Source organism: Xenopus laevis, chromosome 9_10L (genome assembly GCF_017654675.1).
Source record: "Xenopus laevis strain J_2021 chromosome 9_10L, Xenopus_laevis_v10.1, whole genome shotgun sequence".
NCBI lineage: Eukaryota > Metazoa > Chordata > Amphibia > Anura > Pipidae > Xenopus > Xenopus laevis.
Genome location: NC_054387.1, coordinates 135,987,623 through 136,051,397, shown reverse-complemented (window position 1 = coordinate 136,051,397; position 63,775 = coordinate 135,987,623). Strand labels below are relative to the sequence as shown.

At 40.5% G+C, this 63,775-nt stretch overlaps 2 protein-coding genes and 1 pseudogene across 5 annotated transcripts in view; 2 read left to right on the top strand and 1 right to left on the bottom strand.

Moving 5' to 3' along the window:
• Positions 1-3,178: 3,178 nt before the first annotated feature.
• On the bottom strand, positions 3,179-33,946 carry LOC108703907. Of its 2 annotated transcripts, XM_041575920.1 has the most exons (10): positions 33,866-33,946; positions 23,553-23,867; positions 22,487-22,780; positions 20,464-20,589; positions 16,238-16,606; positions 15,621-15,923; positions 13,784-14,137; positions 8,948-9,253; positions 7,485-7,571; positions 3,179-5,332 (listed from the first exon to the last, which is right to left on the bottom strand). In XM_041575920.1, exons 1-9 carry the CDS (start codon positions 33,915-33,917, stop codon positions 7,516-7,518), a joined length of 2,175 nt encoding a protein of 724 aa, XP_041431854.1. In that variant the 5' UTR covers positions 33,918-33,946; the 3' UTR covers positions 3,179-5,332; positions 7,485-7,515. The 2 variants fall into 2 exon arrangements, with proteins under 2 accessions (XP_041431854.1, XP_041431855.1); XM_041575921.1 differs by lacking the exon at positions 3,179-5,332 and having other exon boundaries at positions 7,484-7,571.
• A 158-nt stretch (positions 33,947-34,104) lies between these two features.
• Positions 34,105-34,229, top strand: LOC121398485 (annotated as a pseudogene).
• Positions 34,230-54,276: 20,047 nt separating this feature from the next.
• Positions 54,277-63,775, top strand: part of LOC108703909 — an 18,543-nt gene continuing 9,044 nt past the window's right edge. For 2 of the 3 annotated variants that reach the window (XM_041575918.1, XM_041575919.1), the window contains exons 1-5: positions 54,277-54,407; positions 55,254-55,583; positions 55,775-56,065; positions 56,599-56,709; positions 61,392-61,805. In XM_041575918.1, coding sequence (XP_041431852.1) covers positions 54,362-54,407; positions 55,254-55,583; positions 55,775-56,065; positions 56,599-56,709; positions 61,392-61,805 — 1,192 coding nt within the window. In that variant the 5' untranslated portion in view covers positions 54,277-54,361. The remainder of the gene's footprint in view (positions 54,408-55,253; positions 55,584-55,774; positions 56,066-56,598; positions 56,710-61,391; positions 61,806-63,775) is intronic. The other variant, XM_018240209.2, reaches the window with a different exon arrangement.

Below are 63,775 nucleotides of genomic sequence, written 5' to 3'. Positions count from 1 at the left end.
ACAAGCAAAATGTGGTTTTGCTTAATTCTTTTAATGATAGATATTTTAATAGACACAGGTATATAAGGCACAGGATATCCTGTGACCTCACCTCTGATGAAGTGCCAGAAAGAGGCATGAAACGCGTCAGGTGACCACACATGTCATAGAGTAGGAATATTTCCCAGATGAGACTAAATTGTGCAGAACTATAGGTTCCATGCAGGATGCTGCCACTTTGCACAGTGATTTGTCTAAACTGGAAAACTGGGCAGCAAACTGGAAAATGAGGTTCAATGTTGATAAATGCAGGTTATGCACTTTGGCAAAAATAATATAAATGCAAGTTCTACACTAAATGGCAGTGTGTTGGGAGTTTCCTTAAATGAGAAGGATCTTGGGGTCTTTGTAGATAACAAGTTGTCTAATTCTGGGCAGTGTCATTCTGTGGCTACTAAAGCAAATAAAGTTCTTGTATAAAAAAGGGCATTAACTCAAGGGATGAAACATAATTGTGTCTCTTTATAGGTCCCTGGTGAGGCCTCATCTGGAGTATGGGGGCAGTTTTGGACTCCAGTCCTTAAGAGGGATATAAATGAGCTGGAGAGAGTGCAGAGACTAAGTGCAACTAAACTGGTTAGAGGGAGGGAAGAGTTAAATTATGAGGGGAGACTGACAAGGTTGGGGTTGTTTTCTCTGGGGGAAAAAAGGCGCTTGTGAGGGGACATGATTAGACTTTACAAGTACATTAGAGGACATTATAGACAAATAGCAGGGGACCTTTTTACCCATACAGAGAATCACGTACCAGAGGCCTCCCCTTCAGACTAGAGGAAAAGAAGTTTCATTTAAAGGAACAGAGTAGGGGGTTCATCACAGTGAGGACAGTGAGGTTGGGGAATGCACTGCCGGGTGATGATTCAGTTAATGACTATAAGAGGGACTTGGATGATTTCTTGGACAGACATAATACAAAGGCTATTGTGATACTAAACTCTATAGTTAGTATAGATATGGGGATATATCATTTATGTGACAGTAGGGAGGAGTGTGTGTATGGGGCTGGGTTTTCATTTGGAGGGGTTGAACTTGATGGACTTTGTCTTTTTTTTCCCAAACCTTCTGGAAAGACTGCCATTAGCATATAGTTAGTCATATAAAACTACTTCTGTGATAAGATGTGCCACAGTTAAATATTAGTTTACCCGGTTTACCAGTTAGCAAACGTTACTTCCTTAATTTAGACTCCCAGGAAAGTAAATACTCCATTCTTTGCATATAGGGTATTTAAGTAGAAATCTCATGGCGGGTGTTACAGACAGGCTATTTACTTGGTCTCCAATCCGTGACCCCCCCACTTAGAGGTTATCCTAATGGGAAGCAATTTCATTGTTCCCCCCTTTTGGAAACCTTTTTGAAAAAGAAAAAAAAAGTCTCCCACTTAGTGAAACTATATTTTAATTTGAATTGTTTTAGGAGACTATAATTTAATTTGAGGGGTTTTTTTCTTGTTCCCCTCTCTTTCCTTCCCCTTTCTCCCCCCCCCCTTACACTTCTTACTGATTGTTTTACTTTTGCCTTCCTATTTCTCCTTATCACCAGCCTATTACCACAGTGACATCTAATTCCCCCAAGGACCTGCCAAGATGGACCCGCGGATGCCCCCAGAGTCCTGCTCATTTGACCTGAAGGTAGGCTCGTATAATGTTAATGACCTCAACGTGTCCCAAAAACGCACTATGGCCTTCTCTGATTATTTTAAATTAAAGCTGGATGTCTTGCTGCTGCAGGAGACACATTTCAATAAAACTTCAGCACCCAAATACATGTCAAAATACTACCCCCAGGTTTACTTAGCAAACTCATCCACAAAAACAAAAGGGGTGGCCATCCTTATCTTTCACAGGTGAAATTCCAAATTAACCAGAAATATACAGATCCCGAGGGCCACTTTATTATCTTAATGGGACACCTCCAGAATCAACTGATAACACTTGCCTCAGTATACACCCCCAATAACTCAAAACAAAAATTCTTCAGAAACTGTTTTTAACAAACTCTCAGAAATCAGAGTCATAGTGGGGGGAGATTTTAACACGACTATAAATAACAATGTGGATCGGTCACAGGACATTTTAGACAAACAGACAACCAGCACAGGCGACAAAGACACAAAACCTCAACTTACCAAGGAGGACCAAGACATGCTAGCTGCACCCATAGAAATGGAGGAAATAGAAAATATGATTAAAATTTCCAAGCCCGACGGCTACACAGCAAGATATTATAAGAATTTAATAAACTCTTAGGCCCACATTTGAAAGACTTTTTTCAATCGCTCCTAAATGCATCACCCTTAATAAAACATATGCAATTGGCAACCATAATAATGATATTAAAACCAGGAAAGGATCCCCATAACTGACAGCTACAGAATGATTTCATTAATAAATAATGTTATCAAGCTGTTTGCAAAAACTGCTAATAGACTCGCTAAATTACTCCCCAAGATAATTCATAGAGACCAGGTGGGGTTTATACCAGGACGGCAGGCAGTGGATGGTATTTTCATGGTGATTGATTTGATAAGCTTAGCACATAAGCTACCTACCTCCTCCCTCCTTCTGTCTTTAGACACACAAAAAGCATTCAATAGAGTGGACTGGAGATATTTGTTTGCAGTCCTGGAAAAATTAAATATACCACAACCATTCCTCAAAGGACTCAATTATTTGACACTCCCTCGGCAAGAGTACTTATCATGGGTCTGTTATCTAAACCTATTGAGATAAAGGGAGGGACAAGTCAAGGATGCTCCCTGTCACCACTCATTTTTGCATCATCCCTGGAACCCCTGGCCAATGCCATTAGACAAAACCCGGACATCAGAGGTTTCCAGGTGGGAAATAAGGAACATAAAATAAATGTATTTGCTGATGACATTCTACTTACACTTACATACCCCCAAACTACTTTACCTAATTTACTACATACTCTAGAACAATTTCAGCGGATTTCAGGATATAAAATCAGTTCTACGAAGACACGCTCTCCCCTTGAAAATGTCCAAGTTCGAACTGAAATGACTCCAGCTTAACTTTGAATATAAATGGGAAAGTGAACATCTAGAATACTTGGGTATCAACCTCACGTCTTCTTACAACTCTTTATACAAAGCTAAGTACCCCACAATGATAGACAAAGTTAAAAAAGATCTATCTATCTGGCATACCTACTCCCTTTCCTGGTTCGCAAAATAGTGTCTGTGAAGATGAAACTATTACCCCGACTTCTATACCTCTTCAGAACTCTACCAATTAACTTCACTGGAAAAATAGCACTCTCACTTCAAAGGGATATTTCAGATTTTATCTGGGGAAGGAAGAGACCCAGAATTAAAGTGACAATTATGACCAAGCCGAAAGCATTAGGGGGATTGGGAGTCCCAAATATATACAGATACTATCTAGCAAGTAGATTAGAGGTCATGATTCACATGCATGCTCCTACAGAGGAATCCTGGGAAATAATTGAGAATCATTTCTCAGCACCCATACAACTAGCATATCCAACGCTCATATCCAACACATTTGATATCATTATTATATAGCCAAATGTCATCAGATACCACTGATATGCACCAATCCTACATGACAATATGGGAAACAGACTTAGATCTTCCAATATCAGATAAGACATGGTCATATATCTGGGAAACTGCCAAAAGAAATCTGTATGCGCAACCTCTAGTGAAAGAGCATATAAAACACTCCAACATAAGTAAATTTAGTGGTGATCTGGAACACACCACCTGCTTTAGCGGATGTGGTGAACAAGGATCTTTTTTATACACATGGTGGTCATGCACAGTGGCCCAGGAATTCTGGAAGATGGTAGCCTCTCTGCTCTCCGAGGTTCTAAAGAACACTATTCCAGCAACTCCGCACACATTTCTTTTGGGCATGAAAATTGAGACCATTAATTCCAAACTATCCCATAAATTAGTCACACACATCCTAACATCAGCAAGATCTCTTCTAGCAGCAAATTGGAAACGGCCACATTTGCCTGGTCGACAATCACTGATAACCAAAGTAAACTGGATCCGAGCAATGGAATTTATCAGAAGTCTTCTAGACAGGAGCTATGAGGGGGAGCTGGAGTGGTATCCGTGGGCCCGACACCTAGAGGTAGGGTTGCCACCTTTTAAAAAAAAAAACGTACCAGCCAGTGGTGGGGGTGGGAACTAAAGAGGCGGATTGTGACAAAAAAGGGGCGGAGACAATGGAGTTTGATGCAAAAAGGGGTGGAGCCATATCACAATATGCAGAGAGGATGAAGAAAAAGGTAAGTTTCCACCAAAGGCCAAGGGCTTTTCTTAAGGGTATTACAATTTACCGGCAACTACATTGCCGGTAAATTTGTAATACCGGCCCGGCCTTGGCAAGTGTTTAACCGGCAAGGCCGGTAAAATACCGGCCGGGTGGCAACCATACCTAGAGGAGACCCAACCCGAGTCTAACTCCACTGAGTCTGGAACTACTTAAGCAATGCAATGGATGTGATGTCATCTGGTAATGATATACTGTAGTTATAATATCTAACTCTCCCCTTAAACTTTCTTCCCCCTCCTCTTCTCTCCCCCCTTCCCATTAACTGTTCCTCCTTCTCTATCTACAAGATTAATACATGTTGTACTTTATTGCATTTATTTGTTACAATGAAAACCAATAAAAATTTTAAAGAAAAAAAATAATAATCTTGTTGCACCCTATGAAATAATTCCAAATCCTATTTTTTTGTGTTAGCCAGGCATCGAAAACATCCCACTATATAAACTATTTCAATCTTGTTTCTTTTAACCTTTAAATTCACAATTACATCAAGGAGGCACCATTTTGTGGACATTGATATTAGTACTCAGTATTAGTGTTCTTCTACCTAGCTGTAGCTCTGCTAATGGATTATTATAGTCAATGGCAAGTATCACAAACTCCACATGTGTCTCCAAGTGGAAAAGAAAGTGTGAGCCATAAGTCTTAGGAGATGATTACAGTTTCTCTATCATCTGAGTCTGAGTCCATCAAGAGAAACACAAAGCCTCATCTGCAGAGTTTATGTTTAGCTAGTTTATGTCCTTCCCCAGGGGCATTTCCTACATTCTGTTGCCCCATCACTGGTACCAACCAAACCCACGAGTCCAACACTTTGTGTCCCAAACCAACCGCTGTGTCACTGGGGATTGTTCTTAGGGAATAAATATCAGTCTTTCTTTCCATTGCTCTTTCCTTCCCCAGGGGCATTTCCTACATTCTGCTGCTCATTCACTGGGGTGTTGGGGTTGGTGTTTTTCCTAAAAAAGGAAAGGAAAAGGTTACATGGAAATAAACCCAGGCAGCAGGCAAAATACCCCCCTCTGCTACTGCCCTAAGGCCCATTTGTGGGACCCAGAAAATGCCTCCCTGAAGAATCAGTGGCAGTATCTCCCTAATCCTACTTATTAAACATTTTTTATCTGAAGTTCTATCTTACTGCAATGGTGTGATTAATGATTTGTTACTAGTGGGGAAGCCCATAGGTGTATCCCTGGATCCTACTAGGTAGAGTCACTGCCATGGAGAGACATTCCCAATACCCTTTCATTTAGCAAATAATTCTGGAATTCAGGACCTGTCTATGGTAAGATATTTATGGTTTATATATCCTATGGCACAGGGAGCGGCCAAGATGGGGTAACAGATCATTCTTATTTTGTTGAGTGAATAGGTGTTTAAGAGTTGGTAAATGGTGATTTCTGTTTGTTATTGAGGTTTGATTTAGAATTTGTCTAATGTAAGTAAAGATGAACTGCAGCTCACCGTTTATATGCTTGATTGGTTAACCTGCGGGGTATCCTGTGTTGATGCCCCAATCGAGTCAATCAGTAAAAATCCAGATGCAGGACAAATCCACAGCAGTATTCTTAGACTTAGAATTTATTTACACAATTATCTTATTGAGTAATAATGGATATTTTGTTTAAGGGGTTTTAGTATTTTTCTATGAAATCTTCTTATGTTGATACTCGTTCATGTTGAGTAAATAATATAACTGATAACGTTGCCTGCTGTGATGATGGAAGATCCTTTCCCTTTATGAGTTAAACTGATCATCTGGAATTGTTTATGGAGTATTTTTGTACCGAAGTGTCTCTGTATAAATGGGGTTTCTTTAATTTTTTGTGGCAGCATTTTCCACAGATGATGTAAAATCTAGAATATTTTCTTGGGATTCTGTTGTTAAATCTTTCCAAGACAGGAAATCATTCTATTATACAGCAAGCTAGTGAGGTAGATTAAAAAGCTTAAAATATGGGGCTCCCTCCCCTCCTTCTCTGGTTTACTTAAGGAAGTTTTTCATTTTTTCTTTCCAAATGAATTTCATTAGAAGATAAAGAGTATCAACAGAAAATATACTTTAGCAGTAAAGAAATGGTTGGTTTAGGATAAGTTAATTTATTATTATTTTTTTTATATATATATATATATATCTATATCTATATATATATATCTCTATATATATATATATATATATATATATATATCTCTATATATATATATATATATTATAGTTATAAAATAATGACATTTTTAAAAAGGTCACCCTAGATTTTAAATGTAATGGGACATTAATACACTTCTTAAAGGGGTTGTTCACCTTTGAGTAAACTTTTAGTATGACGTATTCTGAGACAATTTGCAATTGCTTTTCATTTTTTATTATTTGTGTTTTTTGACTTATTTAGCTTTTTATTCAAGAGTTCTCCAGTTTGCAATTCCAGTAATCTGGTTACTAGAGTCCAAATTCCCCTAGCAACCATGCATTGATTTGAATAAGAGACTGGAATATGAATATGAGATGAGGAATAAAAAGAAGCAATAACAATACATGTTTAGTCTTACAGAACATTTGGTTTTAGGTGGGGTCAGTGACCCACATTTGAAAGCTGGAAAGCGTCAGAAGAATAAGACAAAAAACTACAAAAATATTAAACGTTAATGTAAAGGTGAACCACCCCTTTAACTTAAAAGATGATTCTTATTACAAGTTAAATATTCAAGCTGTACAACCTGTGAAGATCACCTGGTAAGTTTATTTCTTGATATTTTATTATGTGTCTGTCATTTAAATACAGTATAGTGTCAATATATGTGCTACATTGAGCAATCACATTGATTATAATGCAATTAGATTTCCAGGTGCAATATTTGCACCCCTATTTATGAATCCAGATATGAAAGTATTTCTGATAAATACCATGGCTGGGTTGGTTGGAATCTGTAACTTTTATTTCAGTACAGCAGTTGGATTTTCTGTGCACAGTTGCTGTTATGTGAGACTCACAGGCAGTTGTATCTCGTATTTATTAACCAGTCCTTAAATAAAACCATCAGACTTGTATCTCTGGTATATATAGAGACTGGGAATAAGCTTATTATTGACAATGATAAAATGAAGGAACTCACCTGTGTGTGTAGAATTGCTGGGAGATGTATCTTAACATTTAGGCAATGGATTTAGTTTCTTTCCCTCTGACAGCAGATAATAGACTCCTGTGGGAGGAATTTATAGAAATGTTATAATTTTGTATATCCCATACCCCCACACTGACACAGGTAGAAGATAAAAACATTATTTGCCTCTTTATTATTCTCTCTCCAACCACTGGGTAAATAACTAGATAAGGGGGAATATAATCTGTCCCTGTGTATAGAAGTGATTGCTCTTTTCTCTGGTCACCAGTGACTCTTCTCATATACTGTAATTTCATTGCTTAACCCAACAGTCAGTCAGATATATAAGTGTTTTATAGTCATCCCAGGTTGTGTAGCCTTATTACATAGTAGAAGCAGGTTTAGTGGTGTAGTATATGTCACAAGCTAAGTTCATGGTTTCCAGTAAGTCACAGCTCAGGTCAGGAGTGCAATACAATAAAGCACAAATGTAGTTTTCTTTCCAATCTCTATCTCATGTACAAATATTATAACATCCCACACCTGAGTGTTTACTATCAACATATGTGTGTGTGACTGATACATGGACTGACTCATACATCATACAGATAACATAGGGAGCAGGTCACGATTGTCCATTCATCTCCAGTACATAAATCACAACAATTAGATTGCAAACATTTCCCTGTGTTAGTATGAGCCTGTGTATGTGTATTTATAGATATATATTATAGATAAATATATACAGATATATGATTCCTTGGAGTAAATACAATAAAAGGCGAATTTTTGCCAGCGAATGGCAGGTGTAAATTCATTACCACTACGTCTTTATTAGAGATGTTGGTGCAAATACTTGAAGTGGCCACTTCTTATTACACATGTCCAAGGAAACAAAATAAAGACAAAAGAGACCCTCTAAATATGCCCTAGACATGAGCCCACCCTAAAACTAATGTCACATGTCCCTCAAATTGATAAACAAAATGAACACAAAAATGTTGTATAGTTAGGACTTTTGAAGGCAATCCCACTTTAAAATATCAGAAAACATCAGTTTTTGGCATACAGGATATGATGTCACTGACATAAGCTCTACAGGGCAGGGACTTCCTTCTTCTCGTCACTATGTATTCTGATGATCAATAACTGTACTTTGTATTTATTATTGTAATAAGCTCCTATGAGTTCTATGAATGTATTGTTGTGCTGTACAGAGCTGTATAGTGAATAAGTACTGCTATATAAATACATATATACATACAGTGTGTTCCCATGTTCCACATTCCAAATGGTAAATGTAACATTAATTGTGCCAGTTTGTTCATCTGCTGAGGTATAAATAGGGGTAAAAGGAAACCACACAGAGGCAATGTTGATACAAAAGATTCAGACATTTGCCTAAGTGCCAGAAATCCTAAGTAGCCCCAATATATATATGTATATATAGAATAAAACAGTTATTTGGCTGTTACCTTTCTCCCGTAGGAAATCCCTCTGTATTGGAGAGTTTAGTGTCTCATGTTGCACCCGAGCAGTGAAGTACAAATCAGATGGATTCATCTTATCCACAAGATCAATTCCCTCACATACACTGGTGAGTCTGTAGGAGCCGTCACTGTTTGGAAATAGTTTATTCTGTACATCAGACCTCTGATTATAATCCTTCTGCTTCCCCACAGCTTTGTACCAGGTAATCTCAATGTTCTGTGGGTAGAACTGATCTATTTCCATGATGATGTGTCTGTCCTTCTGTATAATGTTTGTCACAACTGGGTCCCCTGGGAATGAGACAGTGATTACTAACAGGCTGCTGACTGGTAGGGATGTAGCGAACGTCGGAAAAAAAGTTCGCGAACATATTCGCGAACTTGCGCAAAAATGCGAGCGGTTCGCGAACGGTTCGCGAACCCCATATACTTCAATGGGAAGGCGAACTTTAACATCTAAAAAAGACATTTCTGGCCAGAAAAATGATTTTAAAGTTGTTTAAAGGGTGCAACGACCTGGACAGTGGCATGCCAGAGGGGGATCAAGGGCAAAAATGTATCTGAAAAATCTGCCTGTGTGTGCTTGGAAGAGATAGTGTAGGGGGAGAGCTGTTAGTGATTTCAGGGACAGATGATAGTAAGTTTGCTGGCTAGTAATCTGCTTGATACTGCTCTGTATTGGAGGGACAGAAGTCTGCAGGGATTTGAGGGACATTTTAGCTTAGGTAGCTTTGCTGGCTAGTAATCTACTGTTCTCTTTAAACAACTGCCATACGTTGACCTTGTAGGCATTGTTTGCCCAGTTTTTTTGGATGCAGCCACTGAAGCACAGTTGCCAGAAAAAATATGCCATATAAATGCTGAAAATAGTAATTTTTCGCCATACGTTGACCTTGTAGACATTGTTTGCCCAGTTTTTTTGGTTGCAGCCACTGAAGCACAGTTGCCAGAAAAAATATGCCATATAAATGCTGAAAATAGTCATTTTTTGCCATACGTTGACCTTGTAGGCATTGTTTGCCCAGTTTTTTTGGTCGCAGCCACTGAAGCACAGTTGCCAGAAAAAATATGCCATATAAATGCTGAAAATAGTAATTTTTTGCCATATACGTTGAGTCAACGTATGGCAAAAAATGACTATTTTCAGCATTTATATGGCATATTTTTTCTGGCCTCTGTGCTTCAGTGGCTGCGGCCAAAAAAACTGGGCAAACAATGCCTACAGGGCAAATAATGCCTAAAAGGTCCATTTATACACTAATACAGCGATGGATACGGATTACGTAAAATATATTATGGCTGCTTGAAAAAAGTCACTCCGGTGTTTTTTCTGGAGACGGTAATATTATGGATATTTAGACAGAATGTGAACAAGGTCACACAGCTAGATGGCGGGTTGAAGAAAACAGTGTGCAAATAATGCCTACAAGGCCAACGTATACACTACTACAGCGGTGGATACGGATTACGTAAAATATATTATGGCTGCTTGAAAAAAGTGACTCCGGTGTTTTTTCTGGAGACGGTAATATTATGGATATTTAGACAGAATGGGAACAAAGTCACACAGCTCGATGGCGGGTTGAAGAAAACAGTGTGCAAATAATGCCTACAGGGCAAATAATGCCTAAAAGGTCAACTTATACACTACTACAGCGGTAGTAAAATAAAAAAAAGTAAAATAAAAAAAAAATGAATATTAAAAAAAAAAAATTAAAGTTGGTGCTGCTGAACTACTAGGAGCAGCAGATTAGCACACCAGTCCCACTCCCCAACACTGCTAGACTAATAGCACTGGGCTCTTATAGTAGTAGTAGTAGTAGTAGTAGTAGTAAAACAACAAAAAAATAAATAAAAGCAGTCCTTACAAGGACTACTGTTATTGCAGCAGTCAGCAGATGAGATCAGAAGCAGGACAGCTGCCCACTGCAGCTACATACAGAGCACTGCAGTAGAAGGTAGATTACTAGCCAGCAAAGCTACCTAAGCTTAAATGTCCCTCAAACCCCTGCAGACTTCTGTCCCTCCAATAACAGAGCAGTATCAAAACGATTACTAGCCAGCAAACTTTCAACTGTCCCTGAAATCACTAACAGGCAGCAGCTCTCTCCCTACACTATCTCTTCAGCACACACAGGCAGAGTGAAAAAACGCTGCAGGGCTTCGGTTTTTATAGGGAAGGGGAGTGGTCCAGGGGAGAGCTTCCTGATTGGCTGCCATGTACCTGCTGGTCTGGGGTGAGAGGGCAAAAAAAAGCGCCAACAATGGCGAACCCAAAATGGCGAATGTCGCGAGACGTTCGCGAACTTCCGGCGAGCGCGAACACCCGATGTTCGCGCGAACAAGTTCGCCGGCGAACAGTTCGCGCCATCTCTACTGACTGGTAAAATCAACTAAAGCAAATAAATCAACACAAAATTTCTGTGGTTTTTTTTCAGTCTTGGGTGCTAAATAGCAAAGTTTGGGTGCTAGTGAGCTTACAGCAAGTTTGTCACAACCTGATTTACTTTGCAGTTTTCCCTCAGTTTGAGGGGGTGGAGTTTGATTAGTTGCACCTGAACAGACTGTATAAATAGAAGCCCTGGGACTCCAGTGGAACTTGCTCTAGTGTTTAGCTTCTCTTAAGTGTTGGCTCTTTAAGTGGGGGATCTGTAAGTGGAATTATAAACACCAGAGTTAAGTGGGGGATCTGTAAGTGGAATTATAAACACCGGAGTTAAGTGGGGGATCTGTAAGTGGAGGTTCAAACTAGGTCAAAAGTTTGTTATATTTTGTAATTCTTATTTTTCTTATTTCGTTTTTGCTTGTTTATTGTTTGTTGATGTGTAACTGGGATAATGAGTGCTAACAGGACTGAAAGTCTGACCCAGTGCAGTCGGCCATATGTATGTAGATGTGGAACAGAAGTTCCTCGCTAATTACCGTAAGCAAATTGCCACGTTAAAGGCTGGAGTTAGAGAACTGAAGCAACAAAAGTCTCTTGATTTTGACTGGGCAAAAAGTTACAAAGAGAACCAGGTCAAGTTGTTGCTATGGGTGACTTCAATTATCCAGACATTGACTGGGGTAATGGGGTTGCTAAGACAGAAAAAGCTAGTAGGTTTGTAAATGTGCTGAATGACAACTTTTTATTCCAGCTCGTTCAAGAACCTACTAGGAATAACTCTCTTTTGTACCTGTAATAACTAATAATACTGAACTTATCTCTAACATTTGTGTGGGTGAGGGGCATTTAGGGAATAGTGATCAGGGCTGGGCCAGACTGGCTGTGTGCCCCAGGCAACCCGACTGGACGATTCACCCCCTCCAATGTGCACCTACATATGAGAGAACACGCATGTGCACACATATGAGAGCATGTATGCTCACTGACAGGCCGTGCCCGGCCATGCACAACACCCTCTCCTCACCTAGGCCTGCTTGCATGCGTGCACAGCTCAGGATTCTTTAGACCAGACTGGGGTAGGCAGCAGTTAAAGGTATGTGCTGAGTGCCCCCCAAGCTTTGCACCCTAGGCCTACCAGTAGTTCCAGCCCTGATAGTGATCATAAAATGAGAGATTCTGTTATATAAACAATTGTGATTGCCAAACCTCTTTACTTAATTTTTCAGGATTCATTGAGGTCTGGCATGATGCCGAGAGACTGGTGAATTCCTAATGTGGTGCCTCTATTCAAAAAAGGATCCCGTTCTCATCCTTAAAGCTTTTTGAAAGGTTAATAAATGATAAAATACTGGACTTCATAGCAAATCATAATCCTATGAGTGTGTGCCAGCATGGTTTTATGTGTAATAGATCTTGCCAGACTAATTTAATTTCTTTTTATGAGAAGGTGAGCAGGGACCTGGATTCTGGGATGGCAGTGGATGTGATTTACTTAGACTTTGCTAAAGCATTTGATACAGTGCCACACAAAAGGTTACTGGTTAAATGAAGGAATGTTGGCCTGGAACATAGTATTTGTACCTGGATAGAGAACTGGCTAAAAGATAGACTACAAAGAGTGGTGGTAAATGGAACATTTTCTAATTGGACCAGTGTTGTTAGTGGAGTAGCGCAGGGCTCTGTACTAGGTCCCTTGCTTTTCAACTTGTTTATTAATGACCTGGAGGTGGCCATTGAAAGTACTGTTTCTATTTGTGCAGATGAGACTAAATTGTGCAGAACTATAGGTTCCATGCAGGATGCTGCCACTTTGCACAGTGATTTGTCTAAACTGGAAAACTGGGCAGCAAACTGGAAAATGAGGTTCAATGTTGATAAATGCAGGTTATGCACTTTGGCAAAAATAATATAAATGCAAGTTCTACACTAAATGGCAGTGTGTTGGGAGTTTCCTTAAATGAGAAGGATCTTGGGGTCTTTGTAGATAACAAGTTGTCTAATTCTGGGCAGTGTCATTCTGTGGCTACTAAAGCAAATAAAGTTCTTGTATAAAAAAGGGCATTAACTCAAGGGATGAAACATAATTGTGTCTCTTTATAGGTCCCTGGTGAGGCCTCATCTGGAGTATGGGGGCAGTTTTGGACTCCAGTCCTTAAGAGGGATATAAATGAGCTGGAGAGAGTGCAGAGACTAAGTGCAACTAAACTGGTTAGAGGGAGGGAAGAGTTAAATTATGAGGGGAGACTGACAAGGTTGGGGTTGTTTTCTCTGGGGGAAAAAAAGGCGCTTGTGAGGGGACATGATTAGACTTTACAAGTACATTAGATGATTGTGTGCTCTGCTGTCAACTTTATTGTCTCCCACAAAAAGTTTTATGTTCTTCTATAATACACAATGTGACATAGGCAAACATGATAACTGATAATCACACTCACCTCTCACACTGAGGGCCCTGGTGCTTCTCTCTAGGGGTTCCCCCAGACTGGGGTGTCCCACCCGGCAGATAAACTCCGCCCCCTGCTCAGTTGTTAGTGACACAGAGACAATGAGACTGACTGTGCAGGAGAAGGTCCCATCAGCTTCTCTCTTCTGCTCCATCTCTGGGATCTTGTATTTCTCACTGGGACACACTGAGAATAATTCCTGCCCTCCTGCTTCTCTCCTCAACCATTTCACCTCCAGAGCATCAGGGAAATACCCCCAGATCTTACACTGGAATTTGCCCTCTTTGCTGTGTATCAGGGTATCAGGATTTATTATCTCTTCCATCTGTGGGCACCAGGGGAATTCTGTAAATACACAGAGAGAGGGATAATCTGTATCATCAAACCCACTGAATAAAATACCTTCTCCATTATTAAAGGGAAAATATCCCTCCTCCCACCCTAATATTTACTTTGCATGTGCTGCTCTTACCTCTGTACATGTGCCGTCCCTCTGCTTTTGGGGCTACACAATCCTCCACGTGCAGATTTCTATAAGTACACGTGGAGGTGACCATGATAAAACCCTATTAAGAAAGGAAGCTTATTGGATTAATGAACTAGATTGTGTGGCCCCAAAAGGTCTGAACGAACAACTGGTACTTAATTGTTTTTTGCATTGAAATTCCCATTGCGTTAATGCATGGGTAATAACCTGTGACACAGTGTTCTACAAATATCGAAAGAAAATAACAAACAAGGCTTTTCTTTTGTTTTTAATAACAATGTTGCTTTATTTTCACATTATAGTTAGAATGACACTGTTACAAATGTTACTGAGTTTTTTATTTGTAAACATTTCACTGAACTTCTGGCAGAAAATTGTATCTAAATGGACTGATATCTTTTTCACTGCACAACAGTGACACCAAGTGGTGAGATTGTATATACACTTTCCTTTTTCTTATACCTGTTGTACAAATAATGATGGGACCGTTTGGATTGTGTGACGTCATATGTGGCACCAAAAACACTGAGGGGTGATGGTATAAATATGTGATCACTGTTTGTATTTATCCTTGAAAAAGGCCCCAAGAGGGGTCGAAACATTGGACAACTATGCTAATAAAAGCTATTTGATTCACAAACTACTTGGAGTGCGGCTCTATGCAACTCATTAAGTAATAATATACTTTGCGCCTGCACCTACGCTTATATTCAAAATCCAGATTAAAGTGCGGCTGATTGGCTACCAGAGATATATATATATATATATAAAATACACAAAAGCCATGAATATCTTGTAAATTATATCCTTATAAACGGTGAGTTCTGATGTCATCAGTTATAAACGGTGAGTTCTGATGTCATTTCTGTCACATGACTCACTGAAATTTGTGTATTATAATAAATAAAGTACCCCCAGTTGTAAAATATGAGGATATTAGAAGTTACCTCGGAGTTCCATGACCTGTATAACTCGGCCTTCAGCCTCGTACTTTTATATGGTCATGAAACTCCTCGGTAACTTATAATATCCTTATATTTTACAAGAGGGGGTACTTTATTCACTATATAATTCACAAAAGCCATAAATATCTTGTAAATGATATCCTTATAAACTTATTTTTTGTCACATGACTCACTAAAACTTGTGTATAATAATAAATAAAGTTCCCCTTGTTGGAAAATATGAGGATATTAGAAGTGACTTTGGAGTTCCATGACCTGTATAAAAGTCATGGAACTCCTCAGTGACTTATAATATCCTCATATTTTACAAAAAAGGGAACTTTATTCACTATATATCCAATAAAAGTTAGTATTCCAAGCATGGAAATCTTGTTACCTGGATCAGTTGCAGAGAATTCCCTGGACTCCTCCCCATCACTGGATCGGTGGTTCCAGGTCACTCGCACTTTGAATCCTGGATCTTTGAAGAGATGTCCTGGGAGCTTACACTCACTCTCAATATTAAAGGTGGAATTAGGATTGAGAGTAAATGTTTCATTGGACTCCAGTTGTTGGTAGTGTCCAACTCCACAGCTCCATCTGATCTGGATGTCTCTGGGGTAAAACTCCCTCAGGGTCAGACAGCTCAGAACCTCTCCTGACTCACTCAGGGAAAACTTCATGGAATCCTTGGGCTTTACTGGGAAATAACATGGAAATATGTGTCAGTAACAGGAACATAGATTCAGTATATTATATAAATGCTGCATCTTTCTGGCTTTATGATAAACCTTGTGAATAATTACTTTTACTGTCATTTCCCCATGAGGCACCACTTTACCAGTTTTTTTGGTAACTTTAAGAGCCCAATTTCTGTATTAATGATAAATTCAACAATTTTATTGCAAAGAGTGCAATTCAACCCTTTTATAAAATGTGTGTTGTGTGTCTGTTAGTGACCAACTCAGGGAGAGAATTCTACAGCAAATGGAATATCAATATGTCAGTACTTACATAAGATAAAGGAACAGTCTAGTCTTTCCTCTTTGGCTCTTCCATCACAGACAAACTTGCAGAACACAGACATCTTCTTGATCTTTGATGCTTCAGGGGTGAAGCTGAGGGAGGAGGTGACATTGTGTCTCCCGTCTGTCTTTGTTCTGTCTGTTCTTACAGAGAATTCCTGACCCAGCAACATATTCCCTTCTCCTTCTGCCTGGGGCTCATCCTCTGTTATCTCCATCTTCTTCCCATCATTCTTCTCCACTGTCCATATCACCTGGGGGTCCTTAGGGCAGTCAGAGGCCACACAGTACAGAGTCACCTTCTCCCCATCCAACATCTGACTCCTGTGTATGTGACTCACCCGGAATCTCTGGAAATCTAAGGAGAAGTCATTATCTTAATGTTTCTGGTTACCTGGTTACTTGATAAGTGTTCCATCTAAATATAATATACATGGAACTTCCTCTGCTCATTAGTCACTGTCTGTTTGTATTGATCTGTTGTTTATTAGAACAATATATACTGCCAGATGCAGTTTACTAAGAACACGCGCTTGCATCCAGCAAACCTGACATTGGGAATATCTCAATTTGCAGTGTTTGCAGCAAAAATTTGAATACATGTTCTCCTATTTTGGGTAGAATCTTGAATGATCTTATATGCAGAGAGGTGGTACACATGCCAAATGTACACAAACCCTGTGCAAGGAGTGTGAGGTTCTAGTTGTAGTTATTATGTAAAATTACTACAGATAAAGCCACTTTTTTATGCATTTAGTGGGCTGTGCCGCTAGCTAAGCAGCTACAGCTACAATCTCTTTATAAGCTGAAGAGTTGAAGAAACAATCTGTATTCTGCTAGAAGATTAAGGCAGTGTGATTCAAATAAAAGTGTTATTGATGGAGAGGAACACTAATTATAAATTGTATTTGTGGATGACTTTGCATTGGATTATGACAGGGGATCTGCACTCAGAACTGTAAAACAAATCCATGATCTGCCCTTATGTTTTTCTAACAATGCTGCAGTTTTTTTAAATATTAGATTACAATGTATTTGAACAGAAAAATAATAATTATTTATAAGATGTATTGTGTACAACAGTCACCAGATCAGGCCATATAACCTTGTTGGCTTAGTGCTCATGATGTTGAAGGTCATGAGTTCAATTCCTGGGAGTGTTTTATGTCATTTTCTTCCCCCCAGTTTTATTTTTTATTTTTAACTTTTTTATTATTTTTAATTATTTTTAACTATTTTTAACTTTTTACTAAATAAACTTTGTTTAACTTATAAACTACAGCTTGTTGAATTTTATGCTCACCCTTAAACCTTAGTACCTGTATTGGCACTGGACTAGAGTTTATAGAAGGCTGTTTCTAGAGCCCTCACACCAGGTCAGAACAACTGTGGATAAAATATAAGTAAACTATTTTTTATGTCACCTCTCTATAATGCCATTGATTTTTCAAGATTATTTCCAATCTATATACTGTATATCATCATTTTGGTAATAAATGTTGTCATTAGTGTAAGGAGCAGAACAAGCATTAGGGTCAGAGTCCACACAAGCAGATTCTGGAAGATTAGTCGCCCTGGCAACAAAACGCCTCCTCTTTGGGGTGACAATCTCCCCGAACTGCCTTCCCCCTGCCCTCCACCAGGTAAAATGAAAATCACCTGCGGCAATTCACGTGGCATTTCATTTTCTGAAGGCACCCGAAGTTTCCTTGTTTACCCGGCAGAGGGCAGGGTGAAGGCAGTTCGGGGAGATTGTCACCCCAAAGAGGAGGCGATTTGTTGCTAGGGCGACTAATCTTCCAGAATGTGCTCGTGTGGACTGACCCTAAGTGTGCATTGGTACATCTACAATCTAACCATTAAATCTCCAGATGATTGATGAACCAAAGTATTGATTCTGTTGGCTGGGCTGCTAACCTCTAAAGTTGTCTGTATATATCTCTTGTACATAATTACTGGAAAGTAAGCTTGGAGGCAATTTTACTTGTCTGTTCCAATGTAAATTGTCTGATCGCGCTGAAGACACCCGTGGAGTTTTGTCCTTAAAGGTATCAGTTCTGTGATTAACTGGCTCCTGCATTGTTTACATCTAGGGTTGCCACTCGGCCGGTATTTGACTAGCCCCTAGCCACTAAAACACCTGCCAGGGCCGATTACTGTCAGGGGCAGAACATCGGCTCATCTGTTCTTTTACTTCTTTATTTCATCTGAATGGTTAGTGACAGGTCTGGAGATGGGAAAGTCAGATCGTATATTGATTTGTAGATTGGATCTTTGCGTCTGTGGCCAACTTTACTCCACATGGAATACAACAGCAGACAACCCCACCCCTACCCTCTGTTGTTTGTCCCTTAATCACCTGTAATGTGTATTGCTGTGCACTTTAGCTCATTTGCATTTCAAAGCATAAGGACTTGCTCATATGAACAGTCTCACAAGCAGGGCAGGACCTCTGCTTCCAATGGGGATCAGGATAGGATAGAATATAGTCTCTGAATGCCCCCCACCCAGGGCCGCCATCAGGGGGTACAGCGGGTACAGCTGGACCAGGCCCGGCAGTCTTGAAAGCGTGAAGGGGGGCCCAGTGGTTCTAAACTTCCTGGATTACCGGGCCCTTCTAAGTTGTGAATATTCAAAAGCCTCTGCTGCCGCCCCCGCAAAGTCCAGAAGCCGCCGGAAAGACCCGAAGTTGTCAGAAGGATCCAAACGGACCCAAAGTTGGCGTATCAGGCCGAACAAGATGAGAATGAAGAAGACCTTTAAAGGTAAGTTCCACTGAACACCAATGTTTTTCTTTTTTTAACCCACCTAACCACCAATGCTTTTTATGTTACTTTCACGTGGGACCCTGGCCACCAATGTTTTTTTAAACTTAAAGGGATACTGTCATGGGAAAAAAAAATTTTTTCAAAATGAATCAGTTAATAGTGCTGTTCCAGCAGAATTCTGCACTGAAATCCATTTCTCAAAAGAGCAAACAGATTTTTTTATATTCAATTTTGAAATCTGACATGGGGCTAGACATTTTGTCATTTTCCCAGCTGCCCCAAGTCATGTGACTTGTGCCTGCACTTTAGGAGAGAAATGCTTTCTGGCAGGCTGTTGTTTTTCATTCTCAATGTAACTGAATGTGTCTCAGTGGGACCTGGATTTTACTATTGAGTGTTGTTCTTAGATCTACCAGGCAGCTGTTATCTTGTGTTAGGGAGCTGTTATCTGGTTACCTTCCCATTGTTCTTTTGTTTGGCTGCTGGGGGGGAGGGGGTGATATCACTACAACTTGCAGTACAGCAGTAAAGAGTGATTGAAGTTTATCAGAGCACAAGTCACATGACTTGGGGTAGCTGGGAAATTGACAAAAGTCTAGCCCCATGTCAGATTTCAAAACTGAATATAAAAAAATCTGTTTGCTCTTTTGATAAATGGATTTCAGTGCAGAATTCTGCTGGAGCAGCTCTATTAACTGATTCATTTTGAAAAATTTTTTTTTCCCATGACAGTATCGCTTTAAGGGGGGCTGTGGCCACCAATGACTTATTTTAACTTGTCGGGGGTCCAGGCCACCAACATTTTTTTTATAACTTGTGGAAGGGGGGCTGGCCACTAATTAATTTTTTTTTACTTTTTCCATTTACTTTTTTATATCTTGTAGGGGGGGGTTTAGCTCAGATGAATGTGTGGCTTTTTTAATGTGGTGTGGGGTGGGCGGGATCTGGGGTGGGGCTTTGGGTTGTGCTGGGGTGGGGACAAGGGGGCCCTGTCATTTCTGACGGTGGCCCTGACCCCACCAATAAGTGCAGGGAAACACGCTGTCCCAATGGTTAAAAAGGATCAGAGTTGAAATAAAAATAGGTGCAATTCCATTAATGGACAGCAGGTCCAGCAGGTCTTTAGCCGTCTTCTGCCGACATTCTGTTGTGTTGAACTTTTGTTGCTAAATACAAGCTCTTTTCTGTTGTCATTATTCTGCTGCTGAAAAAGCTTATTTGAGTTGAAAAAATAAACGGACTGTTTTCCTTCACTCTAGAGTGGCCGACATTTATGGTGCAAATCCCTCTGTGATCCCCCCAAACTTCACATTGGTTAAACCTTTCCTTCAAACTACAAAGAACCCCTACAAAAGCTTCCTATTGGTTCTGCTGAGCCAACAGCTGACAAGTCTCATAATTAGCAAGAAATGATGTAACTAAAGAACATGATTATTCAGTGACTTACATTTCTTCTTGTAAATGAGAAACCAGAGCCCCGCACTGATCCCGGCCATGGTCAGCAGAATGGTGAGAAATATGGCCCCCGCAATGTTCCCTGCAGAATATTTCCCCTCGTTGTCTGGAACACAATCTAGAAGGAACAGCATTGCCTCTAATGAGTCAGTACAGCCCTGTTACAAACATGAATTATACAAAATCTATTCATTATAGAGTTCTAGCTGCTCCTTGATGTGACCAGGCCCGGACTGGCAATCTGTAAATTCTGGCAAATGCCAGAGGGGCTGCTATAAATTGCCATAGAAAATCAGTATTTAGTGGGCAGGTGGGGGCTGTTTGGGCCCCTGTGTGGGCTGATTGGGTCTCTGTGTACCTGAAATGCCAGGGCCTATTTTAATTCTCAGTCTGGACCTGGCTGTGGCCCTGGGCTGATCTGGCTACTGAAACACAAGTGAATGGCCAATGGGAAAGAAATGTGTCTCTCTGGTATGTCCTGGTCTGTCATATTGTTCCTTGCAACATGAGCAACTCCATGTTTTCTGCAAAAAACTGCTTTAGAGGAACTTATTGGAAGACTGAGCTAATAACCAGAAACCAGAGTCCTTAGGGATAGAATAAGAACTGTACTTACCTGCTGGGTTGGATTGAATCCAATATGGCGGCTAGTTAGTGGGTATGGGGGGTAATGGACAGACTTACATTAGGGGATACACTGTGAGTATGGGGGTTATACCCAGAACCAGAGCCCTGAGGGATAGAATAAGAACTGTACTTACCTGCAGGGTTGGTCTGAATTCAATATGGCAGCTGGTCATTGGGTATGTGGGGGGATAATGAATAGACTTACAGTTGGGGATACACTGTGAGTATGGGGGTTATACCCAGAAATATAGTCCCGCAAACTGTGTTTCTGATGAGGCTCCAGACTTTCAAACAATCCCTTAACACTCACCTTTTCATTCAAGTCCATAACCTAAACCTCTACAACTTTCCCACCCCCTTACTCTTTGCTCACACACTCACAATGAAATGTTGTATTAATTCCTATGCTATGTACAGTTGTGAGTAGTGATGGGCGAATTTGCGCCGTTTCGATTCGCCAAAAAATCCGCGAAACGGCGCTGGTGTCTCGTTTTTGACGCCGGCATCCGTTTTTGATGCCGGTGCCCGTTTTTTCGCCAGCGAATTTTTGCAGGCGTTTCGCAAATGTATTCGCCGTGAATTTGCGCCGGGCAAATAAATTCACCCATCACTAGTTGTGAGGAGACAAAAACATTATAGCCAATGTTATTCACATGAAAAGTAGTGTCTGAAAATATATTATGTAATAAATGCTTTTCCCATACTGGGGAGTTATCAGTTTGGAGACACAGAGGTGAAGCTAATGTTACCTATTCATGGAAACCATCATTTTATCCCAATAACATAATAAAATAGGAATAACCTGGAGATACCTAAACTTAGGTGAAGTGATTGGAGTATATTAGAGTTGTGGGTAATGTGGTTTGTTGGGACATTTTGCATTACATTTGTAGTTTCATGTAGTGAAGTGAGTAAACAGGACTGTACCACATGTAAACACCCATGGTAAAACCACCCCATAAAGCCCCCCCCACACACACACAAACTGGTTCAAGTAACTATAAGCAAAACTCTTACACTGGCAGGAGCCAAGAGTTTCCCCATGTTGGATAAGAGAAGAGGTCCCCAATCTCAACATTACAGGAATATCTCCCTGAGCTGTTGTAAGAGGAGGTTTGGCTGTTGAGGAACATGTGGATTAGTAGAATATCTTCCTACTCACACTGTTTAGGAGTAAAGTGCTGGTAACTGTACTCAGGGGGGGAAAGTTTATTGAGTACAAATATCTGAGTGATCAATTATAGCTACTGAGGCTCAGCACAGCAATTTGTAACCATTACTTGTTATCTCACCAGGGTGATGCTTAGGGGCCACACAATGAACCCACAGTGGTAGCTAAATTCTGATGAAACAAGAAGCACTATAATGGCTAATGGTAATGGACTCACCACTATACACCAACTGGAGATCCTTGAGAAGAGGCTTTGGCAGAGACTTGTGTTCAACTTGGCAGGAGTAAGTCCCATCATTCTGGCCACCTCCAGGGGTAACACTCAGTGAGTTGTTCAGTGTGTATGTACCATCTGCATTGCTCCATGGTCTTAAGTCTTTGTCTATATTAGAGGAATGAGGTATGGGCTCCCCATCTCTGAGCCAAGATACCCCTATATCCACAGGGTAGAACCCACTCACTGAGCAGTAGAGGTTCTCCTCAGATCTACTTATCTTTATCATGGGAACAGCTGTATAAAATGATAAAATAAAAGGGATTTATTTGTGCAAAAGTACAGACCCCCATAGAAATTTTCTTTTTTACAAATTATGAGCAAAATACATATAAGTTGGGTAGGTACAGGTATGTGCATTTGGTAACTGAGATCTGTAGCTTTATTTCTTATAAGAGAATTAGAAGTCAAGAGAAGAAAACTAATTCAGAAGAGCAAAATACTTCTTTATGTTGGTGCTGTACCAGTGCTACTGGGTTATGCCAAGTACAACAGAGACCAGTTTCTGACATCTCTATAGGGCCCTTTAGTTTTGTCATAAACACTGTAGCAATTAATATCTAATTATATTAGTTCTACTGATCCTAGTCACTCATTTACAGCTTGACCTCAGCCCATTCTATTATTTCCACATATTGTTTTAAAGTTTGTACTTTGTATATAATTTCGATTATATAGAATTTATTGACCCTTTCACCATTTTTGTATTATGAATCTACTCATTGGCACCCTATTCATTGTATATAAAATAATATTTATATAAAACTGTATAAAAAATCTCATCCAACATTTTGTCTGTCCCGTTCTCTCCCTTTCAAAATGTTGTGTAATATCTGCCATATTATATTCTTACAGTGACACTATTAATTTTCATGACTTCTAGCATAGGCTGCCATACTACTCATATTCTTGCTGATGTGTTAGGGAATATTAAGAGCACAACTTAGACCACTGTCCCCATACATTTCTGTATGAATCAAGTACATGTATGATTTTCTGTAATACTTACCTCTAACTTCTAATTTCACCCCTTGTTCTTGTTTTAAACCATAACTCACTCTACACGTGTAGGTTCCTTCATCAGAGACAATTACATTGGAGACTGACAGAGACACAATCCCTTCCTCTATTGTCTGAACATCCAGAGTCAGTCGGGGTTGGGAGATGGTCAGAGTCTTGTTGTACCTAAGAATCTCTTTGTCTCTGAAGATCCAGATAATGGACAACACTGAGTGGTCAACTGGTGGGAAGGTACAAGGGAGAGAAGCTGTAGAACCCAGAAGTGCTTTGTGAGATGAAGGAACTGATACCATTGGTGCAGAACCTGCAGGGAGACATATTGGGTCAGTTCCAGGTACAAACTCTGCCTTGGGTGTTATTTCTTAGGGGCAGATTTATCCAAATGTGAGTTTAGACCTTAATAAATAAAAACTATTAATTCCTATGGGAATTTTAGAACCATTTCTATCAAATGGTGAGTTATAACTTTCACGCATTGATAAATACAATTCAAAAAATCCCATAGGAATGAATAGAATGTGGATGAGTTTTTATTTATTAAGCTCTAAACTCTCATTTGGATAAATCTGCCCCTTAATCATCTTTTCAGTTATTTCTCAGTATTTGCCTTTCATGGATTTCTGCTGATTGTTACACTGGAACCAGTAGCACAAATGTCACTATACAGTTGTGTGTCTGTGTGTAACCTTGTCACAGTAATGGAGAAAAGAAAGGTTCTCCACCATTCAAAACTCTGCAATATATAAGAATTTAGGTGCCTGGAAATATGGACTAAAATTATCATTCACATGAAAACTTTCTGGCAATTCCTGAGTGAAGGGCACAGGGTCTAATAGAAAAAACAATGGGAGATATTATACCTAAAGTATTCAGTTATGTACACAGTGTAATTTAGTCATTTATAGATGGAAATCACTATGTTTTTAACTACAATATAGTGTTTTCCTTAGAATTCAAGCCTCACAGTGGGCACATACTAGGGGTTCAAATTATATATATATTTGCATACTAAGAACATGCAGGAGTTCCCAAACTGTCATGCAATTTCTTGATTCTAATGCTTTTCAGACAATGTTACTCCTTTAATTATTATAGGAAAACTATACCCCCCAAACAATGTAGGTCTCTATAAAAAATATATTGCATAAAACAATTCATGTTAATAAACCATTTTCATAATAATATACTTTTCTAATAGTATGTGCCATTGGGTAATCATAAATAGAAAACTGCCATTTTAAAAAAGAAGGGCCACCCCTCGGATCATAGGATTCACTGTGCACACAAACATACCAACAAACCATACATGTTAGGTCACATGAGCCAATTAACAGACAGAGTTCTGTTTTTTGCTTCCTCACTTCTTCCTGATAGAAAAACTTTTCTGGATGCTGAGCAAAAAGGCAGACAGACAGTCTCTGTGGTGTAGCTTTCTTACACAGCTATCAACAACAACTTTATTATAACAGAACACAGCAAACACAGGGAACTTGTAAGTGCATGACTATCCCTCACAACACTGCCATCTACTGACAATACAGTATAACAGATGCTACATTGATATGGTTGTTGTTAATACATACAAACCTGTATTCCAACACCCCCACTCAACAACTACTATCTATGTCAGTCCCATATCTGATCTAAGATCCACAAATTTATTTCTAGCGAGTGGCTTTGTCATGGCATCATGACAATCACTTTCTGATCAACTAAGTCATGAATGTAATGATGTCTGACGTCGATGTGCTTGGTTCTTGCATTCATCTTCTCACTTGTTGCAAGCTTAATGCATGCCTGACTGTCCTCAAATAACACAGTAGGTTCCGATGTCGGTTTTCAAAGATCCTTGATTAATTGCTGTAACCATACAACTTCTTGACAAGCAAATGCTGCTGATATGTATTCAGCTTCTGTAGAAGACAATGCCACTGACATCTGTCTCTTGCTTGACCAGGATATAGGACTGTTTCCCAATTTGAATAAATAACCACTTGTGGATTTGCGTGTACTGTGATCACCGGCCCAATCAGAGTCCACATATCCTGTGAGGTTCAAGTCATCACTTGCTGAAAGTTTCAAACTTAAGTCCTTTGTCTGTTTCAAGTATCTCATAACTCTTTTGATTGCATTCCAGTCTCTTTGACGTGGTTTATCAACTCGTCTGCAAAGAAGAGACATGGCGGCTGCAATGTCTGGACGAGTAGTGGTTGCAATGTAGAGAAGTGCCCCCACTGCTTGTCTGTACTCTTCATTGCATGTGAGAAGATCATCTTCTCCTTCTAACCTTGGGTAGGCTGTATCCATAGGTGTACTTGCTCCTTTGGCTTCTGTCATGTTGAATTGCTGGAGAATTGATTAAATTTTTGCACTCTGGTTTAATAGGAAACTTCCATCTTTCTCACGCTGGATGTCAATTCCGAGATAATATGTCACTTCTCCAAGATCTTTGGTTTCAAAGTGCTCATTGAGTACTCCTGTTAACTTTGCAATGTTATTGTTGCTTTTGTGAACAATAATGAAGTCATCTACATAAACTAGCAGATACACCCATTCAGCATCTATTTGTTTAGAGTATAGACATGGGTCAGCTTTGCTTCTTGTAAATCCCTCATTCAATAGAACTTGGTTTATCTTTAAGTTCCATGCTCGGGCTGATTGTTTAAGGCCGTACAGAGATTTTTGCAATTTGCATACAAGATGCTCTTGTCCCTTTTTAACATATCCTTCTGGCTGAGACATGTAAATTTCTTCTTCTATATCACCGTTAAGAAAAGCTGTCTTAATATCGTGATGTTTCACAATCATCGTATGCATGGCAGCCCCCGTCAAAAGTGTTCTAAAAATACTTTGTTTAGCAACAGGAGCAAAAGTAGCATCATAGTCCTCACCGAACTTTTGTGAGTAACCTTTAGCAACCAACCTTGCCTTGTAACGACAGATCTTTCCTTCAGAGTTGCATTTGGCTTTAAAAACCCATTTACATCCTATGGCATGTTTACCTTGAGGTAGCTCTGAAAGTGTCCATGTCTGGAGATCATGAAGTGATGTCATCTCTTCATCAGTGGCTTTATTCCACTTTTGCTTCTCATGCTGAGGCAGTTGTTGCATTTCTTTCCATGAACCAGGTTCGGTTTGGACAACTCTGCGAGCCATGTAGGATAAACGTTCAGCTGGAACACCTTTATTGGTTCTGCTTGATCTTCTGACTGAAGGTTCCTCTGGTTCATTTACAGTTTTTGAATTTTCTGTTGTTATCTCTATTTCTGTGTCACTTTCTTTGTTTTCTTCAGTGATTGATGTAGATTCTTTCTCAGTTTGGGCATGTTCAGTTGGTTGTTCAAACTTTAAACGCACAGAATTTCATCAATAATGACGCTTCTGCTGACTGTAACCTTGTTTGTGTCTTGATGCAGAATTCTGTATCCTTTCTGAGATTCACTGTAACCCATAAGAATTCCTCCTTTTGCACATGCATCCCATTTTGTACGTTTTTCTTTTGGAATGTGTACATAGGCTTTACTTCCAAAAATATTGATATGTCTTAAATCTGGTTTCTTTTTGTTCCACAGTTCATATGGAGTTTTTTGTTGTTGCTTTTCCTGGCAAACGATTCTGAAGATAACATGCAGTCATAATAGCTTCTCCCCAGTATGTTGTTGGCATATCAGCATCAAATAGCATGCTCCTCCCACTTTCACACAATGTGCGGTTCATCCGCTCTGCAACTCCATTTTGCTCTGGGTTATATGGAACAGTTGTCTGGAACATTATTCCATGTTTTCTGAGACTGGCTTGTGTTTTACCACTTGTATATTCCGAGCCATTGTCTGTTCTTAGTACTCTGGGCATTCTGCCAAATTTATTACTTACTTGAGCAAGATACTCCTCTATTTTCTCTGGAACTTCATCTTTACTGTGAAGTAGGAACACTGTGGTATATCTAGAGTAATCATCAATGAAAGTAAGAAAGTACCTTTTCTTTCCTGGAGTTATAGTTTTCATTGGACCACAAAGATCTGAATGAATTAAGTCCAGAGGTTTAGGAGCTTTGCTGCTGCTCTGCTTTGGAAAAGGTTTCCTTGTCATTTTCTCCTTAATGCAGCTGGTACAGGTCATTGTCTGATCACATGGATTGATCTGAATACCACTTGCATAGTTGTTCTCAACTATTTTCTTTATTATATCAGGACTTCTGTGCCCGAGGCGTCTGTGCCAAGTGTGGATGCAGTTGGAATGTTTATCTTCTTTGGCAATATTAACCATTTCACTGCAATTCAGCTGATATAGTTCATCTGTAATTTTAGATAGCAAGAAAGTCTGGAGAGTCTTTGCAAGTATGTAGTTTTAATATCGCACTACATGTTTCGGACCCATCTGGTCCTTCCTCTGGTGCATGTTATAAACAGTGTGAGAAAAAACAGCTTTCAAGCCCTCCATTACCCATAAGCCCCACGTGTATCTCCATCTTGTGGCCAGTAGACAGTAATACAACAGTATATTTTAACATATGAATACTATGTTTCCATCTATTCATTTGTAACACCAATAGCAAATTCAGTAGTTAAACGATACAGTTACATTTATGTTTCAAAATCAGTTATCCTCACCATGGATGGGGGAACATAAAAGGTCCATCAGTTCATATAATCCAACAGAAAAGAAAACCCAAACACCTGTTGGGAAACATTTTTCAGAAGCTAAACATAATGCAGCAAGTCTTAGGTGGATGGTCCTTGAACAAGTTGATCGCCCCCTAAGAGGAGGTGATAGAAAGAAAACACTGTTACAATGTGAGGCCAGATGGATGGAAAGACTAAATTGCATTGAACCTTTCGGGATTAATGAAGCTTGGAGTCTTAAATGTTTTTTGTGAAATTGCTAAAAATGCTGCCGAGATAAATGGCTTTGCTTTAAATTTGCAAACTTCTAACTAAAAATTTGTATATGTATTTTTTACAGTTGTCTCGAACAAGAGGGCACTGATACAATGTACATTATAACTAAATTGCCATGGTGAGGATAACTGAATTTGAAACATAATTGTAACTGTATCGTTTAACTACTGAAATTGCTATTGGTGTTACAAGTGAATAGATGGAAACATAGTATTCATATGTTAAAATATACTGTTGTATTACTGTCTACTGGCCACAAGATGGAGCTGTAGATACACGTGGGGCTTATGGGTAATGGAGGGCTTAAAAGCTGTTTTTTCTCACACTGTTTATAACATGCACCAGAGGAAGGACCAGATGGGTCCGAAACATGTAGTGTGATAATAAAACTACACACTTGCAAAGACTCTCCAGACTTTCTTGTTATTTCATGTTACTGAGGTGGAGATGGCTACTCCATTGGTCTGTGGAAGAGTCTGATTTACTAAAGCTAATGGTGGATCACTGAGGAATACATTTCCAGTTTTCATCTGTAATTTTAGCCTTTGCGAGTAAGCAGTCCCCTTGTGTGATGACACAACTATCACCATGAAATGTGACTATGTTGCCTTGGTTAGTGAGTTTCTTCACTGACAATAGGTTGCTTTCAAGATCTGGCACATACAGAACATTCCTCATATGGATCTTTCTGGTGATATCTGGAGAGATAGGACAGTACAGAACGCCGTCTCCTATTCCCTCTGATTTCATTAATTGTCCATTAGCTGTAGTTATATTTTCTGATTTGCTTTCATCGAGCTGAGTGAAGAAATGTCTGTCATTAGTCATATGACTTGTAGCACCAGAGTCCACACACCATGCTTGCACAGAGGTAACATTTTTTCTAGAATGAAATGCATACTCCTGTGTTTCAGTAGCATTCTTAGCTTGTTGCAATCCACTTTGCTTTTGCATTCTAGCTTTCCAGATTCTGCAATCTGCCTTTAGGTGTCCTGGCTTTCTGCACACAAAGCATTCCCGCTTTTCTAGCTGCACATTGCTGTTTTTAGTTTTCTTTTTCATCTTTAAAGCAGTCTCTGAGCTGGACACACTTGCATTCCTTATGCTCTCTGTTTTGCGCTTGTATTCATCCACAAGCTTGCCTTTAACATATTCCAGTGTCAGTTCATCATCAGGACGTGCATCTAGTGCTGTGACAAGGGTCTCATCACTTTCAGGAAGGCCACTCAATAATAGAGCTGCAATATGAAAGTCTTTTATATCTTCTCCAATTCCTCTCAGTCTCTCCACCATCTCTAAGGTCTGTCTTATATAGTCCTGCATGCTCTGCTCTTTCTGCAGCTTAGTCTGATAGAGCTTTCTGATTAAATACAGTTTATTGCTGAGATTAGCTCTCTCATGCACTTTTTGCAGTTCTTCCCACATGTCTTTAGCAGTCTGACAGTTACATATATGTATGATTTGATCATCATCTATGCACAGGGAGATTGTGCTCTGAGCTTTCTGATCTCTGTCTAGCCAATCCTCTGTGGGCTGTGCAGGTCGGGGTTCATTTATACATTTCCACATACCTTCTCTTATAAGCAGCATTTTCATCTTGAATTTCCAGGACTGGTAATTCTGATTTGTCAGATTTGCGATGGAGATCTTTGCTGAGGGGATGCTGGCAGCCATTTCTGCTGTATGTCTTTCTGTATCTGTTGCTGTCTGCTGCACTCAGTTGCTGTAGCTTGCTGTAAGGTATCCTGGGCTTCTGTAGCGTATCCTGGGCCCATAACCTGATAGAAAAACCTTTCTGGATGCTGAGCAAAAAGGCAGACAGACAGTCTCTGTGGTGTAGCTTTCTTACACAGCTATCAACAACAACTTTATTATAACAGAACACAGCAAAAAACAGGGAACTTGTAAGTGCATGACTATCCCTCACAACACTGCCATCTATTGACAATACAGTATAACAGATGTTACATTGATATGGTTGTTGTTAATACATACAAACCTGTATTCCAACACTTCCTGCTACAGTTAGAGCTGCAGTATTTCTGGTCAGGTGATCTCTTCCTGTTACAGTTAGAGCTGCAGTATTTCTGGTCAGGTGATCTCTTCCTGTTACAGTTAGAGCTGCAGTATTTCTGGTCAGGTGATCTCTTCCTGTTACAGTTAGAGCTGCAGTATTTCTGGTCAGGTGATCTCTTCCTGTTACAGTTAGAGCTGCAGTATTTCTGTCAGGTGATCTCTTCCTGTTACAGTTAGAGCTGCAGTATTTCTGGTCAGGTGATCTCTTCCTGTTACAGTTAGAGCTGCAGTATTTCTGGTCAGGTGATCTCTTCCTGTTACAGTTAGAGCTGCAGTATTTCTGGTCAGGTGATCTCTTCCTGTTACAGTTAGAGCTGCAGTATTTCTGGTCAGGTGATCTCTTCCTGTTACAGTTAGAGCTGCAGTATTTCTGGTCAGGTGATCTCTTCTGTTACAGTTAGAGCTGCAGTATTTCTGGTCAGGTGATCTCTTCCTGTTACAGTTAGAGCTGCAGTATTTCTGGTCAGGTGATCTCTTCCTGTTACAGTTAGAGCTGCAGTATTTCTGGTCAGGTGATCTCTTCCTGTTACAGTTAGAGCTGCAGTATTTCTGGTCAGGTGATCTCTTCCTGTTACAGTTAGAGCTGCAGTATTTCTGGTCAGGTGATCTCTTCCTGTTACAGTTAGAGCTGCAGTATTTCTGGTCAGGTGATCTCTTCCTGTTACAGTTAGAGCTGCAGTATTTCTGGTCAGGTGATCTCTTCCTGTTACAGTTAGAGCTGCAGTATTTCTGGTCAGGTGATCTCTTCTGTTACAGTTAGAGCTGCAGTATTTCTGGTCAGGTGATCTCTTCCTGTTACAGTTAGAGCTGCAGTATTTCTGGTCAGGTGATCTCTTCCTGTTACAGTTAGAGCTGCAGTATTTCTGGTCAGGGGATCTCTTCCTATTACAGTTAGAGCTGCAGTATTTCTGGTCAGGGGATCTCTTTCTGTTACAGTTAGAGCTGCGGTATATCTGGTCAGGTGATCTCTTCCTGTTACAGTTAGAGCTGCAGTATTTCTGGTCAGGTGATCTCTTCCTGTTACAGTTAGAGCTGTAGTATTTCTGGTCAGGTGATCTCTTTCTGTTACAGTTAGAGCTGCAAGTATTCTGGTCAGGTGATCTCTTCCTGTTACAGTTAGAGCTGCAGTATTTCTGGTCAGGTGATCTCTTCCTGTTACAGTTAGAGCTGCAGTATTTCTGGTCAGGTGATCTCTTCCTGTTACAGTTAGAGTTGAAGTATTTCTGGTCAGGTGATCTCTTCCTGTTACAGTTAGAGTTGAAGTATTTCTGGTCAGGTGATCTCTTTCTGTTACAGTTAGAGCTGCAGTATTTCTGGTCAGGTGATCTCTTCCTGTTACGGTTAGAGCTGCAGTATTTCTGGCCAGGTGATCTCTTCCTGTTACAGTTAAGCTGGCCATAGACGCAAAGATCTCATCGTACGAATCAAGGATTCGTACGATTTTCGGACTGTGTGTGGAGATTCCCGACATTTTTCGTTCGGTGGAGATCGGTCGTTTGGTCAATCGAACAGGTTAGAGAATTTCTGTCGGCTACGGGTAATATCTCTGCGTGTATTGCCGATCGTATGGAAATGTCACTAGCTTTGTGTATCGTACGATTGCTGTCAGAGGCAGAACATCAGCTGATCTGTTCTTTAATTACTTTATTTGGTCGGAATGGTAAGACTTTGATCTGAATGGTTAGTGGCAGGTCGGGAGATGGGAAAGTCTGATCGTACATTAATTTGTACAATCGGATCTTTCCATCTGTAGCCAGCTTTAGAGCTGCAGTATTTCTGGTCAGCTGATCTCTGAGGCAGCACACAGAACTTCACAAAATGGTGGATCAAGGCAAGAGATGTAAAAGGGTAATATTTACTTAAATATATATACCAGTTTGGTAAGTTTCTTTAATATGCCACTTAATATGACATAAACTATCTGTTGCTCATGTATTCATTTTGGGGGTATAGTTTTCCTTCAAGCTCCATTCCTTGCAGATAAATACACACTAACTCTGGATTATCTGTGTTACAATTAGTATATTCTTGATACTCTGGTGTGCAAGTCAGTTGTGCAGTGATAGGTTAGGCCTCCACATGCCCAGTCACTCCACAACTAACTTGTGCATCAGCCAGGCACATAACCGAGTTAAATATTAACCAGATAACAACAGAGAGACATTTCTATAAAACCTTATGTATCATCTGTTGTGTTACTGAGATTAAATTAGTAGCAATTTCAGGGCCCATAGATGTTGGTGAAACCACCTACATATGAGAATATATAAATATATCTACTATAGACCTTTGTATAGGAAATAGACAGAAGGGTAAAATCGGTCAGTACCAGCCTGACACTCACACACTGGGTATAGGAAACAGACAGAGGGGTAACATCAGTCAGTACCAGCCTGGCACTCACACACTGGGTATAGGAAACAGACAGAGGGGTAACATCAGTCAGTACCAGCCTGGCACTCACACACTGGGTATAGGAAACAGACAGAGGGGTAACATCAGTCAGTACCAGTCTGGCACTCACACACTGGGTATAGGAAACAGACAGAGGGGTAACATCAGTCAGTACCAGCCTGGCACTCACACACTGGGTATAGGAAACAGACAGAGGGGTAACATCAGTCAGTACCAGCCTGGCACTCACACACTGGGTATAGGAAACAGACAGAGGGGTAACATCAGTCAGTACCAGTCTGGCACTCACACACTGGGTATAGGAAACAGACAGAGGGGTAACATCAGTCAGTACCAGCCTGGCACTCACACACTGGGTATAGGAAACATACAGAGGGGTAACATCAGTCAGTACCAGCCTGGCACTCACACACTGGGTATAGGAAACAGACAGAGGGGTAACATCAGTCAGTACCAGCCTGGCACTCACACACTGGGTATAGGAAACATACAGAGGGGTAACATCAGTCAGTACCAGCCTGGCACTCACACACTGGGTATAGGAAACAGACAGAGGGGTAACATCAGTCAGTACCAGCCTGGCACTCACACACTGGGTATAGGAAACATACAGAGGGGTAACATCAGTCAGTACCAGCCTGGCACTCACACACTGGGTATAGGAAACAGACAGAGGGGTAACATCAGTCAGTACAAGCCTGGCACTCACACACTGGGTATAGGAAACAGACAGAGGGGTAACATCAGTCAGTACCAGCCTGGCACTCACAGACAGACAGACAGAGATCTCAGTATAAGCTCTGGGGGTTACAATATATCAGGGAGTATCTGCAGCAGAATCACTCCCCCGTCCACATCTCAGGCCCCCATTACCCAGCATGCACAGAGATACATTATATCCAGTAACACTTACACACTGAGCTGCAGCAAATCCAGCAGAGAAGGAAGATTTTATCCAGCGCCATCTCCCATTTCCCTCTCTCTGAATGGCAGAGCAAAGGTTACTTTCACTTTTAAACTCACACAGATAAAAGGGAGGAAGCTCTATGTATTGGAAGTGGAGTGTCCCTACCCCCTCATTCACAAATGCCAATGTTTTCTGCCAACCGGGAACATCCAGACCAAGTTGGTAGCTTATTGGTCTATATTTTGATCGCTTCTCGGCCTTTTGGCTAAGATCAAGTGTAGTACCTTTGGAACCACTTGGTCCTCTGGCTGGCAAGACCAAAGAGGAGTATCTGTTCTAATGATCCTATCTGAAGAACGGAGAAACCATTGGTCCTCTGGACTAGGCTGAGAAGCAGAGGCTTGATGAAAGCTGGGCCGCTGTGCTCCCATGAGGGTGGCCCCTGACTTGCATTTTGAGTCGGGGGAGATGCACATGCACCCATGCTTAATCAAGCTTCACTTCCTTTGCCCTTGCCATTAGGTGGGCGGGAAGTCTTTTCTTTTTCTGGCTGCCAACCAGAGCCTTGCAAAAGGCAACCAATGGCCTTGCACCGCCCACTCCAGCACCTTTTTTGTGTCTGGTTTGAGCACCCTGGATGGGGTCACGGTCTTTTGGCTGGACTCGCAGGCCATGACACGCCCTGGGGGAAGCTTCGGCAGAACCCAGGGTAGACGGGACTCCCCCTAGCTTCGGCGAAGGGGAGTCCAAACGTCCCCAAACCCCTTCGGGGGGGCGGGGTGGTGGGCCCTCCCTAGCTTCGGCGAAGGGGGACCCACCCGTTCGAGCTGTTCGCTGGCGGTAGCTGGGAACAGCTTGGGCAACGGAGCCCATGCCTTTGGGTAGGACTCGGAAGGATGATTCAATATCATTGGTCTATATTTGAGTACAATCCATTGGCCTGCCTCACCATTAGCTGGATGGGCATTGGAGAGTCAGTCAGGTTTGAAAATTGTTCTAGGTGAGAACCATATTGGCCTGTTTTGTAGCACCCTCTATATGGGCAAGGTTCCTATTATGATGTAGGCCTAAGGGCTGCAACTTTTTGTATATGACTCTCCTTCAATTGATACTGTCTGTCACTTCTGTGTAGCTTTTCAACTGTGTCTATTGTGGGAACTCACACAAAGTAAAAAACATTTACACCCAGTGTAACTTCAAGCTGGTTTTCCTCTGGTTTTATTCGAAGCAGTATTTGCAAAACAAGGTATGTTTCAGTTTTACACACCATATGCAACAAATAAATAAAAGAAAAGAAAAATCCCTGAAATAAATTACCATTATTTAAATATCTTACAAGAGATTCCACTGTGGTGTTAAATAGTAAAGGTAATAGAGGATAACCATGTCAGGTGCTTTTGAATAATTTAAATATCTCTGACTGTTCTCCAGGGGCAATAAATGTAGCCTGAGGGTTAGATTAGATTTAAACAGACTGGTAAAGTGAGGAATAAATGAACAAATGAACAATTTTTCAGTCCTTAAACTAATTAAGGAACAATGAATCTTATTTTTTCTTTCAAAATAAATAACCGTTCTACAGTCTTGGTTGATTAACAAAATGTATCCGTGTGAAGTAGATAGAGATAATCTTTTCCTTCTTCGGGGATTTATTTTTTATTGAATGTAAGGCTTGACTATTTTTCTGATGAATTTTCTAGAGACAAAACAGGCATTAAATACATTTGTAAGAATAGAACTGGTTTACTGCTTATGTATTTATAAAATAATGAAGACCATCTGGGCCCCCTCCCTTATCTTTCTTAAGATTGTTAAATATTATTAAAGAGTATTTATGGGAGAATTAAGAATCTGCAACTTTAGGTCACATAATTAATGGGATGAAAATTTTCATGCATGTCATTTTTCCCCCTCAATTCAGATTCAGCTTAGGATTCAGCTATTTTTCGCTAATACTATTTATCTATTTACTATTAGCTGTATCACTAATATAGAGCCTTTAAAATATTAAGTATTTACAAAGGAGAGTTTTTTTTAGTTTGTTCTTATTATTTCTGATAAGATGGGAATGACTTTGTCATGATTCTGTCATAATTTTTATAGTTTAGTTTGTATTTCTAAATTACACTGTTTACATTGTAAAAACATTACTCTACCATTTGAAAAGTTATTCTTGAACCAACAAATTAATTTTTATCTGTAATTTTGTTGTGGAGGATCCATCTCAATGCATAGTGCCTGATTCTGAGCTTTGAGAATGAGCCAGCACTTCATGATGTGTTTTTTCCTGCTTGGGTGCTATTCTCAAGTCTACCACTAGGTAGCATTTTTAGCAGTGCAAACGAATCATTCAGCAGAAGTGTCAGGGAGCTGCTATCTGTTTAGCTGCCTATTGTTCTGTTGATAGGCTGCTGATAGGCTTCCATTGGGGGGAAGGGAGGGGTTATAACTCCATCTTGCAGTGTAGCAGTAAAGAGTGACTGAAGTTTATCAGAGCACAAGTCACATGGTTGGGGGTACCTGGGAAATGGACATCATGTCTAGCCCCATGCCAAATTTCAAAATTAAATATAAAAAACGGTTTGCTCTTTTGAAAAAAATGGATTTCAGTGCATAATTCTGCTGGAACAGCAATATGAACTGATGTGTTTTGAAAATTATTATTACACCTGGCTTTAGTAGAGGATAGATAAAAATGATCTCTTACAGGAGAAGGAAAAGGCAAAACTAAGTAAGCCTTATCAGAAAGGTCTATATAAATATACCAGTAAACCCTCCAAGTAATGCTGCTCTGAGTCCTCTGTCAAAAGAAACACCACACTTCTTTCCTTCTATTGTGTACTCATGGGCTTCTGTATCAGACTTCCTGCCTTCAGCTTAAACCTCCAGGGCTAGGGCTTGAGCATGCTCAGTTTGCTCCTCTTCCCCCCTGCTGTAATCTGAGCCCAGAGCTATAAGTGAGCAGGGAGAGACTCAGGCAGGAAGTGATGTCACACTAAGCTAATATCGCAGCTGCTATCCTAAACAAACAAAGAGCTTCTAGAGCTTTTTACTCAGGTATGGTAAAACATCTACAGAATAAATATAGCATTCTAGCTTGTACTATTGCAGCTAATCTATTTGCAATAAAATGCCTCCATAGCTTTCATTATCCTTTAAATAGCTCCACTGTTTTAAGTTACTCAAAAATATTTTATATATTTCACTTACATTGTTTAGTTGGATGATTTTGTGGAGGATTTTTTTTAAAAACACTTCTATCTAAAGACCAGATATGTGACTCATTAAAGTCTCCTCTTATTATTAGTAGACTTCCCCTTTATGTTTATTAGGTACTTAAATAGAATAACATTTCTACATTCATCATTTTGTTCACACTCCACAATCTGAATATTTATGGATTTATTAAATAATATTGCTACTCCCTTGTATTCCTGGTGAAAAAATAGGAAAATTGTTGTCATACAGGTGAAACCAGTGAACTCCTCCTCTATCAAAGCTTTAATTGTATCCCCACCTCCTAGAACCTGTAGTCTATTAATATAGCCTAAGGAAGGGAGGGTATGTTCACAATAATAGTGGCCAGGAAAAGAAAATTACGATAAGTACTGTATGACAACAATTATCCGGTTTTCTGGCCACTATATGTCAACATAAAACAATGGGATGTACCCAGCAATATGAGAAAAAACAAGAAGGGAGGGACAATAATGCTTAAAGGTTCTTTAATTAAAAGAAAGGGATTGAAGTACTTTGGAAGCAAAAACTTCCCCCCCCCCATAGGATTTACGTTCTTCTTATAGTGATTGAAGAAAGTCCGGGCTGACTTCCAAGCTGCTGTTTTACATATTTCCTTCTTTGGAACCTGCGCTATTGCCGCCCAGAAAGAAGCCACTGCACTTGTAGAATGAGCCTTTTTCCCCTCAGGACCTAGTTTGCCTTGGAATTGGTAAGCCTTAGAGATTAGGATAACCAACCATCTCGCAATCGTAGTTGTAGAAGCAGGTGGACCCTTTCTTGATCCTGCAGGAATCACGAACATTCTTTCTGGTTTTCTGAAAGCCTTTGAGACCTCCAAATATTGAGAAACTGGGTCAACCTTTTCAAAAAGAGGATCCTTCAGTGCAGTCTGGGAACTGAAAAGTATTTCTTGGTCCAGATGAAACAACTTTTGGTAGAAAGGAAGCATCTGCCTCAAAATAAGTCTATCTGGAAACATCATGTTATCCTTTTTGATGGATAAAGCTTGAAGAAGACTCACTCTAGCTGCTGTAGAAATGGCTACCAAGAATACTGTCTTTAAGGTTAAAAACCAAGTAGAGGTCTCTTCCAAAGGCTCAAATGGAAATGATGTCAAAGATGAAAGGACAAGAGGCAGATCCCATAATGGGAGCAAATCTTTCCTTGGAGGTTGTATCCTAATGACTGCCAAAGAGAATCTCTTGACCACATGATCCTCTGCCCACCTAATGTCAGATATTGCTGATAATGCAGAGACTTGAACCTTCAAAGTTCTGTAATGTAACCCCTTATCCAGGCCACTCTGAAGAAAACTCGAATTCTGAGATAAAGAAATTTCTGAATTCTCTAACAGTTGTTGAGATCACCATGTTGTAAAGGTTTCCCAAACTCTGTAATTGGATGTAGATGTTTTTCATGCTTTTAAAAGAGTTAGGATTACAGAATCCGTTAGACCCAAAAAACTTAGACCTTCCCTCTCAGTTTCCAAGTCATTAAAGAAAGAGATGCCAGATCCAGAAGAAGATCCTGTTTTGGAGGTAACAGCTATGGCTCCTCCCTCTGCATCGTCATTAAAAGAGGATACCAAGGACACCTTGTCCAATTCGGTGCAATCAAAATTGCTTCCACTTTCTCCTTGTTTATCTTCAGAAGTGCTATGTATAATGGGAATGGGAATAATGGGAAATCCCACCTCTGGAGTAGAGTATCCGATGCTGCTGCCTGTGGATGATACACCCTTGAGTAAAAAAGAGACAGTTGAGCATTCTTTGGTGTGGCCATAAGATCCACATTTGGCCTCCCCCACCTCTCTATTATCTGATGAAAGATTAGGGGGATGAGCTTCCACTCATGCCTGCTCACCCAGTTTCTGCTCAGAAAATCTGCTCAACGATTTAACACTCCTGGAAAGTGAACTGCTGATAGGGCTTTGAGATTCACTTCTGCCCAGTTCAGAATTGGAGCTTCTCATACCCCCTTCTTTTCTGATGTATGCAATTGCTGTTGAGTTGTCTATGTTGACTCTTACTCCTTTCCCTTTCAAGACTGGAGTAAAATGCATCAGGGCTTTGTAAACTGTGTTCGTCTCCAGAATATTCTATGGAACCCTGGCAGTCTGAAAATCCCATGTTCCATGTGCAAGCTGAGAATTGTGAAGGGCTCCCCATCCTTGTGAAAAACCATTGGTGTAGATGACCCCCTTATCCCACTTCTGAAGCGGAAACCCTTTCAACAGATTGGCGGAGTCTACCCACTGTGCTGTTCCAGCTTTTATTTCTTTCATTTAATTGTAATTGGCTGTAACTGCATTATCTTATTATTACTGTTATGTAGTGCTGCCACCCTGTGGTCATTCTTATTATGTGCCTCTCAATGTATTATGTTAATTTCCACTGCTTTGCTCTCCTCCCTTTGTGACATCACATCCTGTCCCAGGTCCTGTGTACTTCCTTTCTGCTACAGACATCATACCTGGTGAGAGCATTTTATTTTGACCTCTAATATTCTCCAGCGTTACCCTAAGTTCCTGCATATGTTTTGCTCTAGGTAAATCAATAAATTACCAAAGCATCACCATTGTATTCTCCTCACTGGATTATCACATACAATTGGCTCCCTATCTGGAAATATTAGTGAGTTCAGCTATCTACCATTGCTTGTACAGGGATTATCACTCACAACCAATCAGAGGTTTTCTCTAACGTACATCTGTGGCAGAATAGTCAAAATGAAGCTTAAATCTACAGTCTTTGCATGTCTATACGCAGTCTGCAAGCAAGCTTAGAGTTGTCCGCCATCTTATATGCTTGTGGCTTCATAAGCACAGTGAGCAATCTGAAATCCCTTCTTAAAGAGACAGTACAACTTAAACAGGAACAACATGTCCACAAGAGGCTTAGTGGATTCCTCAATCACTGAACATACAGAAACTCACCCTGCTCCCAAAAACCCAGATATGCAGGAAGCAGAGTCCATGTTAACTGAAGAACAAGCAGTACGATCTAAACGTGTTATCAAGCCAACACAAAAGATTAGAGAGAACTTTGAGGCAACCAAAGAAGAGTTCAGTGACAATTTAAACGATTTATGGCAGAGAACTGAACACTATATAGCAGCTCTTTTACGATATAACAACGACGCAACAAAGTTAACCACACTATTGAATCACTTAACTAATGCCTATGTTCGCTATCAGCGACTGTCTGCAAAGTACATCACTTTCCTGAGCAACTCTGATTTTGATGATGCCTCAGAAGAGCTGAGTGAGAGAAAGAATCTCCTCGAAGAGAAGGATGCCATAGTACAAGATGCTAAAAGCAAGGCAGAACTTCACATCGCACACTTACAAGAGGTGAGATCCGATCGATCAACTTCAAGTAAACATACCAAATATACCCTTTCATCCTCCAAAACCTCTCGTTCCGGAAGGTCGGCGTTGCACGACAAGCTTATAGAGATCCGGGCAGAAGCAGAGGAAGCTAGTGTAAGAAGTTCCTTTGCTAAGAAGGAGGCTGAGATTGTGAAGAAGAGAGCAGAAATAGACGACCAACTCCACTTCTAAATCGCCAACTGGGTGAACCCACAGATTTCCAGAAATCATCAAACCCCAGTAATAAGGTCATTTCTAGCATCAAGCGGGCTAACGCTCCAGAGACTAAACCACAGCTTAATCCTTATGCCACATCATTTCATCCTGATCAATCTCAACCCCATGTGCCAGAGCCCCTACATGCTCCAGAGAGACCAAAATGCAATCCAGCAATAGGAAATGGGAGATCAGGCATGTCAGACTTTGCCAGATACATCGGGGCAAATTCACTAAGCCGCGAAGCGCCGAATGCTAGCGTTAATTCACTAGCGTTTGGCATTTTCGCTACTGTGCAAATTCACTAACGAACGCTGGCGTAGTTTCGCTAGTGTTACTTCGCAACCTTACGCCAGGCGAAGTTTCGCTAGCGACGAAACTACGCAAATTCACTAACTTGCGCAGTGTACTGAACGCTACCTTTTACGCTAGACTTCCTTCGCCACCTCAGACCTGGCGAAGTGCAAGAGTAGATAGGGATTGTTTAAAAAAAAGTCAATTTTTTTTCTAAGTCCCAAAAAACGCTGGCGTGTTTTCTACATGATGGCTGATAGGCTGAAAAAGCTCCCCTTCCTCCCCCCTACATTTCCTGACTCATGGCAACTTACCTAGACAGTGGGCACATGTGTAGGGCAAAATAAAATTTTTATTTGCTGATTTGAAGGTTTTCTAGGCATTTGTAGTGCAGATACGTGTTCCTCCATTGAAATTTGAATTTTGCGCCATATGCAAATTAGCCTTCGCTAGCGTAACTTCGCTTTACATAGCGAATCAACGCTAGCGCAACTTCGCAACCTTACGCTACCCCTGAGCGCAACTTCGGATTTTAGTGAATTTGCGGAGCGCTAGCGAAACTACGCCTGGCGAAGTGCGGCGAAGTGCGGCGAAGTTGCACCTGGCGCAACTTCACATCTTAGTGAATTTGCCCCATCATGCGCAGGGAGCTGATTAACATTAGTCTCTCAAAGTATGATGACCGTGCTGAAAACTACAGCGCAAGGAAATCGACCTTTGAAGCTGTAATCAGTGATCTTAACCTCACTGCCAAGGAAGAACTTGACTTGCTTATCAAATGGTTAGGCCCAGAATCTGCAGAACATGTAAAGACATTAAGAGCAGTCCATGCAGGCCACTCAGAGGAAGGCCTCACTGCAGCATGGGAGCGACTTGAACAGACCTATGGCAGTTCAGAAGCTATAGAAAATGCCTTATTCAGGAGACTTCAAGCCTTCCCAAAGATAACTGGCAAGGACAATCGCAAGCTCCAGGATCTGAGCGATCTGCTAAGAGAACTAGAATTGGCGAAAATGGACCCGCATCTGCCAGGACTGAGTTACCTTGATACTGCCCATGGCGTCAATCCAATTGTGTTGAAACTACCACACGGCATGCAAGAGAAATGGGCAGACCAGGGCTCCAGATACAAGAGAGAACACAATGTGTCTTTTCCCTCTTTCTCTTATTTTACCTGATATATCAGTGACCAGGCTCAGAAGAAGAATGACCCCAGCTTTGACTTTACTGAATCCACCCTACCTGCTTCATCCTCATGTTTAAGATATGACAACACCACAAGTAAACATAGAGACTTAAGGGGAACAGTATCCATTAGGAAAACAAATGTCCCATTTGTTGCGGCCTGCACTACTAGGAAGGACAACCCCGTTCTTAAAGAAAAGGACCCTAACAACATGTGCCCTATCCATAAAAGACCTCATCCTTTAAAGGAATGTTGTGGGCTCAGGGCAAAGTCTTTGCAAGAACGCAGAGAGACACTCAAAGGGGCAAATTCACTAAGATTCGTAGTTGCGCCAGGCGTAACTTCGCCGCACTTCGCCACACTTCGCCAGGCGTAGTTTCGCCAGCACTCCGCAAATTCACTAAAATCCGAAGTTGCACACAGGGGTAGCGTAAGTTTGTGAAGTTGCGCTAGTGTTGATTCGCTAAGCGAAGCGAAGTTGCGCTAGCGATGGTTAATTTGCATACGGCACCAAATTCAAATTTCAATGGAGGAATACATAGAATCACTACAAATGCCTGGAAAACCTTCAAAACATAAAATAAATTTTTTTTTTGCCCTACACATGTGCCCACTGTATACTTAAGTTGCCATCAGTTAGGAAATGTAGGGGGGGAGGAGGGGAGCCCCAAAAATTTTTTCGATCTTTTTCAGTCTATCACCCATAATATAGAAAAAACGCCAGCGTTTTTTGGGACTTAGAAAAAATTTGAACTTTTTTTGAAGCAATCCCTATCTACTCTATTGCGCTTCGCCTGGTCTGAGGTGGCGAAGGAAGTCTAGCGTAAAAGGTAGCGTTCAGTACACTGCACGCGTTAGTGAATTTGCCTAGTTACGTCCGTAGCGTAAGGGTGCGAAGTAACACTAGTGAATTTACGCCAGCGTTCGTTAGTGAATTTGCAAAGTAACGAAAATGCCCAACGCTAGCGAATTGACGCTAGCGTTAGGCGATTCGGCGCTTAGTGAATTTGCCCCAAAGAGCTTGGAATGTGTTACAAGTGTTGTGCCTCATCAAATCATATGGCAAAAGACTGACAAGTTATTATCAGGTGTGCAGAATGCAGCAGTAACAAGCATGTTACAGCAATGCATCCTACCCTGCCTTCAGACAACGCACCATCTCAAGCTGCTACCAATGCCGTCACACTTCATGGCGGGGAGCCACCGGCTCGAGAGCTAGCTACAACAACTGTCTCCTCTTCCTGTATGGAGATATGTGGCAAAGAGGCTGGTTCCAAGTGCTGTGTGAAGGTGTGCTTGGTCAATGTCTACCCAGAAGGGAAATCTGAAAAGGCCACCAGAATGTATGCTATTATAGACGAACAAAGCAATAGGTCTATGGCAAAACCTAAATTGAGATCTTCGGCATAAGGGGAGAAGCAACACCATACACCCTCAACACTTGTTCTGGTCGTATAGAGACTTAAGGCAGAAGAGCCACTGGATACCTTATCTTCTCCATTAAAGGGAACGTTCATATACCCTTGCCAACGTTAATTGAATGCGACCAGATACCTGATGAAAGAGATGAAATTCCTACTCCAGAAGCTGCATACCATCATTCCCACTTGAAACATCTAGCTAGTGAGATTCCTCCTATGGACATGAATGCTGACATCCTACTTTTGCTTGGGAGAGACATTCTGAGGGTCCACAAGGTGCGGCAACAATGCAATGGTCCTGACAATGCCCCATATGCACAGAGACTTGATCTAGGCTGGGTAATCGTGGGCGATGTATGTATAGATAAGAGCCACAAACCATCTCAAGTGAGCTCCTTCAAAACCTTTGTGCTCAAAAATGGTCACACATCTCACTTTAAGCCATTTGTTCATCATTATGAGGTAAAGGAAAAGCTTTCTTACCTTCTAAAGGCACCAGACATCGTTCCTACCCTCTATGACAACTTATTAAAAACAGTGTTTTTACAACACCAGAGGACAACACATTGGCCTTGTCCATGGATGACAAAGAGTTTATTAAAATAATGGACAATGGATTTTTCAAAGATGCATCTAACCACTGGGTTGCACCTTTACCTTTCCGTGCTGTAAGAGCCAGATTCCCTGACAATTGGGAACAGGCACTATCCAGATTCATGTCCTTGCAGGTACGTTAAAGAACAAACCAGAAATGAAAAATCATTTTGTGGCCTTCATGGAAAAGATATTTCGCAATGATCATGCCACAGAATTCAGAGACTTGAATCTAGGGACAGACAATCCACCCGTACAGATAAGTCTGGGCCTGAGGTGGGATTTATCAAATGACTCCCTTGGATTTCAAGTTAACTGTGCAGATAAACCATTTACTAAATGGGGAGTTCTCTCAGTGGTGAACAGCCTATATGATCCCCTGGGATTTGTAGCACCTTTGACTGTACAAGGCAAATTCCTGTTAAGACAGTTCTCAGAGTCCATTTCAGACTGGGATGCTCCACTGCCCTGACAAACAACAAAAATGGGAGTTGTGGAAAGAATGCTTGCATGCACTAGACAGGATTCACATACCACAATGCTACATGCCAACATCCCTTTCTACAACTCAGAGGAAAGAAATCCACATCTTTTCACATGCGTCAACTGAAGCCATCGCAGCCGTTGCTTATTTGAAGGTAATAGACTATTGCAATCAAGCGCATGTTGGATTTCTGTTTGGAAAGGCAAAATTAGCTCCAAAACCTGAGCACACCATTCCTAGACTCGAACTTTGTGGGACTGTGCTAGCCGTAGAGATTGCTGACTTTATACAATGTGAGCTGGATATTCATGTGGATGACATTCAGTTTTACACAGACAGTAAGGTTGTCCTGGGTTACATATACAACCAGTCAAAACCCTTCTATGTCTATGTCAGTAACCGCATTAAAAGGATTAGAAGGTCCTCTAAACCTGAACAGTGGCACTATGTTCCATCTCATCTCAATCCAGCAGATTGCGCCACCAGACCGGCATCTGGTAGAGTCTCTGCAAATTCTTCTTGGTTAACAGGTCCAGACTTTCCGCTGAACCAGAATGAAGAAACTCCTACTCAAGACGTCTTCGTCTTCAGACCATGAAGATCCAGAAATTCGGCCTGAAGTTAGTACCCTTGTCACCAAGTCTGAAAAGAGGACTGGCTTGGGCTGTCATCGCTTTGAACGCTTCTCCAGATGTTCAAGACTCGTTCACACCATTGCAAGGTTAGTCCATATTGTTCATTGTTTTCTCGCTGAGAAGCATAACACTGGATGTCACAGCTGTCACATGTGCCATAAACCTCTCACAGCAGAAGATATTGCTTGTGATACGTAACGTACAGCAGAGTGCCTTTATAATGGAACTGAAATGTATACATGACAAGCAAGATGTACCAAAAAGCCAAATATTGGACTGTATGCTTATGAACTCAAACTTCTCAAGGCTCACCCATGAGACTTTGGCTACCTTCCTAGCTGAGGTATCTGCTATTGTCAAATCAAGACCTCTTGTACCTGTATCTATGGATCCAGAATCCCCTGCCATTCTCACTCCAGCAACTCTTCTCACTCAGAAGTTTGGATCTGTTCCTAATCCACCTGAAGAGTCTTCTTCTGGTAACCTATATCTGAAACAGTGGAAACACGCTCAACATCTGGCCAACTGTTTCTGGAGCAGGTGGAAAAAGGAGTACTTAACTCTTCTTCAAGCACGTTGGAAGTGGCAACAAGTCAAGCCAAACTTACAAATAGGAGATCTTGTTCTCATGAAAGACCAGAAGATGGAAAGAAATTCCTGGCCCAAGGGTCTCATCTCAAAAATCTTCGCCAGTGAAGATGGCAAGGTTCGCAAGGTGGGAGTGACCATCGCAAAACAAGGCGATCCCAAGTCCTTCATCAGGCCTGCATCCGAGATTGTTCTTCTCTTACCTGTTGAGGAATGACTCATTTACTTGAGGAACTTTTCTTCCATTCAGTCGTCCATCTCCGGACTATTCCTAGAACCAGAAAACTCCAGACATTTGGACTGTTCCTGTCCATCATTTTCAGTTTAAGTGCTTTCTTTGTTTGCTTTTGTCTTTCAGGTTCCAGTATTTGATTGAACATTTCATGGACATTCATGTTATCATATATAGTGAAATCCTAGGATTTCAGACAGGGAGTGTGCTGTTCCAGCTTTTATTTCTTTCATTTAATTGTAATTGGCTGTAACTGCATTATCTTATTATTACTGTTATGTAGTGCTGCCACCCTGTGGTCATTCTTATTATGTGCCTCTCAATGTATTATGTTAATTTCTACTGCTTTGCTCTCCTCCCTTTGTGACATCACATCCTGTCCCAGGTCCTGTGTACTTCCTTTCTGCTACAGACATCATACCTGGTGAGAGCATTTCATTTTGACCTCTAATATTCTCCAGCATTACCCTAAGTTCCTGCATATGTTTTGCTCTAGGTAAATCAATAAATTACCAAAGCATCACCATTGTATTCTCCTCACTGTATTATCACATACAATTGGCACCCTATCTGGCACCCTATCTGGAAATATTAGTGAGTTCAGCTATCTACCATTGCTTGTACAGGGATTATCAGAGGTTTTCTCTAATGTACATCTGTGGCAGAATACCCACCACTGAAGATCTCTCTTTAGAGAAAAAGGAAGATGAATCATTTGAGACCAATCCTTCTGGAATCTGTCCCATTGTCTTAAAAACACTTGCTGGGGAGGTCTCATGTGTCATTGAGCCCATCTTGTCACTGGAATCATGGAGGCCATCAGACCCAAGATTGAAATAAAGTCTTTGGCCAAAATCATTGTTTTTTCCCATAATGGCTGAGGCCTTCTGTCTTATTTTCTGGGCTTTGTCTCATGTTTTGGCATTTTTAGTATTCCCATTTTGACCTTGTGTAAGACAAAACTCAGTAAAGGAAAACCTTTAGTAATAGTCAGGCAATTTATTCATACATAATACAACATAACAGTTTTGTCTGGGTAAGCTGTTGGAGTAACACACAGAATGTCACCCAAGGACTCACCAAAGACCCACCTCTTGGTCCAAGCGTTATATAGCTTTCAGAAGGTATTTACAGTAATTGTGACAAGGGGTACACGGAAATATCATACATGGTCTGGTGAGGAGACTTACTGGCATATATATTTATACATTCCTGTAAGATGTGCAGTTTTGTAACATAAGAGTTTTCTGCTTCCAACTGTCCACAGTCTCGTAAACATCTTTTGCTAAACATAGTCATTGTGGTACAGCCAGAGATCATTTATTTGTATGGCCTACTATAAGTTATACGAGTGACCATTGTCCACAGTTGACCATTAGCCCTTTAGCCCATCCCTGTCTTGGGCCTGGCATTCGTAACAGAGGATTGGGGGTTTCAAATAATAGATATAGACCCTCTCACACTAGCCATTCATCCGTCATAGGAAATAGACTGTTCCAGATATAAAAGATATAAAAAATAGAAACATTTCCTCTATTGAAACGTTTCAAAAACATTTCATATTAGTAAATCATAGGCACAGTAAGAGTGCTGAGAGGGCCCCCAGGAACAAGGGAGGTCTGTTATTTTAATTGGGACAGTGGTGTGCGCTGTTGTGAGTTACAGTTCAACGTCATGGCAGCTCCAGTACAGAAGTGCAGCTGAAAGCTGAAATCAGTGAAAAGAAAAAACAGGAAGCTCGGGAGCTACAGATACATCCTGTTTCATGAAATAACTTGGCTAAGTGCAGCTGGGAACAGAAAACCCTACAAAAATGACAAAGAATATAAAATATATATGTAACATGTTATATGTGAGCTGTTATAAGTAATAATACTGATGTCATTACTATTAAAAAGCAAAACATTATTCTTTCTTTCAAACCTCCCCACATACGGCTGAGAAAAGCTTTATCTTATAGATGTAAATGAAATGAGAGCAGAAGTTGGGGGGAGGTACTTATAGCACAAAGCAGAATTGTAACAGAGAAATATAGAGCAAGTATTAATGCTAGGATAACATGGATAGACTTAATGAAACTTCCAATGGAATTGTTTAACCAGCTATAAACTTTACCTAATCATTTGGAATAACTGAACTCTTCTATAAAAATATTACACTTATTGTTGCAGCTCTAAAACTTTGACTATATGACATTCAACAAACATTTCAGAAACAATATGAGTACAACCTTCTTTCTCCTATCAAAACACATACTAATGTAAAGTCACACTATGTTGGTCAGTTACTTTATTTATTTGGACAACCTCTATGTTTATGACGGTGACAGATTTATAGATATTAATATTATGGGCGGGACTAGTCTTGGAATCTCGACTCTATTTAATACTAATATTAACACATGACAAAGTTCTATTATTATGGGGTCTATCATTTTGTTGATGTCAGTGCCGTTTACACACAACCAGCTACATATAGAGCTGAGGACCTGGGGCAATAATACAATTACGTAATTACAGGAAACTTTCCTTCTAAAACCTTTTTAAACAAATACAATTTTACCTTTGTTGTTTTCATAACTAATCTAAAACTAAACATATAGAGAAAATGTTACATTATCACATTCCCATTGTTCTTGTCAATTTCACACAATTTAACTATATCACATTCAATACTGTATGAATCTAAAACTTATAATTAACCCATTTCAATATCAGTCCATCAGTTCATTATAGAGGAAAGTCCAATCAGAGAGACATCATGGCTGTGGATAGACATATGAAGAAATATTCAACAGTCACTTGTATTCAGTTAATTCAGCAGTCTCTGTACAGTTCTTAAGAGTTCATAATCAGTCCATAGATCTGATATTAGGATATGCAATAGATGTAAAGGCATCACAGATATGAATGGAGAACTTATGATATGGCTCTTTGTATGTATGTAGAGTTTCCTTCAATGAGTGGTGGGATCAATGATAGCTGTTCTATTTGGAATGGATTGGAATATAGTGAATAATCTCAACAGCTACTGATGGAGTTTTGCTCAGATCACCAACCTGGAAACAAAGAGACAATGTGACAATATCTGGAGTTCTGATAATACTGACTTATCTAATGTACTAGCTAAAGAACTCTAATGTAACTACTGTATGAACTGTCAGTAATGAGAAGTGGTTGTACATTTATGATATGAGTGAAGGACGTTTGTTTTCTTGTGGTTAATTCAAATGGAGAGAGTCCACAACAGCTGATAGGATTGTTACAGAGAATTGACAGGAGAGCTGGGAGTAAATCCAACCAAATGCTGCCACTAATTGTGTTGTTGGAAGTGGGATGGTACAAAGACACAACTCCACTTAATATCACTGTCATTTGCACATTTGTAACAGAATTGAATATTTAATTGTGTAAATTATCAAATACAACCTGTACTGTTTCCTTCTGATAACAAAACAATATTGATTAATCATAACCAGGAAAAACATTTAACAAGTTCTCTCTTGTACCTTTATATCTTTAGCCTAAATGAGAATGACATAGACCCATTTCAGTAGCATCATTTATTTCTACAAATTTGGTAGTGAAATGACTGGTTATCAGATGAAATAATAAATCCATTAAGTCACTTCAGCATTTTCTTACACTTGCAGACGTGTGATACAAGATACACAAGTGCGATGATTACGGGAGAATTATTTCTGTAGCAGCGGCACAAGCACATAAGCTGCATTTTTATGAACTGAAACTTATTTCATTAGAAAAAATAGTAACAACAACAGAACCCACAATATAATACTCCTCTCTTGTTGTACTGCAAATGCACTACAATAATATGAAATAATAGATTCACATCTGTCTAGAGAATAATGAAAATAATTTAATCTGTACCAATGAGTGAATCGGGTATGGATCCAAACTGCATCAAGTTCAACGTCATGTTGGTGAAAAAGAACCAGATGCAGGTGATACAGAAAGTAATCAGTGTAAAGCTGTGTGTTCTACTTACCTGTGTGTATCACCACCTACCTGCTCTACTTCTTGACTCTGTTCTCAGTCAATCATTTTTAATAATAGGCTCATTTCTAATCTTAAACTTCTTTACTGTCTATAAGCAAAAATGGTTCCTTGTTCTGTGAGACTTGAGTAAAAAATGGGTTTGTGACATGAGCAGAGTTCCAGTCATTTACTGAGGAACATTCATTGGAAGTGTCAGGTATGTTGGGCCAATAGTAAAAGCTTTTTAATGAAATATTTTCTATTACATTATTTGTTTCCTCCCTGCAGACTGACAATTTATGGAACCTCTGGATTTACCCCAATTAAAAACAAATAACTACAACTTGTTGTGCCGAGGTTCCTTCAACATCAATTGCTCTGAACATACAGTGGGTCTGATCAAGTGCAAATGAAAATGTTCTACACTTGTCTCAACCAATCATTCATTTGCTCACCTGTAAATGCTGCCTGCTGATTGGTTGCTATGGTAGACATGGAGCAAACATTACACCTGTTATAATTTCCCACCTTAGATTTTTTCTTTCAACTAGAACAATTTGAAGAACATATTGCCAAGACGAGAATTGTTTATTGGAAGATTTATGTTTCTTCTTTAAACACAACTGAGGGTTTTGGGGGACAACTAATTAAGGTATTTTAGATCATAAGCTCTTGTGGGCAGGGTCCTCTTCAACTCTTGTACCAGTTATTGATTGCTTTTATTTTGTAAATCTGTTCTAAGCATTAACATATTTGTTGTACAGTGTCGGTGTTTTGTAAATACTTGTTAATTCTAGTAATAATAATAATGTGGCTTCAGCCTGTACTGGTGTTGCTATTTAACCCCCAACTGCACCTGCACTATAAACTGTGAGTAAATGAACGTATGGAACTGTAATAACAACGGGCATCTGGGAAGCAATATAAAGTTACCCCTCTCTCTGATATCAGCAGTTTTATGGAATATAATCCCTTATTATCCTTCTGATCTGATTCCTTTATAGAAAATAAATATTCCTACACTTTTTAATTACAAGGGAATCAGAGCTCAGAGGGGGCAGGGATTTCTTTTGGTAAGTGAATGTAATTATTGGTTATTGGTTGGGTTTGTATGGAAATCTGTATGTTCAAAGTATATACCCATGTATTGTATAAAGCTCCAAATCAGGCCCAGACTGGTAATCTGTCTACACGGGCATTTGCCCGAGGGGCCGCTCTGCCTTGTGTTTCAGTGGGCCGCCCGCTGTCTGATAAGATGTGGCGCAGTGCTTTACTACGTTATTAATGAAAAGCCGCCCGCGTCAGTACGACGCTCAAGTAAACATGAAATAAAGCCAATAGGCTGGTTTTGCTTCCAATAAGGATTAATTATATCTTAGTTGGGATCAAGTACAAGCGACTGTTTTATTATTACACAGAAAAAGGAAATCATTTTTAAAAATGTGGATTATTGGGATAAAATGGAGTCTATGGGAGACAGCCATTCTGTAATTCGGAGGTTTCTGGATATCGGGTTTCCGGATAAGGGATCCTATACCTGTACTGTTCATTGTAAGCTGTGGCACTTTGAATTTTTTTTAGCCTTCTTCAGCCACAGCTTTTGCCATACAGACAAACCTTGATTTTTTATTTTCCAGTGCAACAGAAAAAAAGCCAAAAAAAATAAAATGTAAAGGGGAGGTTGGGAGCTCTGGTTTTTTTTTCAGGAAGAAGTTGTGATAAACATGATATTATGTTATGTAATGTTCTAGTCATAAGTGTGGCATGGAGGCTGCACAGTTTTGGTGGAGTGTGTTATAGAATGTCCTATTTATAGCAACTTTGCAATTGGTCTTCATATTTTAACTATACAATGTCCTATTTATAGCAACTTTGCAATTGGGCTTGATATTTTAACTATAGAATGTCCTATTTATAGCAAATTTGCAATTGGTCTTCATATTTTAACTATAGGATGTCCTATTTATAGCAACTTTGCAGTTGGTCTTCATATTTTATTTTGAATTATTTGCTACCTATTTCTGCTTTCAAATGGTGGTCACTTACTATTGCTCTGAAAGGCTACAAATGTATTGTTATTCAGTAACTCATCTATTGCTATTCATAGGGGTTTATTTATCAAAGAGTGAAGTTAGAGATCACCATAGTCCACTAGCGTGAAATTCCGCCTCGCTCCATTCATTTCTATGGGATTCTTAAGTTCACCCTTTGATAAATATGCCTTTAAAAAACCTATAGCCACTTTCGCAACTGCCTGGTTTCTAGGCTAAATAAGACCCTAGCAACCAGCTGCTGAACAAAAAAAAAACATATAACTGAAAAACCACAAATAATGAATAATGACCAGTTGATTTTTTAATAAATTATTCTGTATGATTACTCATGAATTATTCTCTATGGGATTATGGACATACTGTACCTTATTATTGGAGTTGCCTTTGGCATCTTACCTTTAATAAATAATCTGGGGCTGATTTACTAACTAATCCTAAATTGCTCCAGAGCAGTTCCCCATAACAACCACTTAGACCTTTACTTTCATTTTCAAACTGTTGACTGATTTTTATAAGCAACTGCACTGATCCATTTTAGCACATACATTAATATGTAAGTTCTGCTGTTTTTATTATTCTGAGTGCCCTTTTGGAGGCTGAGAATTTGTACTACTACAGTGTACCATATAAGGACAGAGGGCTACAGGCTGAGTTATACAGGGAACTCTGAGTATCACTCATGTATTATAAGGGATAATGTACCCCCTACTCTAAATGATAAGGATATTAGAAGTCACTGAGGGGTTGTTCTGTGACCATATAAAGGCACAAGGCTGCAGGCTGAGTTATACAGGGAACTCTGAGTATCACTCATGTATTATAAGGAATTATGTACCCCCTACTGTAAATGATAAGGATATTAGAAGTCACTGAGGGGTTGTTCTGTGACCATATAAGGACACAGGGCTACAAGCTGAGTTATACAGGGAACTCTGAGTATCACTCATGTATTATAAGGGATAATGTACCCCCTACTGTAAATGATAAGGATATTAGAAGTCACTGAGGGGTTGTTCTGTGACCATATAAAGGCACAGGGCTACAGGCTGAGTTATACAGGGAACTCTGAGTATCACTCATGTATTATAAGGGATAATGTACCCCCTACTCTAAATGATAAGGATATTAGAAGTCACTGAGGGGTTGTTCTGTGACCATATAAGGACACAGGGCTACAAGCTGAGTTATACAGGGAACTCTGAGTATCACTCATGTATTATAAGGGATAATGTACCCCCTACTGTAAATGATAAGGATATTAGAAGTCACTGAGGGGTTGTGACCATATAAAGACACAAGGCTGCAGGCTGAGTTATACAGGGAACTCTGAGTATCACTCATGTATTATAAGGGATAATGTACCCCCTACTGTAAATGATAAGGATATTAGAAGTCACTGAGGGGTTTCCATCACCATATAAAGGCTGAAGGCTGTAGAATCTTTACAACATACTTTACATTAATTACACTAAAGTGAGAAATACAGCTCTTTATGCACATCATTTTTTGCAGTTTTAGCCCAATATATGAGTGGATGAGTACAAGTAAAGATACACTGATACACAGGGCAATTGCAGTGCAGGGTGACCCCTCCGTACGTCCGCACAAATAAACAGCAAGGGGTCCCCCTGCACTGCAATAGTCCTGTGTGTCAGTGTATCTTTACTTGAAGTATCTGTTTGGGGGTTGTCGTACCCTCTACTCTATGCACTGGGCTATAATTTGAAAAGCTTTGTAGAGTGTCCTCTGCCTCATCCTTGTTCCAGTCAGGGGAGCTTCACCAATGAGGCAAGTTGAGGCCTCAGGCAGCAGCTCCCCACTAGGTACCAGGGGCAGCAAAAATGCTGCTCCTGGTACTTTAAGAGTGAATTTCCAGGGGAGGGGGTTCCAGTCCAAAACACATTGGATAAGTACAAGACCATTGTGTGTTTACATGTGGGCTGCTTTGATTTTTATACTTTTTTACTCCCAGTCGGCCCTGCTCCAACTAATAAGTCTTAGTTTGGTTTCTGTAAGAATTCTGGCCACACAGGGGTAAACAGGATATAATTATTAATCAGTTACACAAGACACGACCACAATCCCAGTTAAAAAAAGGTCAGGGCTTGTTGTTCAGGATCTTTCACTTTCACTTCCCATGAGAAGAAGTCACTTTGTGCCACAGAACCACCAGCCTTTCCACGGGACACTATGGATTATATGTGGCTGGGGCTCCTCCTGCTTCTGCCCCGAGGGTGTAAGTGTTTCCACTACTTCTCCCCCTCTATTCCCCAGCACCCCAAACCCCCAACCTCTTGTGTAATTCTCCCTGTTTTATCCCTCTAGCCCCCAATCCCTGCTCCTTTATACCCCACTCCCTCCATCACTTCATTCTCTTGTTATATCATTTGATTTCTACCCAGACATTCTCCTGCCCCCCCCCTGTACCCAGAAAAGCCCCCAATCACTACTTTTCTTATAGTGTCCCACTATTCCTCCCCTCTCTGCCCCTCTATACCCACCTCTGTCTAATCACTTCTGTCATTATATTATCCCTATTGTACCCTTTATTCTCCTTTCTCCCATTGGACCCAGCACCCCCCCCCCTCCATGACCACCAATCACTTCCCTCCTATAGGGCCCCCACTCTAGCCCTTTATTTTCTACCAAAACTCTCTGCACAACTAGTAATACACATTGAGAAGTAAAATGCTAAAAGGACATCAGAATATAAGTAGAGTGGAATTCCCTCTGGTCTCTGATGTACAGTAGATTCAGGAAGGATTAAGGGTATAAGTGTAAGGGGCACAAATGTATCAAATTATTTTGGCTCTTGGGACATGACAGATTCCTTGGGTACAAAGAAAATAAATTCCTCCAGAAACAAAAGCTGTTGTATGAAGAAGCCAGTTTCCTATGTAGAGACAGAGACATATTGGCAGCTAGATGGGCCGGGACCCAGACACTGGTGGTGCAACATGGATGTTTAAGGCTGACAAGAAAGGGGTTTTTTCCTAATCATTTATAGAACTTAGAATTTATACATCAGCTGGACCCATTACCCTGTTCATCTTTGTTCTCCATGTGTTTTGTGTTTCTGTAGGTCTCATGCTGAGGGTGTCGGTTTCTGGATCTCCAAAAGCAACTTTGGGTTCTTCTGTGTCCCTCACTTGCACCTTCTGTGTGGATAAATTCCCTGTAAGTCTCTCCATGGTATCCATCGTCTGGACATTTGGAGATAGAGACATTCTGAGATATGACAACACTCTGACCAGCTCTAGACCAGGAGTGACTTTGGATGTCCCAGCTATAAAGGAAGGGGTTGCATCTCTGTTAATCCCTAAAGTAACGTTATCAGATGAGGGGCCCTACACGTGTCTGGTGATGTATAATTCTGAGCAACAGAAAAGAGAGATCATGCTGCAGGTACAAGGTAAGAGCAATGGATACAGCTGGATAATATAAAGGGCAGTGCAAATTGGGCTCAACATTGTCCTTTGCCAATACCCAAATCAGATGTTGTAACTGTTGTAGCCATTGTAATCATTGTAGCCGTATAACGCATCAGTTCCATTCTGTATTTTAGTTAATCCAACACCTTTGTCTCTGTACAATCTCTTATAGCTATTCCTGTGGTTAAAATAAGGAAAGAAGAGGAGACTCTGAGGTGCTTGGTGACTGGGTTCTACCCAGCAGATATCGTGGTATCTTGGCTCAGAGATGGAGAGCACATTATTGGTTCCTCAAACATAGAGAAATCTATAAATTCACAAAGAAATGCAGATGAGACTTACAGAGTAAATAACTCAATAACAATCATGTCTCAGGGCCAGGATGAGATGACTTATTCCTGCAGAGTGGAACATAAATCTCTTGGGGAACCTTTCAAGAAGGATCTTCACTTGGTGTATAGAGGTGAGTTGCCTGATGGGAACCTAAAGGACCAACCAAACATACAGCCATTAGAGAAACTTTGTGCCAGACTTAAGGATGAACCCTTGAATCCCTTACTCAGATATTGCAACCAGGCCCAATTGGACAATCTCCATTCCATTGACTATGCATTGACTGTTCCTATAGGTCAAGTAAATAAATAATATAGCACACCTACCATTGTGTGAACACTCTCAATATACTTATTATAGTAAGACTATGCATTTAACTGAAATTGTAACCATCATTGGACAATATTCTGTGCCTACAGTGCAATTCCTTACTGCCTCTGGCATGTGTCCATTAGTCAGAGGCTTTACAATAACTCAGACCAATGGAAGAGCTAGACTGTCTGTTACCCTGCCCCCAAGAATGGCTAAATACCAGTTTCTAGAGCTCCTGGGTCATCTCCAGCTGACAGCTTGGCTTTGGGATATAGGTACCCTTCAGACAATGTCAGTAGAGTTAAAGGTATTTGTATATATTTACCACCCCAAAATGTTCTATACTTCCAGATGTGGATGAATCTAAGATACCCAGCTTTGTCCGTGTTGCACGTGTTCCCATCTGGATATCGGTTGGAATGATTGTGACTGGACTTGGACTCCTAATCTGGAAGAAGCAACGTAAGTGGTCAATTTATGTCCAGTAACTTATATTTTAGTAAGGTTTGTGTGTTGTTGGCTTGTACTATTGCAAATTCATTTCTAAGCAAACTGTTAATTGTACAAACAAGTAGGGGCAAATTCACTAAGAATCGAAGTTGCGCCAGGCGCAACTTCGCTGCACTTCGCCAGGCGAATTTTCGCCAGCGCTTCACAAATTCACTAAAATCCGAAGTTGCGCAAAGGTGTAGCATAAGTTTGCGAAGTTGCGCTAGCGTTGATTCGCTATATAAAGCGAAGTTGCGCTAGCGAAGGCTAATTTGCATACGGCGCAAAATTCAAATTTCAATGGAGGAACACGTATCTGCACTACAAATGTCTAGAAAACCTTCAAATCCAAATTTTATTTTGCCCTACACATGTGCCCACTGTCTAGGTAAGTTGCCATGAGTCAGGAAATGTAGGGGGGAGGAAGGGGAGCCCCAAAAATTTTTCGATCTTTTTCAGCCTATCACCCATCATGTAGAAAACACGCCAGCGTTTTTTGGGACTTAGAAAAAAAATTGACTTTTTTTGAAACAATCCCTATCTACTCTATTGCGCTTCGCCTGGTCTGAGGTGGCGATGGAAGTCTAGCGTAAAAGGTAGCGTTCAGTACACTGCGCAAGTTAGTGAATTTGCATAGTTTCGTTGCTAGCAAAAATTTGCCTGGTGTAAGGTTGCGAAGTAACTCTAGCAAAACTACGCCATCGTTCGTTAGTGAATTTGCGCAGTAGCGAAAATGCCAAACGCTAGCGAAATAACGCTAGCGTTCGGCGCTTCGCGCCTTAGTGAATTTGCCCCGTAGAGTTTTGGGTTGACCATGTATAACATGAAGAGCTTGTGTACCGTATCACTCATTTGTAATAAAGGGGTGAACCTTTATTGATATTAATCATTTTATTAATATTTAGTAATTAAAAATATTTATACACATATACAGGACGAATGATTAAACCTTTTGATACTGCTTGTGTCACGTACGGCTCCCGAAAATTCAGAACAAGTACTAAACTTCCTTAGTCTTGGCTCAATCTTCCGGCTGTAGCAGCCTCCGTTGGCTTCAGGAGAAGTCCTCAGCTATTCAGATGCGCCAGGTCATAACTTTAGAGGAGCAAAGCAAGTGTTCTGAACGAGCAAAGGGGCACGTGCGTTTAAAACGATTTCCAAGCATTGTGACCTTTGACAATCAGGACAAGAATTGACAAATTTTTGCACATCGTGTTTAAGTGAAGGCCATCAAACATTTCAAGACAATAAAGCAGTAGTTTTGGAAATAGCTGGATGCCCCGCCATTTTAGAATTGGGAGCCTCACTGAGTACCTGCTCCCTCAGATTTTCAGGAACATACAGTCTCCCAGTAGGAGAATCACCTGGAGCTAATAACTGAGCTTGAGACAGAAGTGAAGCAAGATCTGACCCTAAAGCTGCCACAATCACCTCTTTGGGAATAATAGAAACACACTCTTAAGTTTCAGACAGACTTGATTAAAAGCTCCTAGATAATGCATCTGCATTAACATTTTTGGAACCAGGCCTGTATGTTAGAGAAAAATAAATCTAGCAAAGTATAAAGCCCATCTGGCCTGCCTCGGATTCAAATGTTTTGCTGACTCAATATACAGAAGATTCTTATGGTCAGTATAATCCATGATTGTATGTTTAGCCCCTCCAACAAGTGTCTCCATTCCTCAAACTGCCCCCGCCTCAACCTCTGAGGCATCTACCTCCAAAGTAAAAGGTAAAGGTAGATAAAAGGGTTGTATCAGGATGATGAAGAAAAGACACAAATTCTTTTTTTAAGAATACGAAGGCTTGGATAGCCTCATCAGGCCAAATACTGGGATCCGCACCCTTCTTGGTCAGATACGTAATTGGTACACAATAAGTAAAACATTTTTTATGAACTGTAGTAGTTTGCAAAACCTAAAAACCTTTGGGTTGCACGTAAAGAGATGGGTTGAGCCCAGTCCCTTAACCTTCCTGGGATCCATCTCCAACCCCTTACCAGATATGTTGAACCCCAAAAACTGTACAAAAAGAAACCTCAACGGTACATTTCTCGAATTTGGTGAACAAATAGTTTATTCTTAATCTGAGTAGGACCACACGCACATGTTGTTGGTGGTCACCCATTTTTTAGAGGAAAAAATTAAAATATCATCAAGGTGCACTACTACAACGAGCCCAAGTAAATCCCAGAAAATGTCATTGACAAATTCTGGAAACACTGCAGCATTGCATAGGCCAAATGACATGACCAAATACTTGTAGTGGCCGTCTTTGGTGTTAAAGGCCGTTTTCCACTCCCTAATATGAATGAGGTTACAGTATATGCACCTCTAAGATCAAGTTTAGTGTAGATGGTAGCATTCTTGACTTGATCAAACAACTCACAAATTAGTGGAAGGGGATAGTGTTTTTTTACCGTCATTTTATTAAGGCCATGATAGTCAATACATGGGCGAAGGTCCCATCTTTTTTGCCCACAAATAAGAAACCGACCTCTGCAGGGGAATTGGAGGGTCTAATAAAACCTCTTTCTAGATTTTCTTTAATATAATCTTTCATAGCCTGAGCCTCAGGCAAGGGAAGAAGACATGTTCTCACTCTAGAAGTAGTAAACCCTGGAGTTGTAAGGTCTATGTGGGGGAAGCGTTTCATCAGCTTTTTTAGAAAATACATCCGTGATATCAGCATAGGATGAAGGTAATCCCTCCAAGGAGGTAACTGCCACCATATGAGGAGAAATTAAACTGAATAACCTCCCCAGTTACCCAATCTATATGGGGGACCTGTAACCAGTGTGACCCCAAAATTAAAGGAGAAGAAGAACCATCAATAACATGGAAAGATAATTCCTCAAAGTGCATATTGTTAGCACATATGGTTAATGCCATAGATTTTCATTTACCAGGCCGGACCCAAGTGGGCTCTTATCAATAGGCATAATTCTCATTGGCGTTATAAGGGGAATAAGGGGAATATTAAAACTTATTGCGAAGGCAGCATTCAAGAAGTTCCCTGCTGCCCCAGAATCCACAAAGACAGAGATTTAACCCCCATGCAGGGGTTCCTCTTGAGGAAGAGGCAAAGAAGGAATTGATGATTTGTCGGTACTACATAAAGTAGGACAATATCTACCACTCTCAGCCTGCCTTTCCCTTTGCCTCATATCAATTTGGATGGGTAACCTTAGGAGGTCATCAAGAGAGGAGGGAGGACCCGGCTCCTTTTGACAGAATCAGAAAGCCCCACCCGGGAATTGGGCGGAGTTCAAGCAAGGTCAATCAGGCTGGGGTCAGTACAGGCAGCGTTCGGAGAATAGTGAGGTAGGCAAGGGTCAATATTGGAAGAGTTGAGAATAGTCAGCAGGCAAGGGTCCAACCCGGCATCAAACTACACAGAAATCACACCCAGGAGACAAATAAGTTAGACCTAACAATGGGCAAAGCTTCTAGCCTGAATCCCCTTTTTATAGTTTGAATTTCGAGGCAAAGTGTGATGACATCATCACGCACGGTGTGTAAAATGCGGAAGTATGCGTTGCGCGCCCCATACAAATCTGGCGCTCAGCAGGGACAGAAGCACCACATGGCTGGGCCACCCGAGTGAGTTATTACAGTTTGTGAGCAATAACTTACACACACACACAAGTAAAGGTAGAATTTACAAACATATACTTAACTTCATATGATGGTTATTACAAGAATATCCAGTTTATGTGTTGCTGGAACCACCTGGGATCATAGCCCTATGAAGAGGTTTTTCATTCTTTTTTTGTAACTTAGATTTTTATTGAGAAGAGAAAAAAAAACTTTTTTCCACAGGTAAAGAACAGAAACACAAATATTAAAGTAATGATACACACAAAAAAAAAAAAAAAAAATACAATAGAAAAATAAATCAGAAATTGAAACAAAAAGAAAAAAGAAAAAATTCGCATAATGTCTGTGAAGAGAACAAAGAAATGCAATGAAGGAAAGTTCCGCGGGGGTCCGATTCCAGCATACTACATTTAAAACAATAAAATTGTACATTATCATGTGGAGGCAGAAAGTATCATAGCTAGAGAGTTACACGTAAGGAGCACCCCCCACCTCCACCCATATATCTCAAGACAATAAAAGACCATTATCAAGCCGCCTTCATACATAGCATTGCATCTAGTAGTGAAATGAAAGTAGCTAGCTAGCAAGTAGCCAGAGGTTTTTCATTCTAATATATCATTTAACATGTTACAAAATGAGCAAAGAGGAAAATTCAGTTCAGGATTTGGCCAAATCTAGTATTTGTTATGGCATTTGGATTTGACTTTTGTATATTTTGTTCATAATTGATCCAAAGTTTTTCTCAGTTGTCCTCAAATTTTTGAATATGTAAATTAGGGGTTGTATTCAGTTTGAAATTCAGCCAAATCGTTCGTGGAACACTCTTTATTTGGCCACATCCACAAATGATAGTGTCATAGTGCCATTGACTATTCCCAGGGTCACTTTTCAGAACCACCAGAAACTGAATTACAGCATAATTTGTAGGTGGCAGAACAGATAATTTTTCTTAAAATAAAGGACCTTCATTTAGCCCCTGCCCCTCAACTTTTCCATGTATTTTGGACTCATAAGTGGTTTCTGATTGTGTCTTGTGTTGCTCTAACCATGCAGCTCCCCATAGACTGAGTCCCATTCACAAACTGATGTCGGATGATGGTGAGAAAGTGACTCTGTACTGTGTGGCCTCCAACTGCCCAAAAGACCCCCAGGTGACATGGACAGTGATGGAGGGCAGTGAAACCAAGAGCAAAGAGAAGAGGAAGGTCATCTGGAAAGAGACAGAGAATTTGGAAGGAAAAGGTTCAGTACCAGAGAGCTCGACCACGTCTGGAGAAAGTGATGCACTACTAACTGAGGAATACTCCATGAGAACAGACAGACTGGAAGCAGGAGGGCTACATAATGTCCTTGCCACTTTGAGCTTCAAACCCGATGCCCAGAAACATGAGAACATTGAGGTTTCCTGCAGGTTTGTCTGCGGGGGGAAAATCAAAGTGAGGAAACTGCAATATTCCTACATTTTACGTAAGTGTATCCCCCACCCCATATATATGATACTGGGCTTTCATAATGAAATATCCAATACACAGACTTATATATGGGACCAAAGTAACCAAAACATAATGCACCAATGTTACCCACATGAGACCCATAGATATGGCCTTCATCCCACCCACTCTACCCATCCTTATAGCCTTTTAGTAAGCATTGTTACAGAACTTACAGTGCTGCGAAATATGTTGGCGCTATATAAATACATGTTAATAATAACTTCCTCCTTTAAAACAGTGAACACAAAGCACCTGTTCTACTTCTCATCTCATTTATATTAGTGTTGTGTGCCAATTTGCCAATTGTATCTTCCAATGTGCAGGGGGTGCAAGGGTTAGTGTACAGTGAGCTCAGACACAAGGAAACAGTAAATATATATATATATAATACTTGCCTTGACCTGACAGTAAATACACAGCTCCCTTTGGACTTTCTGGGCCAATAGAAGTACATTCAGTTGAAGGGAATGTAAGTTGTGCCTAGATAAGCACAGTGGGGCACCTCCTGCATTTGGCATAAAATGGTCTGCCTGGTTCCAGTGCCCTGAATGATTCTATTGCTGAATATTTTGCATTGTATTCTGATTGGTTGCATTTTATACTAGTTTGAGCCCTCATCTCTATGTACTCAAAGTATGTATGTATGTATATATTTATTTGTATAGTGTTCCTTGAGGGCAAAGCACTGTACAGCAAAGCAATAAATTAGTAGTAACAAACAAGGGGTCATTGGAATAAAAAGTAACAATAAGTGCATTATTAGAAATACAATTCACATAAATATAAAATATAATTACAATACAGATTAAGTGCTCAGTGTCAAGGAAACAAAAGGCTAGAGGAGCCTACCCCGTAGAGCTTACAGTCTAAATGGGAGGGTAACATACAGACACAATTCAGAGGGGTATTAAGGTGCTGTGAGTTACAGTTTGTTACACTGATATATAAGTGCCAGTTCAGCTGTTATCCAGGTGCTCCCAGAGGGAGTCTTTGAGTTTTGTTATAAAAACACTGAAGGAGGATTCTCTCCTGAGAGATTCAGGAATGACATTCCAAATATAAGGAGTCACAAGAGAGAAGGGTTTGATACGGGAAACAGCAGTAGTAGTGGGGGTACAACCAAGCGGTTGCTCTGAGAGGAGCGGAGGTTTTGGGCAGGAACATATAGAGAGACAAGAGATGAGATGTAGTGAGGTGCAGAGGAATGAAGGGAAGGTTATGAGGAGGAGTTTATAAGTTATTCTTTGTTTTATAGGAAGCCATGATAAGGACTTCAGCAGCGGAGGGGCCTGTACCTTTTGGATGAGAGGAGGAGAATTCTGGCAGCAGTGTTTAATACAGACTGTAGAGGGGAGAGATGGCAGTTAGGGAGGCCAGTTAGTAGAAAGTTACAGTAATCTAGTCGGGATAGGATGAGAGCATGCATGAGCGTCTTGGATGTATCAGGTGAAAGGAAGGGACAGATTTTGGCAATATTGTGTAAGAAAAAGTGACAGGTTTTGACAGTGGTGTTAATATAATCAGAGAAGGAGAAATTCGCGAAACGCCCGCGAAAATTCGCCGAAAAAATTCGGCGTAAAAAACGGGTGCCGGTGTCGAAAAAACGGGCGCCGGCGTCAAAAACGAGACGCCAGCGCCGTTTCGCGAATTTTTCGCGCAAATTCGCCCATCACTATTTAGAAATTGTTACCGGAGGGAAGGAATTAAGACATGCAGAAGGTGCTTAGGAAGGTGGAGCTGGTTTGTATTAGTAGAGGTTGGGATCTGATTGCGTATGGTCTACTTTGTCTTTAAAGAAATCAGCAAAGTCCTGAGGAGAGAGTGTCAGGTTGCCAGGGGCACTCCGCCAATGAGGCGAGTTGAGCAACTCGCCTCAGGTGGCAGTGCCCCACTAGGTACCAGGGCTGGCAAAAATGCTGATCCTGGAACTTTAAGAGCCGAATT

What these genes read in the sequence shown, in the direction of transcription:
- LOC108703907 (XM_041575920.1), bottom strand. Translation starts at nt 33,917, where the DNA reads ATGGCGCTGGATAAAATCTTCCTTCTCTGCTGGATTTGCTGCAGCTCA. An exon ending in AGACTGTTCCTTTATCTTAT is followed by an intron (nt 15,924 to 16,237) that starts GTAAGTACTGAC and finishes GTTATTTCCCAG; the next exon opens with TAAAGCCCAAGGATTCCATG. An exon ending in GGATTTCCTACGGGAGAAAG is followed by an intron (nt 7,572 to 8,947) that starts GTAACAGCCAAA and finishes TTCCTCCCACAG; the next exon opens with GAGTCTATTATCTGCTGTCA.